At 43.9% G+C, this 72089-nt stretch overlaps 2 protein-coding genes across 2 annotated transcripts; both read left to right on the top strand.

Moving 5' to 3' along the window:
- The first annotated feature begins 13835 nt into the window (after nt 1-13835).
- Nucleotides 13836-34329, top strand: LOC129388059 (neprilysin-1-like). The gene is made up of 8 exons (XM_072286828.1): nt 13836-13980; nt 21383-21443; nt 24923-24982; nt 27742-27876; nt 29409-29498; nt 29892-30079; nt 30184-30435; nt 34249-34329. The coding sequence occupies exons 1-8, from the start codon at nt 13966-13968 to the stop codon at nt 34327-34329; spliced, it is 882 nt and encodes a 293-aa protein (XP_072142929.1). The 5' UTR covers nt 13836-13965.
- Nucleotides 34330-36960: 2631 nt separating this feature from the next.
- On the top strand, nt 36961-71322 carry LOC126548270 (neprilysin-2-like). Its single transcript, XM_050196424.2, has 13 exons — nt 36961-37058; nt 42914-43154; nt 43225-43323; nt 48137-48214; nt 59817-59926; nt 60298-60356; nt 61017-61068; nt 61154-61224; nt 64580-64695; nt 65912-65974; nt 66777-66875; nt 67304-67410; nt 71132-71322. The coding sequence occupies exons 2-13, from the start codon at nt 42957-42959 to the stop codon at nt 71247-71249; spliced, it is 1170 nt and encodes a 389-aa protein (XP_050052381.2). The 5' UTR covers nt 36961-37058; nt 42914-42956; the 3' UTR covers nt 71250-71322.
- Nucleotides 71323-72089: the final 767 nt, after the last annotated feature.

Genomic DNA, 72089 nt, shown 5'->3' with positions numbered 1-72089 from the left:
TCTTATGAGAGATGCATAATTGCTGATGACAGTTTTATATAAAGATCATTCTGAAAAGCGACACATACCAAACGACACAAATTGGCGAGACTGTGGTTCATTTAAGAGCGGCACATATCCACAGACCCAGTGGTCCAAGTTGGCGGGAAAGAGATCAGGCGGGGACATACATACATACATACATACATACATACATACATACATACATACATACATACATACATACATACATACATACATACATACATACATACATACATACATACATACATACATACATACATACATACATACATACAAACCGTAAATAGATGGAACTTCCTAAAGAATGCTAATCGCATTAAAATCGCCAAAATTCTGAATTCGTTAGCATTGTTAGGGTACTTCAGCCATTTTCCGGCGGCCTACTATCTTCCTGCCTACCTGGTCCTTGGTCGAATAGGTAACGCAACAGGGTTCCACACCAATCATCTGTCCAGCTTGAGTCACTTAGTATGTCGCAGTGTGTGCATATTGCCGCTGTTTAACGAACCTCTTTAGCGTCCTTATGGGTCAAGGTGGATGCGGGACTGGGTAGGCGAAGCATTTCGAAGAAGCTCCTTCACACCCACTTGGAGCATTGGGTATGTGCCACTCGATCTGTGCTAGTATTCAACGAACCGCTTTGATGCCAACATGGGCCGCTAGGTGTGTGCCAGTAGGTGGGTGCCGATGTTCAATGAACGTCTTTGAGGCCAACATGGGTAACTATAGATATGTGCCACTGGAAGTTTGCCGCTCTACGATGATGAAAAAGGTGCCCCAAATTTCACCGATGCTGAGCGCAACCGAACCCACGTCACGAGGGCTCATCGAGGACCACTACCCGGCGCTTTAGCAGGCGGCGCCACAAATACACTCGGTATGTGCCTCTGTTCAATAGACATTTCCCCAATGTGGGTCACTGAGTATGTGCCACTGAGTGTTCGGTAAGTGAGGGAACAATTCTCAGCGTTCTCAGGCACCGGCGTGCCACACTTCTAGTCTCGGAGGCCACGCATGGAGTTGCCGGCAGCGCCACTGTATGACGCAGCGTGTTCAGGAAGAAGCGCGACCATGGAGCCCAATTTCCACATGACGCGTTTTTCAGCGTTCGCGCGCACCGAGGCGCCACGCATTTCGGAGGCCATGCGCAGGAGCTGCGCTGCAGTACGGGCATCATACATAACTCGTTTCGACGGTGGCAGTACGTTGTATACGTTGCAATGCGTGATACAAAACTGGGGATAAATCTTAAAATATTACAAAAAATCTGCGAAAATACCCAAAATGTGCTTTTTGCCCCCATTATTAATGTATGAAAAGTAAAGTCAGGGCCAACAAAGGGAGATGTATGGTAAAGGGCACGGTTTTTGAGGTACTGAGACGAAATATCCGCATTAACTTAATTACCATTCATTTTTGTTATTTCTTCGTGTGTGATTTGTTTTCCTTATGTAATGGTACAATTCAAATTGCGCTTACACAGAAACGAATATCTTTTTGAAACAATATATTTTTGGAATGCATTTCTTGAGGCTCAGTTAACGAGAACAAGAAAAAATAAGAAACTGGAAAAGGTAAAGTTTTTGGGTGTGGCGTTTGGCGTTCCGTGACCCAATTCTGAAGCATGGTCGAGCCGACACGCCTCGTGCCACGTCCGCTGTCGCAGTCTCCAGAGATTCGCTACATCGCATTGTCTAGATAGCCATCAGGCATAAAAGCGCAGCTGCGATTCCCGTTGGGAAGCGGACTGAGCGACTTTCTGCGTCACTGCACTTTCATTAGCTTGGCGACTGCAGCGCTCATCTAGTATTGACTTTCGTTTCTTGATCTTTTCTACCACTTTACTCCTTTCCCCGTTTCGACTTGTTTTCCAGTCCAGCCTAGCCAAACGGCTTCGCTCCTGTCTAACCTGCCTGCCTATCGTGTATCCATATATCTCTCCAGTTATCAGACATCATGACCGCTACACGAATTTTCTTTTTTCCAGTGCTACTTGGACGCGGTGAAGAAAAATGTCAATATGGGAAATTAAATGCTCCACGAAAATATTTTGAGTGATGCGCGGGCCTTATAAACCGCGGTGGCGGACTTTGTGGAATGGAGTGGTCAACCGCTAAAAGCTAATTTAGTGTAGCGGTGTGCCTTGATTGCGTCGATTACACAACTATGAAGCCTTCAAGGTGCCGCCGCGCCACGAGAAGCGTGTACGAAACCGTCAAAATTATTAGGGCTAGGTGTTTCTGTTCTTCCCATGAGGCATGCAAATATTTATTTTCTAAACGCTAGATACCACAATGCATTGCTCACGTAGTGTTGTGGGTACCAGGCTTATCGGTACTTTAGGATAAATGTACATGTCCACCGTTGAATCGTATCGTTATCTCGGTATTACTATTAATAGCAAGTTGACCTGGTCCGACCATATAACAAAATTGGCTACCGACACTAATAAATCACTTGGTTACGTCAGACGTACCCTTGCGCTGTGCCCCTCATCCACAAGAAAACTAGCTTATGAAACTTTTATTCGAAGTAAACTTGAATATGCCTCAGCTATCTGGAGCCCGCACCAAGCTTACTTAATTAATATGTTAGAATCAATACAAAATCGTGCCGCTAGATTCATCACTTCCAGGTACAGCCGTGAAGAAAGTGTCAGTACGATTAAATCATCTCTAGGACTCGAACCATTGGTGTTGCGTCGGAAAATTGCGAAACTGTGCCTTTTCCAGCGACTTTATTATAACTTCCCCGAACTGCATGGAAGGCTTCTAATCCCACCAACCCGTACATCTCGTCGCCTTTTTAACTCTTGCAGCATCCAGCGCTTGCATGGTTCAACATTTTCCTTTAATCAATCGTTTTTGCCTAGCGCCATTATAGAGTGGAACAATTTACCAGATAATGTTGTCAATCAGCGCAACCCCATTATCTTCAAGCAGCTGCTTACTGATCACCTTAAACCCTAACCTTATAATGACCGTACTGTGCCTTCATTCTTTTGCGATTGCCGTCTCACATTGTGACTGTTCTGCTGATTTGCTCTTGCATACTATTCAGTGTGCCTCTTGGCTTTTTTGTTGTTGTTGTTTGTTTGTTTGTTTTAATGCGAATCCACAGGCTGAGTCTTGTAAGAAATTGTAACCATATCCTTGTTTCGATCCTTATCTTCTGTAACCCCCCCTTATGTAATACCCCGACAGGGGTCCTTAAGGAAAAATAAATGATGATGATGATGATGAAAATACCGTACTCGAATAAATACAAGGCGTTCTTGCTTCATTTTTTTTTTCTCGAAAATTCCGGCCTTAGAACGCGACTCGCGTTACATTTCCTATCATGACATGAGAATAAACCCTTTCCTTGTCTTTTTATTTTATTTTCGCCGGCGTGCCTTCCTAAGAGTCGCTTAGCGCAATAGCTGCGAGGTGGGGGGGGGGGGGGGGGCCATGGTGCACTTCTTGTTGTCCATCCCTCTCTCTCTTGATTTGAAACGCTGTCACTGCATCATCAAAGTGGTTACGGAAGATTATTCGCCATTTTCAAGATTATGATCATTTTCAACACAATTTTTGGCGCTGCTTAGTAGTTACATTAGAGAGAGAGAGAGAGAGTACAGAGAAAGGCAGGGAGGTTAACCAGAGGTATTTCCGGCTGGCTACCCTGCACGGGGGGAAGGGTTAAGAGGGATAAAAAGATAGTAGAAGGGGGGATAGAGAGAAAGCGAGACGAGCACTAACAAAGCGCGTACTCTATAGAGCGGTAAGGGGCCGCGTTATTAAAGCCTATCGTTAAGCGCCGTAGACCGCAGGAACCTTAATAATGCGAGTAAGGCCTTCAACGCGGATGTTCTTTCAGAGCACTGACCTAAAGCTTTCAGTTCTGATAGTGGATGACTGTCCAACTGGTCCAGTTCTCTGCACATCCTTTGTCTCTGGGCACTATATCGCGGGCAGACACATATAATGTGTGTGAGCGTCTCTTCGCTGTTGCATGTGTCGAACGTGGGGCTGTTGGCCATTCCAACAACGAAAGCATATGAGTTCGTAAAGGCAACGCCTAGCCACAGACGCTACAGCATGGTCTGTTCACGTCGTGGTAACCCAGGCGGGAGGTGCATCCGTATGTCCGGAGACAACGAACGCAAACGACACATGGTGAAAACATTCAAGTCCCACAGGGGCAAAGTACAATCACGGAACCAGGTACATTAAACGCGAACCAATCGAACACCACAATGTCTTTCAGGGATTATGCATTGATCCACCACGCTACTTCGAAGACCACAGGTACATTAAATGAGTGGTATTCGAAGTAGCGTGGTGGATCAACGCACAATCAATGAAAGACTTTGTCGTGTTCGATTGGGTCGCGGGCATTCCTGAAGCGCTGCCTATACGATAACCTTGGTGGGTGTCATGGAGGGCGACGTCGTTTTCGTCGACAGTGACAAAGACGTCAGCGGTCGTCCTTTGACTTTATCTTTGCGACGCAGAAGCCATGAACAGGACCGCGCGGGCATCCGCTTTAGTGTGCCATTTTCGGTTGTTTAGTGGCATTGCTTCGCGTTATAATCGTCATTATTTCCCAAGGAATGACGCTGGAGTCGACATTATACACACGGCATTCCATGACGCACGGGTAGAAGAAGTAAGAAGAAGGAAGACTTGTTTGCTTGAGGCGTCGTTGTGCGTCATTGTTGTGCGTCAGCGGCGGCTGCGTACGGCGCGGCCGAGCGCGGTCGCCATTGAGGACGTAGTTGACGTGTGCCGGGGGTTGATAACTTCGTGTTTGTGTTGTGTTCTAGCCGCTTACTTCGCGTTGAATTGAGAGGCAGCCCGAAGGTCAATTTGCTCCCTGCTGCTGGCGCGATTACTCATGCCAGCCTTTTGTCAGCGAGTGTCCGCGCTCATCGAGTGAGGTGTGTTTACGGTTGCCTGTGCACGCGCGACACTATGCTTGTTGATTTAGTTAGTGGGCGAACGTTTACAACTTTATCGGCCGATAGCACTACCATTCTTACTTTGCGCGGCTTTTTAGTGATTTGCTATCGCAACCGTATGAAACTGCAACCTTTTCCAAAAGAATACTTTCGGAAATAGTGCGAACATGCCACCTAAAGGAGAGTGAGAGAGAGATGCCAGAGAGAGGAAAGGCAGGGAGGTCAGCTAGACGAGGCTTCGGTTTGTTACCCTACACTGGGGGCAGGAGAAAGAGTAGTATAAAGAAGAAAATGGGAAAGAAGTGATCACTGTGCGTGCAGTGAAGCGCCGTGACAGAAAGGTTCCACAGCTGGTTACCTGCGTAGTTGACATCTGGTACGACCAAAAGGCCAGTGCTCGTAGCGCGAATGGAATGCTGCAGGTGAGCCATGGGGCTTACTCGAGACTTGCTCGAACTTTGAGTTCCTGTGGGAGTGATGCCTTTTGGTATTTAACGCTTTCTCGCAAATACAAGATGCTCAACGCGGAATTAAAGGTCATTCCTGGAAAAGGCAGATAATGAACTAATGTCACAAACTTTGCTGAAAAACAACACGACACTGTGAACAGTCACCGTTGGCACATAATAACATCAACCGAGCGTGAAAGAACCCCGCAAGTGCACGGGAAATGTCGCGCGACTGGCCGCTCGATGTACTTTGCGTGTATTCGCGGGCTTCTTTCACGCTTGGAAAAACACTTTTACGTAGCACGTATTGAGCAACCGAAAGCTGCATCGGGAGTTCTTTATCTGGCTCTACAATTTTCTCATTGACACTTTACAACTGATTATAATGTTTGAGAAGTTGAATAAATAAGACTAGTTATCTAATGAGGCGGAGTGAAAAAAGTTGTTTGAGTATCTCCAAGCGATCGCAAACAACATTACCTCTGTTCTGTCCAGTTACGCGGCATTTGCATATCTTTAAAATCTGGCTAAAATTAGCTGGGACACCCTGTATACGTTCCTACATCTGCTGCAGTCTCTCAAAACGCACGCGCTGCTGACGTATTTTCGGGCTGAGAGCCTCAACGAAACTTTATAAATATCTATATAGCGTATATGTGCGCTTGTGTGTTTGTCACAGTACGTACTGTTTAGTATTTATCACTTTGTACTTCATGATCATCGCCCAGCCCCTGGAGTGCCATATCAGGTGAACAGCCACGCTAGCACCTCCAGCATGTTCTCTAATGCTTGTATCTCACTATCTCTCTCTTTCTGAAAACGCACGTGGAATCGTGTCAAAAACCGTACCATTACACGGGGCAAGCATCCGTTATCTCAATTAGGCAATGGTTAAATTATATTCTTTCCTGAATTAGGATCATTTTTCGAAGTTTTATTGCAAGATGAGCACCTACGTTTTCAGTGCTTCATTAGCATAAAGCTTACTGAATCCTGTTGTATTGGTTTGTGCTGCCACATGAAGACCAAATAAGAAGTGGCTGTTTAGTATTCAGGGACGTGCCTATTTCGTTTAAACTATTCGAAAAAGGATCTTGAACTTACCGTTGTACTATTCTTGCTCAAATTTCGCAGAAACGTCCCATTTAGGAGTCTACGTCGTTGACTGTTACACTTGGCACAGTTCACTGCTTGTTTCTTTAAGAAATAAATGCAAAATTGCCTTCATTTATGGGGAACCATACTGCTGCCTCTACGGTACAAGCATAAACTTTTGTCGACGTCTGCCGGCAGCTGTAGAAAGCAGCCGCTCAAGGAGGGATGCCGCGTGTTCGGCATTTCTAAGTACAGGCCAGTTGGAGGATTACTACTAGAGCGGAGGGAGGTGTGGTGGTGACCGCGAACGCTCATCTCTCTCTCTCTCTCCCTCCTATATATATATATATATATATATATATATATATATATATGTATGTATGTATGTATGTGTGTGTGTGTGTGTGTGTGTGTGTGTGTGTGTGTGTGTGTGTGTGCGTGCGCGCGCGTTGCGTGTATTGAGAATTACTATTAGAATGAGTGGAAGAGCGTGGAAATGCTTCAGCCTGTTATATTTATAGTTAACAGAGGTCTAAACACCGATTACTCATGGTAACCCTTGAAGGCCCGAAAAGTTGTTCGAATTTGCATTTATTTATTACAACTACAGAAAATCTCAAGATGATACTGGAATAAAAGGCAGTGAGTGCCTCACAGAGGTCCCGGATCCCGCATAACAAAACATCAAGGCAACCTTCCGTCGGGCTTTACACCAGCAGCAAGACCACTGCTACCCCTCTGGTGCCTACGACAGCAACAAGTACGCCTCACGATTCCGGGAATTACGAAGAAGCCCCGTCATGTAACAGTGGCTCTACGTCAGTTGACACTGTCATTATTGAACGAGGCGTATGAACAGAGAGCACACAGTTACACCGATGGATCTGCTTCAGCCACCGGATCCACAGGCGCTGTTATCATCCCGGCCTTACAAGCCACAGTCACGTTCAAAGTGTCCCGTATAACGACCCCTACGGCAACAGAATTGGTAGCTCTACGTGCCGCTGTTAATTAGATCGCACAAGCAAAGCCTCGAAAGTGGGTAGTTTTTTGTGACTCCAAAGCAACCTTTCAGACTCGGCTGCCGTCAGCCTCACGATCCAAGACCCATGAACAACTGGTGTTTGAGACCAGAGAGGTTTTCCATCAAGCCCTCATATGTGGACACGATATGATCTTCCAATGGCTTCTGGGGCAGTGTGACATCGTCGGAAATGACCTTGCTGATGATGCCTCCCGGTGAGGTGATAAAGAAGCCCTGACACTTCCTGTACCCTTATCAAGGACAGACGCTGCGAGGGGTCTTCGCTTACTTGCTCAAGCCAAGACTGAAACTTTGTGAAACACCCCAATTTTCACCAACTGCCGCCTCCACTGGCTGGATCCTACATAGAAGCTGCGGAGTCCATCGAACTTCTCCCGCCGTGATGCAACATTACTTTGCCGCCGCTGGTTAGGGGTGTTTTTTTACGAAAACCTACTCATTTCTTATTGGAATGCCCGACGCACCGATCTGTGACTCGCGCAACTGTCAAGAGACGATCGAACACGTGTTCTGTTTCTATAATCTCTACAATATCGAACGCGACGTTCTTCGGAGAATGTTAAATCGATTAGAGCGCAGACCATTGTCAGAGACTAAGATTCTCAGACCATGGTCCCAGGTGTCGCAGGCTTACAAAGAGATGCGGGCACAGCTGCGATTCATGAAATCGACTGGCCTCAGTGACCGATCATAGGCGCGAAGGTACAGACAACCGACCACAACGTATTCACATTGATAGTACCTTCTTCCCTCCCTCTCCTTTCTTTCCTTTCGTGCCTTAAACCCCTTCCCCTTGTAGGGTAGCAAAGCAGACGTGCATCTGGTTGACCTCTCTTCCTTCCCTTGCTTCTTTTCTCCTCCTCCTATAACGTGAAATAGCAGCTTAACTTGAAAATGAAGCAACGCTTGCGCACTTTCCGCAGTTCAATGTGACCTATAGCGGAGCACACATGTTGACATGTAATGGCACAGACATTTCCAATGCACGTCACTTCTCACATATAACCACGGAGTACGTGGAACTGAGCCTGAAACAGTTTGACGTATGAATGAAATCAAAGATCTATAGCCACTCAAAACCTTGACATTCGACGACTAAACCTAGCAGTGCTTCTGGAGCGAGCCTGTTGCCATATAGGTGGTGTGTTGGACAGCACTAACGCCTTCGTCTCTTTAGTTAAGTGAGAAAATCAGCATGCCTTTCTTCCTCGCATAACGGGCCCTTTCTTTTTTTTTTTGAGGCTGGTAATCAACAAGCCGTCAGAGAGATAAAACAAGGAAAGGAAAAGCAGGGAGGTCAACCAGAAGAGCATCCGGTTTGCTACCCTACATCCTTCTAGGACTTACTGCCTGGAACTGAACACTGTACATCGTGCTCAACAGCAGTACGCCATGAACCCAGCTACTGAGTCACCTCGGCGGGTGACGAGGAACATTTGCGAAAATTTACGTATGACGTCCAATTGCGCCTCAGCAGAAAGATTCATGAATGCAACAGAAACATTTGGCAGTTTCGCCAGAAATATGAAACATTGACATCGATAGCAACGTATGGAGCTGCGCTCGAACACGTCGGACAGTGTCCGGACGACACGCAGACGTGACGTGTTGGCGCGACGCTGCACGCGAGCCAAGTGTCGTCTGCCGTCTCTGACAACTCATGGCGGCACGACGAGCGCCGACAGTGGCGTCAGTGGAGCCGACAGTGGCGCCGACAGTGGCGACGATGCGCGAGATGAAACCGACGAGAAGCCGTCGGCATTAGTCAATACCCCAGCCGCTCGATCAAAAAACACGTGGGTGAGCGTTTCGATTTAGCGGCCGTGTCAGTAACCAGTGAAATTTTAGCTAACGTTAGCTCGACGTTTACTGTATGTTCTCTTCAGACCAGCGCTTACGCACATCAGACAAGCAGTAACGCTACAGTGTCCACACACTATGCCTGCGCGCAGTGGCCATGCCAGCAGTGGATAGCAGAGCGCTGGCGTGGCTCCACCACTGAGCAGATTGAGCGACGTGGTGGCGGTGTGTCCATTTCGCTTTGTCGTTTTTGCAGCCAAACCCACTTCGCGCCTCCGGAGAGCATCTAATCACCCGCCGTGGTTGCTCAGTGGCTATGGTGTTGGGCTGCTGAGCACAAGGTCGCGGGATCGAATCCCGGCCACGGCGGCCGCATTTCGATGGGGGCGAAATGCGAAAACACTCGTGTACTTAGATTTAGGTGCACGTTAAAGAACCACAGGTGGTCGAAATTTCCGGAGTCCTCCACTACGGCGTGCCTCATAATCAGAAAGTGGTTTTGGCACGTAAAACCCCATAATTTAATTTTTTTAGCATCTAACCGTCGGCGTGCGATAGGCGCATGCGCCGTCGATAGCGGGACAACACGATAGCGACGACGGCTTGAACGCGCCTTGAACCAGCGTACAATTTCTATTGCAATAAAGCTCAACAGAAACGCAACTGAACCTTTTTTAGCGACTTTTCTAAGGGAAGTGCCTTCCGTTGAAGATACACTAAAGTGACACCCTAAATAAGTGCAGACTGGTAAAGTATATTTCATGACATGATTTTCGTTAGTTCTTTCGGCGAAAGGTCACAGTTAAAAGGGAAAATAAAACTTCACGAGAATCTTCGCGTTCGTATGTCAGTGTGATGTCACCGATTGTTGTTGAGCCGTTGGGTCACACCAATAGTCCTTTAACATTCTTAAGGCTTAGGCTTCTTTGAAGTTCAGTGTAGGTTTGTCTTTAGCAATAAAAAATTCAACATGCCTGAAAAGGCGACGTCAAACTCGATGACACCATTGCGACTTTATGGGAGCATTTCAAGACAGCGTCGCCACCAGTATATCGTGGTCGCAGGTTTTCTGACTTATCAAGTCTCCTCCAACACTAAAGGTGACATTTTTGTTGCTATTGCAAGGGATAATTGACTAATGAATTTCAGCCGATCTTTCTCTTTAGCGTATACTTGAGCGTGTGCCCAAGAGGCAGGCAAGTGCCACCTTAGACTCTGAGGTCTGGCTCTGTGAGTGATGACGAGTGACCGAGGGTAAAGTGTGTGGTTACTTACATAAAGAGGAGAAAACCACAATGCACGATGAACTAGCAAGGCCAATGTCAAACGTTTCTTGCACTGTATATAAAGTACGAAGAAAAATCGAATCTTCTGTTGAAATAGAAGCTTTTTTTAGTCAGGGTGTTAGATGCATAGATAAAAAGGTTAGAAAAACGAGAATCACAATGAAGTGTGCTTCAAAATAAGATTCGTTTTGTTTTCCATGGCGCAACGAAGTGTGCATATAGTTGCTGTTCCAACATAACTTCTAGGAGACAAAGAAAGAACCGTCTCCCCTGAAACGAAGGCGCGCTAAACGGAAAATATTCCGAAGCATAGAGTTTCTGTGGGGATGATGTCCTTTCGGTATTTAACTCTTTCTCGCAAGCACGAGATACTAAACGCGCAGTGAAAGGTCGCTCCTGGAAAGGCGAATAATGTCACAAACATTTCCATGAGACAATAAGATGCTGTCTGCGGCCACCTTTGCCATATAATAATATCAACCGAAAGAATAAGGTCTCGTAGTCTGGAAAACTATGACTGCCACTGAATGGATGAAAAAGGAACCAATCGACGTCGTTTATGCTGCGTATTTTGTATGTTAAAGGTCTCAAAGGGTTCGCCGTTCTCACAACCCTTATAAAGAAAACTCATTGCCCTCTAAATCACCAGAGTGCTACCCGGATATTCCATCTGCGCTTCTTCAGGGGGCGACGTGCTGGATTGGAGTAATACTAGGTACACTTTCCATATTATTAATACGTATACTTAGTTTAAACGTAAGCGTACAGTTACATGTTAGTCCGTTGAGAGGGCAGCGTATTGTTAATACTTATGCAGGAAATCCAACTGGAAAGGGTGTAAAGCATACGTGTATCTATTCATACATCTGCTCCAGTCTATCAAAGCGCACGTGGAATCGTGTAAAAAAAGAAAAAAAAAACGTAACATCACTTGGTCCAAGCATTCATTATCTCAACTAAGCAATGTTTTGTTTATATTCTCTCCAGAATCAGGATTATTTTTCAAAGCTTTATCTCAAGACGAGCGTCTAGGTTTCCAGTGTTTCATTGGCCTTAAACGAACGGAATCTTGTTATTTCCCTTTGTCGTGTCATATGAAGACCAAATAGTAAGTAGCTGTTTAGCATACAGGGACGTGCATATTTCCCTTAAAATGTTCGACAAAAGATTTTGCGCTTACCGTAGCAGCGTTCTTACTCAAATTTCAGTGAGAGATAGCATTTTGGAGTTTACGCCGCTATGTATACCACTTGGTGCAGTTTAGTGCCTGGTATTTAAGAAAGATGGGCAAAGTTGCCGTCGTTTATGAGAATACTAACTGCTGACGAGGGGGTACAAACATAAACTTGTGTTGCCGCCTTCCGGCAGCTGCAGATAGCAGCCGTTCACGGAGGGATACCGCGTGTTGCCCGCTACTTTGGAACAGCAATGTTGTATCACCGCGGGAGAGGTTAGATGGCACTTATTGTAAACATAACAAAAGGTCCAGGCTACGTAGGTGGCAATTAGATACGCTCGAAGAGCTCTAGCAAGCATGTGTCATTGCAAGCAAACGAAATTCTCTAACGGTGTCGGTCCTTTCCAGAGGAATTGAAATAATTTGAGTGCCTGCAAATTGTCCGATGAAGACTGGCGTGTGTTTGCTCTGCTTCAGTATTTCAGAAATAATTTGTTCGCGTACTCTTGAGTAAGCTGCAGACTACACCAGGGCAAGTCTTGAGTAAGCACCATGACTCGCCCACTGCCTTAATTTCGACTGAAGTCAGAAATACGGAAATCTTCCATTTGAATGCCAGAGGCCTGAAGGTCGGTGTATCTGAGTTCCGTCAACTCGTTTTTATAAATCGCTTCCTCCTACAAATGAACTGTGAACGAAATACATCGGCTTTTCTGAGACTATCTGCATACGCGTATTTCGTCTCGCCATATTCAGTGCGCGCAGCAAAGTCATAATCTACAGTATTAATTTCGTTGTACTTGGGCTTTCGGGAAACGTTTGGGAACATTATTTTCTCACATAAATGGAATGACAGCCCACATGAAATAGCAAAATTTATAGAATGGTATATCTAATGTTGCAGTTTGTACCTCTTAAGGTACACATAAGTATGTAAAACTGTGTTACCAGTACAGCCACTGTTATTCGAAGCTATGCTGCACATACCTTCATTATTACCCAAAACGTTGCTTCCAACACGTTCACCTAGAGCCATGTGTAAGTATGCGGGAAATCACCCGCATAAATCCCACATTGAATTTCCTCTGTGAGAAAGCCTGCGGTACGCGTGAGCGCTTTGCACTGCAGCTGCGCTAGGCGCTGTGTTTGGAACTCCTACGTTACAGTATGCAGTATTGTTAAATACAAAACAAAAATATCAACATTGGCACTCTGAACAGTACACAGATTCAATCACTGCATACGCGCTTGTAGCTACCTCAATGCACGTCAATGCCAGCAACAACTGTCATCGCCAGAGACCATCTGATTGCAATGCATGTATCTGTCCACTCTCTCAGAGCACACATTCACCATCTTTGAAGGATCCCCGACTGTAAGTTGGCTTCCCTGTAGGCGCAGTGACGTCAAGCGACATTCTCGCTACTGATAACCGCTCACCAAAAGTAGATACCCTAAACAATACACCGATTGCGCAACCCCCGTCTCCCCTGTCGCGCCAACAATAGCCTGAATCTGTAGCTATTCATGGAATTACAAAAGAACATCGATCATTCGCTCTTGGCTATCAAGCAGCTGGCACTGCTATTACTGGACCAGTGATACCGAGACCACGCGCATACCGATGGCTTGAGTTCTACTACCACCTCAGCAGATGCTTTTGTGATTCCAGCGAAACTCGTAAACAATACAGGGTGTTTCCCTCAACTTGGGTCAAACTATAAAAATGTGCAAAGGCTACGTAGCTGGACCGAACAAAGGTAATGTTGTTTGCCGTCGCTTGCAGATACTCAGATAATTTCTTCCATGCCGTATAATTAGATAATTAGTCATAATTAATTATTTATCAACTTCTCAATTAGTATAATTAAATGAAAAGTGTGAATGAGAACCTTGCAGAGCAACATGAAGAACTCCCGATACCACTTTCTGTTCCTCAATATGTGCTACAAAAGAAGTGTTTTTCCAAGCGTGAAAAAATTAAATGTCAATAAAACGCGAAAAAAAAAATGCGGAGCAGGCTTAAGCTCCACCTTTAAGAGTGGAACGCGATAACATTCAAAGATCCCTGACCGCTTTGCACGCTTCCCTACAACTGCAGCTTACCTGACCGTAATGTTTACCGGGAAACGCTAGCGGCCAACGCTATGCTATGCACGAAGGTAAGCTTTCTGGCTGAAACGTGACCTTTTGTGTGGGTGGATCTCCTGTTATTTTCCCGCACTTTTAATATTACAGTCTGGGAAGAACTAACATAAAGTATATATGCGCTGTCGGTGTTTTTCTTTTTTTTTTTCATTACATTTATGTGTGGGCGGCCGTTCTTAAAATTCCGAGGAATAACTTCGTAAAGAGTGAAAGACAAGGTATGAGAAACTTTGGTGATAGAAGGTTGGTGCAGAATTCGGTTCGGAATGATTTTTGCCGAAGAATACGGTCGACGCTGGACACGGGACGCGGGCACCCGATTTTGTGCGACATTTTGCCTCTAACGTTATCGCCTTAATAGGCTGCGGCTTCTGGGGTTCTGATGATGATGATGATGATAATGACGACGACGACGACGATTATTATTATTATTATTATTATTATTATTATTATTATTATTATTATTATTATTATTATTATTATTATTATGACGTGGATGATCCCCTAATCGAGCTCTGATTTTCGCAATCCTCTTCTATGAAAATAAAGTGCGACGCTTCTATAAAGCAGAAATGCCGGATCATTGTTGGGCACTTGTCGCAAATGGTTGCTTATCGACTGCGAGAAAACGTAATAAGGCTCTCTTTGGCACGCACTTTATTGAAAGCAGAGGATCCAGCGACCTCGAATTTGGGTGGGTCCCCAATTTCAAGTTGGCCAAACCCTAAATTTCAGTCGGGCCACCCCTAAATTTAAGTTAGACTAGTCCCAAATTTGAAGTTGGCCCGCCCTCAAATTCAAGTTGGCCAAACCCGTAATTTATTTATTTATTTATTTATTTATTTATTTATTTATTTATTTATTTATTTATTTTTTATTTATTTATTTATTTCATGTACCCTCAGGGCCATTGGCATTGGAGAGGGGAGTGATTACAGGCATACAAAACAAGAAAGAATAGGAAATGTGATACAAGGAATAGGAGTATTGCAATAAAATGTTAACAGGTGTGTCTACTCATACAATATTAGCTAAGGCGTTTTGAAAAGCTGGTAATCTTTGATGGTGGCTATCATTGAGGGAAGTTGATTCCACTGTGCTGCTGTACGAGGTATAACTGACTGAAAGAAAGCGTTAGTTCTACAAAATGGGACACCGACCTTGTAGGCACGATCTAATCGCGATGATAGGTGACGTGGGGGAGGCATTAATTCGCTACGCATGTGTGGATGATGAAACATCTTATGGCCGGACAGGCCGCCATTGGAATATGAACCTGGCAACGTTTAACGCTAGAACGTTATCTAGTGAGGCGAGTCTAGCAGTGCTATTGGAGGAATTAGAGGGCAGTAAATGGGATATAATAGGGCTCAGTGAAGTTAGGAGGCCAAAAGAAGCATATACAGTGCTAAAAAGCGGGCACGTCCTGCGCTACCGGGGCTTAGCAGAGAGACGAGAACTAGGAGTCGGATTCCTGATTAATAAGAACATAGCTGGTAACATACAGGAATTCTATAGCATTAACGAGAGGGTGGCATGTCTTGTTGTGAAACTTAATAAGCGGTACAAAATGAAGGCTGTACAGGTCTACGCCCCTACATCTAGTCATGATGACCAGGAAGTCGAAAGCTTCTATGAAGACGTGGAATCGGCGATGGGTAAAGTCAAAACAAAATACAGTATACTGATGGGCGATTTCAATGCCAGGGTAGGCAAGAAGCAGGCCGGAGACAAGTCAGTGGGGGAATATGGCATAGGCTCTAGGAATAGCAGAGGAGAGTTATTAGTAGAGTTTGCAGAACAGAATAATATGCGGATAATGAATACGTTTTTCCGCAAGCGGGTTGGCCGAAAGTGGATATGGAGGAGCCCGAATGGTGAGACTAGAAATGAAATCGACTTCATACTCTGCGCGAACCCTGGCATCATACAAGATGTAGACGTGCTCGGCAAGGTGCGCTGCAGTGACCATAGGATGGTAAGAACTTGAATTAGCCTTGACTTGAGGAGGGAACGGAAGAAACTGGTACATAAGAAACCAATCAATGAGTTAGCGGTAAGAGGGAAACTAGAGGAATTCCGGATCAAGCTACAGAACAGGTATTCGGCTTTAACCCAGGAAGAGGACCATAGTGTTGAAGCAATGAACGACAATATTATGGGCATCATTAAGGAGTGCGCAATAGAAGTCGATGGTAACACCGTTAAACAGGAAACCAGTAAGCTATCGCAGGAGACGAAAGATCTGATCAAGAAACGCCAATGTATGAAAGCCTCTAACCCTACAGCTAGAATAGAACTGGCAGAACTTTCTAAGTTATTCAACAAGCGTAAGACAGCGGACATAAGGACCTATAATATGGATAGAATTGAACAGGCTCTCAGGAACGGAGGAAGCCTAAAAGCAGTGAAGAAGAAACTAGGAATAGGCTAGAATCAGATGTGTGCGTTAAGAGACAAAGCCGGCAATATCGTTACTAATATGGATGAGATAGTTCAAGTGGCTGAAGAGTTTTATAGAGATTTGTACAGTACCAGTAACAGCCACAACGATAAGGTGAGAGAGAATTGGCTAGAGGAACTTGAAACCCCACAAGTAACACCGGAAGAGGTAAAGAACGCCTTGGGAGCTATGCAAAGGGGGAAGGCAGCTGGGGAGGATCAAGTAACAGCAGATTTGTTGAAGGATGGTGGGAACACTGTCCTAGAAAGATTGGCCGCCCTATATACACAATGCCTCATGACCTCGAACGTACCGGAATCTTGGAAGAACGCTAACATAATCCGAATCCATAAGAAAAGGGACGCCAAAGACTTGAAAAATTATAGACCGATCAGCTTACTGTCCGTTGCCTACAAAGTATTTACTAAGGTAATCGCAAACAGAATCAGGAATACCTTACATTTCTGTCAACCAAAGGACCAGGCAGGATTCCGTAAAGGCTACTAATAGACCATATTCACACTATCGATCAGGTGATAGAGAAATGTGCGGAATATAACCAACCCTTATATATAGCCTTCACTGATTACGAAAAAGCATTTGATTCAGTCGAAACCTCAGCAGTCATGAAGGCACTACGGAATCAGGGTGTAGATGAGCCATATGTAAAGATACTGGAAGATATCTATAGCGGTTCCACAGCCACCGTAATCCTCCACAAAGAAAGCAACAAAATCCCAATAAAGAAAGGCGTCAGACAGGGAGATACGATATCTCCAATGCTATTCACAGCATGTTTACAGGAGGTATTCAGAGACCTGGAGTGGGAAGAATTGGGGATAAAAGTTGATGCAGAATACCTTAGCAACTTGCGATTCGCTGATGATATTGCCTTGCTTAGAAACTCAGGAGACCAATTGCAATGCATGCTCACTGAACTGGAGAGGCAAAGCAGAAGGGTGGGTCTGAAAATTAATCTACAGAAAACTAAAGTAATGTTTAACAGTCTCGGAAGAGAACAGCAGTTTACGATAGGTGGCGAGGCACTGGAAGTGGTAAGGGAATACATCTACTTAGGGCAGGTAGTGACCACGAATCCGGATCATGAGACTGAAATAACCAGAAGAATAAGAATGGGCTGGGGTGCGTTTGGCAGGCATTCTCAAATCATGAACAGCAGGTTGCCACTATCCCTCAAGAGGAAAGTGTATAACAGCTGTGTCTTACCAGTACTCACCTACGGGGCAGAAACCTGGAGGCTTACGAAAAGGGTTCTGCTGAAATTGAGGACGACGCAACGAGCTATGGAAAGAAGAATGATAGGTGTAACGTTAAGGGATAAGAAAAGAGCAGATTGGGTGAGGGAACAAACGCGGGTAAATGACATCTTAGTTGAAATCAAGAAAAAGAAATGGGCATGGGCCGGACATGTAATGAGGAGGGAAGATAACCGATGGTCATTAAGGGTTACGGACTGGATTCCAAGGGAAGGGAAGCGTAGTAGGGGGCGGCAGAAAGTTAGGTGGGCGGATGACATTAAGACGTTTGCAGGGACAACATGGCCAAAATTAGTACATGACCGGGGTAGTTGGAGAAGTATGGGAGAGGCCTTTGCCCTGCAGTGGGCGTAACTAGGCTGATGATGATGATGATGATGATGATGAGATACGAAACGCTTTGTGACGTGAGGCTAGGGATGGTAGATTAAGGCTTGATGTCATTGAAGATATGCTAGCGGTCCTGTTATAGTTAGAAAGAATGAAGCGAACCGAGTTATTTTGGGCTATTTCTAGTGAATGCATTAGGTTTTCATGATGAGGGCCCCAGATGGATGCGGCGTACTCTAGTTTCGGACGTATTAACGTTTTGTACAACAGTGCAGGTTGGCAACCCCGAAATTTAAGATAGCCCACCCCCAAATTTCAGGTTGGCTCATCCCCAAATTTAAGCTAGCCCACCCCTAAATTTAGGCTGGTCCATCCCCAAATTTGAAGTTGGCCCACACCGACTAAGGCTTCCTCATGCATATTCTATGGAGCCCCATGTACCCTTATGTGTATGCATAAATCTGATAACATGGATATCCCGTCAGATCAATTTTGTTTCTTTTTCGTTTAAATTATGCCTTATTGCTTATAAAGTTAGTATTCATCTACATTTACACTATTATAACAATTAAATCTCTTAACATCGCACATTACGCATTTGTTTGCAGATACAAGACCCTATACTATCGCGTTGAAAGCAGATTTTGCGCGAGTATTCGCTAAATAATGCTTACGCATTAAAAGGGGTGACGTTGTACTTGTTGGTGTTTGCGCGACACTTGTTTCTGGTGGATTTGTGTTTACGCCGTTATTTTCATTGCCTTGGAACTCAACGCAAGTTTGTTTGTGACAAGACAATGGTAATGGCAAAGTTCACTCGATGAGTGCCTGAAGTAGTGCTCCGTTTTCTAGCTTCAAAGCATTGTCGAATGCGTTCTAGCTCACATCTAGTTTTTGGCGTGCGGCGCTGGTCGCAGTGTCACGTGGGTGCATCACGTGGGCGCAGCCGCACTGAACACGCTTTGCCTAAGTTTGAAATATAAAACTTTCAGTGCAGTCCAATACACAATTTTTGTGGCCACCCTTAAAGGTAACGGAAACCCTAACAACTGCCAGCTATATGGGAAGATCATATGTGTTAGCGCCGGGGTAATCATATCAAGCACGAAGATAATGGGTCGGACTTGCAGATCATAGGCCACGGCGTAGTTACTATTCTTGAAGGACAAAAACACGGTAAACAGATGGGTAAACAGTGACGGTAAACAGATGGGCACATTCTCGTGCTCGCGAAGGCATAAATTCCATGCCACAAGTATTATGTGCACTGTTAGCGACTAGGGCAATAAACATTGTTAAAAATATCGGCTAGTGTATGCGGCCAGCGAATATGTCGCTATCTGCTTTAATCTCTGTGAGGCCAGTGTTCGCTTCAGAATAGCACTTCAGTGAAGAATTTACCCTTTCCGGATAAGTTCCGACTTTCCATATCTTTCATGATTATACACGTTTTCAAAGTGTCGATATTGATATTTCCAATAACGGCTATTTCTTTTATTACGATGTTTCTTAAACGCTTCTATTTCAGAGGGTTCAGAATAGCGTTTGCCTGAGCTCGTTGGTTGCACATAGCACAATTGGTTTCCAGCAGAACGTTCTGACACGGAAAGAAAGAGTCGACGACACACGCTGGACTAGAAACAGAATGTTTATTATTGATTTTCTAGACTTCCTATAGCACAAGACAGCCAATGCTTCTTTTTTGTCCGACTCCTTATGTTTAAATATCGTCTTTGCCCAAGTAGCCCTTTTCTTTTTCTGTTAGTAGTATTGATAGTGTACTGATGCAAGATTTCCCGCTTTTCTCGATCGCCATAGATTCTAAAATTCCGCGCGTCAGCTTGTCTTTACTTTTTTCTAAAAACTTTGATGTCGTGCAATTAAACGTTGCAATGGTGCTGGCGATAATGAGAAGCGAGATGCCCAGCGGAGATAACTTCCAAAGATGCTTCATGCCCTTTTGTCCTGTCATTGGCACACCTGCCTGATTGTCCTATATTGTCGGCCAGATGATAAGGGTATATCATATACCACACCTGTTTTGCAGGTAGTGTGCTCCTTCCTTCGTGAAATCTTGCATCAGTGCACCATCAATACTGCTAACAGAAAAAGAAAAGGGCTATTTGCGCAAGGACGATATTTCAACCTAACGAGTCCGATAATCGGCGTGACACGAGAAAGAAGCATTGGCTGTGTTGTGCTATAGCAAGTGTATGAAATCAATACTAAACATACAATTGCTAGTCCAGCGTGTGTCGTTGACTTTTCCTGTCCGTGTCAGGACGTTCTGCCGGAAACCAATCGTGCTACATCTGAGGTGCTCTTTTGTCCAAAGGAAACTTTGAAACAGCACGCTTTTATCGCGGATAGCTTTCAAGCATTCCCAAGTAAGCTACGACACTCTAGCCTGGCGGGAACAGGTATTTGTGAGGGAAGTATCACTTACCTTGAAGGTTGCTTCATTTCCTCTATTAGTAGCTCATACGCGCGAGCAGCGTTATCACTGCCGCAGATGGAGCACCAGTCTGTAGCTAAATAGAGAGAGAGAGAGAACGGCAAAGGAAGGACAGGGAGGTTAACCAAAGATTATCTCCGGTTGGCTACCCTGTACTGGGGGTAGCCTGTAGATAAAGAATTGAACAAGGAGAGCTTCAGTGTTGCCTGGTTCATGTTACGGCATGCGACAGAACTTTGATTTTCGGTTTTCAAGCTTGGTTTGTTCAAGCTTTCTGTTATTCATATACGCAAATGCTCACTAATATATGATATGATAACTCCTGAGCGGACTATCTGATTTTCAGAGTTTGCACGGTCTATGTTCACTTGGGTCCGAGCGTCGGTAATTCTTTTTGAGGCAAAAGTTATGCATGTATTCATAAGGAAGGAAGGAAGGAAAAAGTGGAGAAGGAAGGCAGGGAGGTTAACCAGTTTAGCCTAACCGGTTTGCTGCCCTACACATGGGAGCGGGATGGGGGGGGATGAAAGATGTATTCATAGCTCATAATGTACTCAAGAGGCTCATAAGCTAATTTTCCACCAGCTGTTAAATTTAGTATAACGTACCTGAAAGCCTCATTTAAATGTTTAAAATAATACCGAGTCGTGCAAGTTAGCCGTATTATCGTGGTCCTGGTGTTAACAGCGCAAAACGTAGATGGGAGACGACACGAGAAGACGACACCGCAGCGCTTGTGGTTGTGGTCTTCTCGTTTCGTGTCCCTTCTACGTTTTGCACTGTTTACACAAGGATGGAAAACCAAGGAGTCCAAGCAGCTATTCAGGTGGTCGTTTCCGCTCGCGGCTCAAGGTGGTTCAGTACAGAAAGTAAAGTGCAAGGAACTAACCAGTGATGTATATCTGTCGCAGGGCACGATGGTTCATCCAGTCACCATTGGAATACTGTGGATTCTAACCTGCCTGGCACTTGGTAAGCGTTTTCTCTTACCTTCCCCCCCCCCCCCCCGTCTTTTCCTTTCATTGTGTGCTTCCAAAAATGCCTGAATTGAAAACCTTTTGATTTAATTGACGCGCTTATTCTTCAGCGCGCTAAGCAAGGGAGGCAGCGGGAGGTTCTTCAATCGGCGGAGATACTTAATTGGGTTGTGGCTGTGCGTCTTTGTTAGTGTGTCATCTGTTTCACTGACAGAAAAAAAAAAGAGGAAGTTCGGTTTAGACACACAAAGGGCTCCTCATGCGTGCGCTATGCAGACACTCTCTCGCAAATTGTTTTCCACGCATATTTCCAGTTACCTTTCATTATTGGTTTCTTTCTTTCCTACTGTTTGAGGCCATCTTAGGCTTTAAGTGTAGTGTTTTATCGCCATGTACTTTCATGAGGCTCAGAGTGATTGTGGCTGACTTTGCGCGTGTACAGCGATCCACCAAGGTGGATTGCTCTACTCTAATTGTAAGTCAGTGTACTGTTAGCGCTCCTAAGCCTCGTTCTATTATTTCGCTCATTTGTAGTAGTTCTCTTTTAACCTTTTAGCGCTGCGGCCTTCTCCAGTGAACGCGAATAACTTGACCTCTCTCCCGTTCTTTCCTTTTCACTACCTCAGCGTCCTCCCCACTAGTGGGATGGATGAGCAGGTTACTCTTCCGGTAAACCTTTTCAGACGCCGTCTGGTATATGCAGAGAAAAAAGAAATTCACGTTAAGCAACCGAAGTACGCCTCAGCAAAACTAATCACGTCAGCGGGAAACACGAAACTAGCATTGTTCATTTTTTTACTGGCGTGTACACAATTGTGTACAAAGCGTCATGGTCGTCGCAAAATTAAGTAATGCGTCTCATGCGCGGGAACTGTAAACGCAGTTGTGGTCTTTTGTTATGTAGAACGGCGCACATCCATGCAGCCATCTAATCTACGGTTAGACAGCTCTGAGTTGGCTCTGCATCTGGCAGGATTGCGAGCTTCTCGCCGTGCTCTTTTTCTTCTTCTCTTCTTTGTTTACTTATTCTTGGAAATTATGTTCGCCAGGGCAGACAGTCAATCTCTGGTGAAGCGATTTGCCTAACTTCGGTGGGATTAAAAAAAGAGTGTTTGAAGTTAAAAAGCAAAATAAATAAAGTAACAATGCATACGTTTTCTGGAAAGCTTTCGGCAAGTTGTGGATGCGTACTTGTTTTAAAGCCCGAGATTTCTTGGCTTTTTCGCACGTTTTCGCGGTCCGAGGTTAGACTTTCACCGTCGATTCAAAAGCGACGAAGCATAGGGCGCGTACGCTCGCACATACGAGCTGAAAGCCCAGGAGACAGCAAGAGCCATTGGGAACCTGGACTGAGGGCGCCTCCCTGCACAAGCAGAAAGGCACCTGCTTGTCCTTCAATAAATGTTTTTTCCTCCTTCTCCTCCTCCTCCTCCCGAAAGAAACTTTATTCATCGTAGGCAGAAGTGAAATGACAATAGCAATGATGTTTATTTGCATCAGTACATGACGCGAGAGGCATGCAGAAGAAGCTGCTGCATGGACAGCTTGACGAAGCCGCAGGCCCCCGCATTGGCGTTTGCGCGGCGTTAGCAAACACAAAGGCAGTACATCATTGTTTACAAATGCCATTTACACAAAATTGAGCATTGCGAACCATGCGAAGCAAATGAAGGAAAAAGATGTACTCTCAACAGGGCATAGTAAAAAACACCTCTCATACTTTCCGTTCTTGTTACCCCTGCGTATTGAAAGAACCAACAGCTGTACCCCTAATCTTTCCCTCTGCATTAAAACCAACGCCACTCGCTCAAAATGATCGAGCGGCCGTCTCAGGACTAAACACTGATGTCCAATATTTTGCTTAAAACATCGACTTCTCTCACCCTACTCTACGCATCAGTTTATTATTGTTATAATTATCCGCCTCCTCCTCCTCCTCCATTGAGGGTTGGGGTGGGTGGAGTATGACCGTTAGGAAAAGCTATTGCTGCCATGACGAAGAAAAATTCCTGCGTTGAAACATTGGCACCAGCAGAATTCCTTGTGCAATCACTGTAGATCACTTCAAATCTCCACTTTCTTGTGAACTTGTGTCGCGTTCAGATAAGAACGTACGCTTCAGTGTTTATCGCCATGACATCCAGCGCCATGTGAACGATGTTTCGGCGCTCTCATAAAACAGCAGACTTTTCAGCTTTCGGTGTGCTGCGTTCATTCTTAGGTAAGTGTATTGAGCTAGTGGAGCAAACTAAAAACTGATTTTGCGCATGTTCATCTTTGGTTCCGAAAAGCACTGTGACTGTTGCAGCATCATGCAATAAGAAAGTTAATGCTAAATTCCAATAGCAGATTCAAAGCACATCCGGAGCGAAATTTGCTGCCCTCTTTGGACCGATTCATATAAATCATGGCAGATAAAGTGGAGATATAGAACCGACATCACCCCACGGAGCAGCCAGAACCACTCCGTTGGATTTGGCCAATTCGGTCGGAAGTCCAAGTGACGTAGTTCTTCCAGCGGTCGTTGACTAGGATCGTTCATGTAGCAGAACGGCATCAGATACCAGAGGCCTGCGCTTCATTTTCTGCTGCAGCGATAGATAATAACTCTGAGCACAATTCTCTTCGGAATTGACAAAGTGACGACTGCAAAAGGGATCCCTCGAGTTCTATAAGTAAAAAATCGGACTCCGACGACAACGATTTTTATGCTTAATAACGTGCTCTTTAAGGTTCATTCACACTAGGCCAACGCGACACCGATTTCGGTCTGCCACCTGTCGGCGATAGCGGTTTTTCCTTCGTGTCGGCGCCTCTGTCACACTGTACCGACGCTGACAATCTGCTCATGGTCGGCGGAGAGCTCGGCGTCGGTACAGTGTGACAGAGGTGCCGACACGAAGGGAAAAAAAACGCTGTCACCGAATAGGCAGCCCGAAATCGGTGTCGGATGAGTGGCCCGTTACGATATCTTGCGTTTGTCGAACCAACATACTGAATGTAGTGTGCCTCCCAGGAAAGGTATTCCAGCCTGGCTCAGTTAAAAAAGATAACAAAGCTTACTCATTAGCTCAGACGTTCTCGGAGTTCGCATTTGCGTTTTCAATAACCGAAACAACTAATATCCCGCGAGGGACGATTCATAATGCCACGAGGGTGTGGCCAGGAGCTGGCGTAGCGGGCCATCTAATAAGTCAGGATTGCCGAACATCCCAAAGAGCTGTCGTCTCAGAAAACAGACGAAGAGTACCGGTACCTTTGTAAAAGCATTTGTGCTTGCTCCTGCTGGAAAGCGAGTTTGCGAAACGTACATTTGAAGCTCGACGCTGTTTGCCAAAGCTTACGGGCCGCCCTGGATCTGCCATTGTAATCTAGACTCCTCTGCTCAGCATGATAACATGTCGTAGCCGTGATCTAATGTATGCACGTACGCTGTCGACTATAACAAAAAATAATGTGCTATAATTTTTCTAGGCCAAGGAACAACAAAACCCAAGAGTGACGTGTGCGATGACGAAGAATGCAAGGAACTTGGTAAAGTGCATTTCCTTGTTTTATTAGTAGAAGTATCCATACCCATTGCTCACAATAACATACTTTTAGTCCGGGGTAGCCGCAGCGCTGCACATCATTACGTTTAGTGCTTATCAAAATGAATGGAACGATCTCTTTCATAGTAATTAAATGATGTTCTTATTAGCAAGTGCGCCCCTCAGCGTTTCTTCGAAAGCCCAGTTTAATTATTTAGTAAAATCTTTTCTGAATGGTTGTGGCATAGGTAACGAAATACCACGGAATATCACGAATGTTCCAGTCAGATACAAAGTTGGTGCAAAGTGGCTCGATTCTCCATTACAAGGATAAGAAGGCAGTGAGGTAGCGTAAGTGCAAAACAGGGTTATGTTTACATAAAGCTAATTTACAACCTCAAGAAGACAATCTTGTGCCAAGAACTTGCGGCGAGCTCGACGGGCAACAAAAAAAAAAAAGGGGGGGGGGGGGTATTTGGTAAGCGTCCACCTAGTAGACTGTCGATTTCGGCCGCTGCTGATTGGATGCGGCTGTGCGAGAAATGAGGAGACGAGCGGCCCTAGCCAATCAGCAGCGGCCGAAATGGACCGTCCACTAGGTGGACTCTTACAGAATATCCCCCCCCCCCCCTTCAGGGCGCTATTAACACGGAACTTATAGGCGAGACTTTGCAAATTCTTTATGACACCTGCAGTCTCATGAAACAGCAATCAACCGATGGCCCCCATTTCGAAGAGCGATTTGTTACATACAACCTCTATAACCTTAAGACTTCATAGTCTGTCTCAAGTTTTCCGCTCCTCAATCCACAGTGTACGCTCACACATATATCGCGACTCTCGTCAAGAACTAAGGCAACATAAGTCAACATTCTAACAACTGTCAACCTAGGGATTGATGATCGAGATAGACAGATCAGACAGACTGCATTAGGTCATGGACGATAAGATGTATTAGCCACCCGTTGAATTTTCACATTAAAAAAATAAATTATTAAATTATGGGGTTTTACGTGCCAAAACCCCTTCCTGATTATGAGGCACGCCGTAGTGGAGGACTCCGGAAATTTCGACCACCAGGGGTTCTTTAACGTGCACCTAAATCTAAGCACACGGGTGTTTTCGCATTTCGCCCCCATCGAAATGCGGCCGCCGTGGCCGGGATTCGATCCCGCGACCTCGTGCTCAGCAGCCCAACACCATAGCCACTGAGCAACCACGGCGGGGCATTTTCACATTAGGAAGACGCCCATCCAAGCATTCATTTTCGTATCCGCCTATATGGGAGTTCAAGGTGGTGGAATTGAAACAGAAAGAAAAAAGTCCATATTCACAGCGTATCTGGCATGATTCCACCTAACGAAACTGCCGTACTTAACTGCTACCTTTGACCCTGTAACAATACAGAACAAAAAGAAGTATGCGACGATTGTTTGCGCAAGAATAGCTCATTCTGGCGGCGTCTACCGTCTAAGAAAGCAAACCATACAACAGCCAAGCAACTACCTGAACGTGTCAGCTCTCAAATAATTAAGCAAGCGAGTAAACCAGCAACAACGCACAAGACAACCAGAAGGACATCAGAACTAGTCGGTCACGCCAACCAAAGGAGAAATACGCAGATAGTCAGGCCCCATGCTCACAAAAATTTTCTAACTAAAGGCGTTTCCTGATTGACTATAGCTCAGGACATCCCGCCACTCACAATAGCAGTGTTAGTGATAAGAGTATCATAGCCGCGGCGGGGACCAATCACTGAAGTTTTTGTGCATGCATGTACAAATGAGTGGAGAGAGCAGCGTGCGCGCCCGTTGGCAAAACATGCAAGTAGTAAATAAGATTGATGAAAAGAAACGCGCTCATTCGGTTAATCTGGCTGTCATACATAGAGGCAAAGTTACGAGCCCGAGAGGCCAAGAGAGGAGGAGATAAAGGAAATAGCGCTAAACTGACAGGCCATAACGCTCTGTCATGTATGTTTTTGCGCGCCCGTTGCCTTCCTCTCGCAGTAAATTCTGTGTCATCTGTCTGACGTCTGTCCATATGCGTTAAACAAGGTAGCGTCCCTCTCCTGAAGACGTCACTATTGGCGCCACAGTGCAGAAGCGAACGAGCTAAGAAATGAAATTGTGAGACGCTGCAAGCTCCAACAACAGGGTAACAAAATGTGCTCGGCTCGCAACATGCTCCCTTTCGGTATGGGCTCCTTGCGGCAGTCTGATACTGAGCAGGCAGAATTACTTTTTCCTTTGGAGATACTCTTGAGCCTTCCTAGTGTGTCTCTCCTCCATTTACCCGTTTCGTGCGTAATCAGCTGCACTACAGTTTGAAGCTCAACAAAAGCTACACCAGCTGAACAAGACCTCTGTGTGTCGTGGCAAAGTAGAAGCGAATGTTGAGGAGTTCATCCAACTCAATTCCGGAGTTGATCTTACTGAATTCATCTTCCTCAGCCTACTCGATTCCACCCCCATCTGAATGGCAGGAATTCAAATGGGGGACGGAATTCAGAAAACGTTTGCGTACCGTTCATCGGGTGCATGTTAAAGAATCGCAGGTGGTCGAAATTAATCAGGAGTCCCCCGCTAAGGCGTGGCTCATAATGAGCTCGTGGTTTTGGCCCGTAATGCTCCAAAAGCTATGTTACTCTTTTTCTGAATTTATTCATGTTACATTCTGCGTTTTGCAGCTGTATAATTAAATAAGAATACTAAGCATTAAAGCAAGAAAAAAACACATGAAATATACGCTATTATCAAACAGTTTTGCAGATAAAAGCACAAATGGGAAATTCGACGCCTTGCGATGATTTTTACGAGTACGTATGCGGCAACTGGAATGGCAGTAGAGAACTGAAATCAAAGGACTTAAAGGTCAAAGCAGTAGCAGACCTTATACGTAAGTATTCCTATCGAGCTTTCTATTAATATCAATGATCCCTAATTCTATTATCTTCACCGTGTGGTCATAATTAATAGCGTTTTCAAGCGGCAATGAACAGATAACATCGTAAGAAGCCAACAAACAATGATACCAATGACAACATCGGGGAAATTACTTGTACTTGCTAATTGAATTAAATAAATAAAGAATTAATGAAAATGAAAGTGGAGGAAGAAAGAACTTACCGCAGGCGGAGGACGATCCCACGTCTTCGCATTACGCGTACGATGCTCCACCAATTGAGCTATCGCGGCGCAGTTTTCCCATCCACTTTCTTGTGTACTTATGTTTTACTACCAGAACTAACCCTGGGTGTGTTAGCCAGCGCCACACTGTTCGATTTCACACCTTCAAGTACACTTTAGCGAATTGTTGTAATCTTGTAATTGCCACCATTCCTAATTTCAAGCACCTCGTTTGCTAACTTATTTCAAATACATTACGAAATTCGATGACGAACACTCAGTAAAATGGGTGTCACACGACACTTAATACTTAATTTGTGATATATATATAATCCACCCACAATACATGAATGATATGCATAATATTCTAAATACATGTCCAACGTTCATATACAAAGAATAACAATAAACGATAATAACAAACGAACCAAGCAGTACAGTGCGTTAGAGACCTTGACAAAAAAAAAGCACATCATCAAGCATTGAACTTGCAGTGAAGCGCAGACTCCAAATAGAAAAAAAAAAAAAACACATCAGCCAGTGTGAAATTACAACGCGTTGCCAAGACGATGCATAATAATAGTTTCCTTTACTTTTAGCTGCTGAAAGTTTCCCGTGAAAGTAAAAATTACCCCTCTCTTACCCAAAACTTTTTCGCGCCATGTCTTGCGGAATCCAACTGAATTTTTTACATTCATGATGTGCCTAACTTGAATCCTATTATCCGTCTTTTAAGGAGTGCAATAGTCTACGCATACATGCGTTTCTCTTCTTCACTGGTGTGTTGTATAGCGGATTTTCTAAATATTGGTTGAACATTTATAACGTTTATATTTTGTCCTATTCAAGTTTAATAATTAAGAAATGAGAACACATGTACTCTTATATAAATGCGCCAGCATGCGGCAGACGCATTGCATGTAGCACACATAAATACGCAGGTGCACAAAGGTCTCAACAAAGGTGTTGTAGAATTATATGAGCAGAAAGGGAGTGCGTTTTGCTGTTAACTCACTAAGATTTAATTAGTAAGACTTTGGTAAGTAATCACGGCGCCCCCATTGGCCGCGCAAATTTCGCTTATCTCTCTAAGCTTATATGAAATTAAAAAGCATTGAGCTATGTGAAAGCAGTCTTTATAGCAATGCGTTTGAGAGAAAACAATAGATGCTTGTTGCGCATTTAAACGCTAGATATAAAGTGCGATCTGTACTCAGCAGGTAAATGTTTCTCGACTCTTCATTTCACAGACATCATCATCTATTCCAACCTTTTGCCGACACTTTTTTGTCTACATTACAGGGCTTTTGGATGCCGCCTCTAAACCGACTGAAGAGCCATTGAATGCAACGGGGAAATTGATTAATGCCTACAAATCGTGTACGACACCAGGTGAGGGCAACCAACATAGGAAAAATGTTTTCCATACTGTCTCTCTGGACACCATCACATAACGGGTCGTACATTACGCAAAAGTGGAATAAAGTCAACGGGACATATTAATGTCATTGTGTGTAAAGGACTTGAAGGCCACGAAAGAGGAGTTTTCAAACTGTCGAAAGGAACTTCGTTTTAGACCACGTGATTGGCGTTCTTAATTTCTCGTTTTTTCTTATTTTTAATGCGTTGTTCAATCCATAGACCCCAGAATGAGTTATGAGATAAATACTATAAGTTAATAAAAGGCAGGGATCAGAAATGAAAATGAAAGATGTGTAATATGCACATCGCAAGAGAGCTACTTATAAGTTGTGCCTTTTTCTATTGCAATGACATAATTTTCAGAAGAACAAGCAAAGCTTGCTGAAGCGGTGAAGAGTGTCCTTGACACATTCGGCTTCAGAGGTTGGCCACTTCTATACGAGAACCATGCCTCGGAAGACAAAGACTACAAGGAGATACTGAAAGAAATAGGCCCGCGTCCCCTGTTTAACTATTTTGTATCTGACGAAAGATCAATCCCCATCATAACGGTAAGAAAAGATCCCCTTTAATGTTTCGAGTGAAGTTTCTTCTGAGCACAAGTAATACTTTCCGATATTTCCAGAAGTAACATTCCTCCCCTCTATGTTTACAGATGACTAAACCGAAAGAATTTTTTGTGTCTTCTGGATATGACAACTATGGGACTTTGCTTTCCTCTCGAAACGATGAAAGCCCGACTAGTACATATAACTACGATAACTACGACACTTACGAGACACAAGCAGAAGAAGCGTATGAATCCTTCATAGTGGAAGCAATAAAACTGCTGAACAGCACTTTCCCGCAGGCAAACATACCTGAAACCGCAAAGAGCATCATCCAATTTGAGAAGGAACTCTCTAAAGTAAGTGCCTACGTCAAACTGTGCGTGCCGAGCACAGAATACATAAAATTATATTTGAGTAACGACACCCTGCTATGATGCGAGACGTATTTCTGCAATAAGTCCATGCTCTTATCGATTACTTCAGAAAATGCGGTTCCGCAAATTTCTTTGAATATGCCGAGAACGAGTTGTTCTTGGTGTGATTTAAGTTTGTCGCACGTTCGACTGAACTAGGCTGCATCGTCAAGTCGAAAGAATACACCAGCTGACTCGTGAGCCACTGTCATAATTGTGGCGAGATGCGGCGTGATAGGCACGAATAACAACCCTTAAGAAATGATACGTAATATCCCCACATGATCAAATCCTGACTTCGGATAAATGCTATATTACACAATTTTGCGAATCATTTTCTTGTCATCGTGACCCATAGCGATAGCCAGTCCAGTAGCTTAGATAAATACGTAAAAGGGCAGCGCTGAAATTGACGATACGTGTATCTATTAGAACGTAATGGGTCAAATCTGTCAATTCTGTTCATAATTTTCTTATCTATGGATTCAATGTAATTGCGTCTATATACATAATTCCGAAGAACAATATACTTAATGTTAATCCCCTTGGTCAGCAGTAGGTACGATTCAGCATAGTAATCAGTGCGACAATGCAGTTTTGAAGTCCTGGTATATCCGAACCCTTGGCTACATACAATTTTTTGATCGGGCTGTATACAACCAAAACGAGCTCTTACGTCTGCAATTTTGCCCGAAAAGAAATGCCGAGATGCTTTTATATTCAGTAAATGGGCTGCATTGAAAGACAGCTAGAAAGAGCGATGTACTTCAGGGGGTCAACTACGCAGGACTTTATGTAGGACGTATTCCAACCGCGAAAGTTTCGAAACACAGTATTGAAAAACTCACTTTTTGGTGGTTGTGCAAAATAAGAATTTACGTGTGAGCGCGCGGTCATGTTTTGCTTTATCGATTGGTCCTAACGGTACCGTACCTGTACCCGATTCGTGTAATGGCCTTCTAAAACGTGTGTTAGTACGAAATAAAAAAATAATCATGTCAATTTTGTTGGAGCACAGCATTGCTATGGGGTTTGCAGAGAAAAGTGTCATTGCCTTGCGTTCTGCACTTCTCTAATACATGTCTTAGTCGCATAACTAATTTTATAATCAAAAACTAAATCTAACACACACAGCCCACCGCTTGCAAGATTTGTATTTGCAGAGCGGTAATGCGAAAGGTCTGACATCGGTTTGTCAGTATGAGGCAGATATATCTGGACCGTATGTATCACGCATTCGCTGTATGTTAGGTATATCCCATAAATGCTATACGAAGTTAGTTAAATTCTGATAGCTTCTTCAGCTACTGCCTGCACCAGTCTCCTTGATAAACAAAGCTCACGTGTCTTTACCTAAACGCGCCGGAAGTGTTTTCAGAGGTAAACTCAGTTACAAGTTATATGCAAGATTAATGAACAGCCAAGAAAACATCGCATGTGAGCGACACTTTGGAACGATTTTCTTTCGATCGAGTCGACGATGTAACAGAATACAAAAAATACAGAACGGATCAGGTATTGCCTAAGTAGACTGCAATTCAAATCACACGCGTTATCATATCAAGACGCCGATCACCGGGGTATATAGATTTACGTAAAGGAGGAAAGAAAAGAAGAGGTGCAAGAAGGCAGATAGGTTAACCAGATTAATTGTCCGGTTGGCGTAGAGCTTACAAACTCAACCAATGAAATTGCTGCTAGGCACAAAATTGGATCGACGCAGAACAGCCATTTTCGTAGGCGTAGCGAAACCCCATTGTGCTTTATTTAGGACTTCTTTCACCAAGCGACAAAAAGCTACGTTTATATGTAGGAAAAAAGGAAAGAATACCAAGTAGAATAAAAATGCCTGTTAGTGCGATGTTAAAAAGTAAATGCATCTGCCACAATGCTTGCTTTATACAATCGCATATTTTCTGGGTCGCTTGTCTGTATACCTGAACGATGTGGAGCGCATGCGCACAGGAAAACATGCTGTAGAATACCGTTAGTGATGCAACAAAAGTAGGGCACTTGCAAATACGAGCACGTCAAAATTACACCGTTCTCCTAAAAAGCAATGGGACACCTAAGCCGCAAACGCTGTTTAAAAATCCGCGGAAATTGATTCCCGCAGATGGGGGCCTGTGATCAGTGCAGAGAGACATGGGTTCAGCCGACAACCACAATACTTCTAAAAAGAAGTGGTTCTTGTGGGGAAAGGAGGAAAGGCTGGCACTATCTTCTGCAACCCATGTGGGAGCACGGCTCTGCGCCAGCAGGGTGGCGGAGATGGGAGTAAAGGAGAAAGGGGGTAGGGGGGAGAAAGGTAGAGGGTCGTCCTAGCATCATCAGAGCAGCCAGGCCGGGAGGGCCCAGTGGGTTCGACCGGAGGAGTAGGCTGGTGATAGACTGTATAGGAGGTGGGCCAGCAGAAGCGAAGTAGTGGCGGATGAGGAAGCCCGAGGTGGCGGGATGGCCGTTAGGTTATCCGTCTTTGTAGAAATTTCCTATAGTCTCGTCGAGGTACTCGACGACACCTAGGAAGGCTGGTAGCTGATTACGACAGCGGAAGAGGATATCTTCCTGTCGTGAACATGGGAGCCCCAGGTGGTGGAACTCTTGCAGAAGTCGGCCCCGGTGCTGCAGGGGAGCAGGGCAGGCCAGCAGAAGGTGGTCCAGAGTCTCTGGTTCACCGCAGGAGGCACAGGCTGGCGAGGTGGCTTTCACAAGGCGGTGCCGGCGGGCTGCCGTCCATTCTTCTATTCCCAGGAGCGCTTCTAGCCTACCCCCCCCCCCCATAACCCCCCCCAAAAAAAAAAGAAAACGAGCAAAACTTTTTTTTTTTTTGGACGCTTCAGCAGCCAAAAAGTTGCACACTCAGGCATGAGTTTTCTCAACTGTTTCTTTTTTATTGAAATCAAAATAAAATAAAAACAGATGTACTCACCTAATAATGGTGACGGCTACCCCTTTTCGCATAGAAGAAACAACAGTATAAAAATATATACAGTAAGCAAATGAAAAGAAACCCCGTCATAGGGCGAGGAACCCACAGTATGCAATGCTGTACACCCACGAACATACAAATGTAAAAGGCAAATGCAAGTCCCACCACAGTGACTTTGTAACAGTCACAAACACACACAAGTGACCCGGATGTAGATTGTGATGAGAATGTAAACAGATGAGAATACACAGAATACAAAACAGTATAGAACGTAATATACAAGGGCTAATAATTCTCATATGGTCCTTTGCTGGACCATATTCTTCGCCGCCTAAGCGGCTGAGTTGCATCTGCGAGCTCCGCCGCCCACACGACCATGGTTGTGAATAAGCGTTCTCTTGGCTGTGACAGTTATCCGTTTATGCCCCCGAAACTTTTCCGGCAGTCGTGTTGGGACTAATACGTCCAAACTTTGCCATCTGATTATTTTCCGCCAAAATAACTAAGTAAATAAATAAATAAATAAATAAATAAATAAATAAGTAAATAAATAAATAAATAAATAAATAAATAAATAAATGTGTTCTTCGAGTGATAACTATCATCTTCAAAATTTAAACACAAAGGAATAGCAAAAATGCAGTGTTTTCCAGGAAGTCTATGCTTGGTAGCCCTCCAACGAATGCATTACTTACGCTAAGATCCAAATTTAAGTTAATAAAGCTTCTTTGATGAAGAATACCAATTCATTATAAGATACAACATAATGAGGTGTGCCAGAATAATATACAAACCTGAGTTTCCCCTTTTTTTCCTTTATTTTTCAGTACGCTTCTCAAGCCAAGAGTGAAACGAGACAGACGAACCTTTCGGAATTCAGCCAGACTTTAGGTGATAGTGTAAGTTGACTTTCCTTTACCGCTCGCCTCTCTGCAAAAGCCGCCTTCCTACACTTACTGACAATTTTTATTTTGTCGAGTAATAATATCATATTGCTAGTGGCATTGATGTTGCAGCAGACGCGGTTAGCCTGGTATACATGGCCGGCAATTATTCTATCTGAGCATCTCTTACACTGTTAGCATGGGTGTTTCCCTAAACATTCCTCAATTTGGTGCCTCGTATAGGAAGGCAATTAACAGGCATTGAACTCTTTTCCTTTTTGTTCCATGGCCTAAAGAAAACACTTCGTCTTGAAATCTCACGTGTGGAAGACTCCTCTTCGCTCATCCAGTCAGATGGCCTGTAATGTTCAGTCTGACATGCCTCGGCCTCGGAGTCCTTCCTGAGCTGGTGCGAAACTTATTAGCTAATCCGTAGCGCCCAGTGAAGGTGCGCTCTTAACGTTGTGTGTCAGCAAGTGTTGGTGGAGCCTGGGAAACACGCAGAAAGTTGTCTGACGTTTCATAGCGAGAAAGACGTTCCCCAAACGTGTCTGTGGGCTCACCTGTGTGGCGTTACTTTCCGTGTGTGGCAATGTAGCGTGTTACGCTGTACCCTGTACCCTTCAGAATAAAGCCGTCTCTTTCTCAACTGCGCCTTGGATCTGTACGACAGATGAAGCCGACAAATGTTTGTGTTCGTGCCCAGAGATACAAATGCAGATAGCGCCTGTGTAAATGAGCGCTTTAACTATCAATCGACCACATTTTTCGCCTGAGCAGCGCTGACAATGACGAAGTTAAAACCGAAGGGATATAGGACGCTTTCTTGTGGAATGCAGAAGAGTCGTTTCGCCCGTCTCACCATTTTTCCGAAATTAACCCGGACACAGCGTCCTCCGAGAAATTCAGGCATGATTAGTAAAGTATTTCCCGAGAAGGCTGTCGCTTTCAGTTCATTGATGACTCTTGAACAAAGCAATGCCACGCTGCGTTTTGGCAACCTCCATGAAGACGGCAAGTGTCGAGAGGCCATCGACTCCGTAGTACTCGACATGGCCAGTCCTGAGTGTTAAACTTTTGACGAAATGTGGCCATACGTGGCAGGAGTTTTCTACTTTGCTCAACGTGCCAGGCTAAGTCCCTGGTTCTACAGTAATCTTTCCATTAACTTCGGTACGCACGATGTTAGCGACACCGGTCGATACGATGCCAGGTTCACAGTACCTTTTCCGCGTTTGAGTACTAGCACCAGCTGGTGGTGCTAGTACTCAAACGCGGAAAGCGCTTTAGAACGCTTCCAGCGCGGTCATGATTTAGTAAGCGTAACTTTTAGTGAGCATGCGAACGTGTTGAATAAAACACGACATGCTCAACCTTGTAGAAATGCGCCACAGCGCCACTGTACGATGAGAGACGCGCATGGAATTTCGGAGACGAACGCGTCCCGGAACGTTCAGCTTCACCATGAGCTAGATGCGGGTGTTCAATTTTCATAAGTGTTGCCAAATGCGATGCAGCTAACGCGACGAGCATCTCGGAGAGCTTGCTGGCACGAGCAGAATTGGTAAGCATGCCTTATCCCGCCTATTTAGGCATGCGTTCGTGATGGTTTAGAGCGTCGGGCTCCTGTGCTGGGGGTACGGGCTTCCAGACCAACCACCCAAAATGTAATTTCTTCATATATAGTTATACATATGCCCCTCGCCGAGGCGTCTAATCAAATGTTTTTTTTTTTCTTTTTTCACGTGCCGCCTGCACTTATGACATAATAGTCACCGGATCTAACGAACAAGTACCATATATATATATATGTGTGTGTGTGTGTGTGTGTGTGTGTGTGTGTGTGTGTGTGTGCGTGTGCGTGTGCGTGTGCGTGTGCGCGTGTGTGTGTGTGTGTGTGTGTGTGTGTGTGTGTGTGTGTGTGTGTGTGTGTGTGTGTGTGTGTGTGTGTGTGTGTAGCGGTGTTCTGACGTCAGTGTCTGTCTGCGCAGTACATAGCCGTTAGATAGCTCCCAAGTGCCAGAAGCAATCAAAAAGCTTCCCTTTAAAATGTGAACGGGCAAGTCCAACTTGACCGGACAGAAACAGCTCCAGCGCCTTCTGCTCTTCATTTGGCTGTGACTTCCCTCAGATATTGAAATTTTCCTGACGCAGACATTACCTGCAAAGAAAAAAATGTCCACATTGCGATAGCGGTCAGCGATTTGCTTAATAGCACGTATTAAACACGCAATAGCTTATAAATGAAATACGCATGTGGGCGCTTTCTGCGAAGTAATGACTGACCTAATATCTTGCATGCATTCACGGCCAAAGCTTCAGGTCCTAGGTGTACACAAAGAAATGAAGAATAGATCAAACATCTCATATTTATTCGGCTCTAAATATGTGGCTTAGGGGGCTGGCTATCGTTGGTTTTTACCTATGCGATCGAATTGTTTTTTGGCAACTTCTGTTGGAATAGCTGCAACGTGCATCTTCGGTTTCGTAAGGAAAGCATTCGTTCTGGACCTTTCTCGAAGGTCACGGACTTGAAGGATCATTTTACCGCATAATGTCGCGAATGGCGAACGGTGACGGAGAAGTCATATCTGTGGATTTTCTGCCTCTCTTGTATAGATTTCTATGGACAAAATTTTGAAAAAGGATTTCGACGCAATAAACTTTACGATAAATGGGAGCACAAATGTAATAGTGCAGTATGAAGAATATTACAAAAGCGTGACCAAATATCTGAAAGATTCCGCAAATGCGTAAGTATGAAAAAAAAATCGTTTTCGATGCTTCAAGCCTTTCATATAAAGCACTGCCATTGACATCTTCATGATTATTAACGGCCTTCTACTTACCAAAGCCACACATCCGCTATGATAGACACCATAGTGGAGACCTACCGATGAATTTTGACCACATGAGTTCTTTTATGTATAAGCTTCAAACTTATTGCACGAGCGTTCTTACATACCGCCCGCACCAAAATGTGGCCACTACGGCTGGGAATCGACCCCGCGACCCCGTGCTGAGCGTGGCATTGAGTGTCAGAACAGCAGAGTGTCATAGCCACTGATCCAGTCGGGCGGGTGTTGACGACGTAACTGCGATGAAATATATCTTGCCTTTCCACCCTCGCATTGCTAAGAATTCACAGGAATGGTGTTATGATGATAGCGCCATTCGGTCATACTGTTTCAACATGTCGCTTGCCTATGGTTCGCAATGAGTCCTAAGTGCAAAAGAATTGCTTTTACCGTCTTCTTAAATGATACACGTACTTGATTCAAGACAGACCTTTATGCCAAGAAACGGTGCTGCCCTTTAGACTTGCTTCTTCTCCTACAGCCCTTTGTGTTCCTGTTCTTTTCCCTTTTTGCATTATTTTCTTCATGTCTTTGAAGATACTGTGATCCGAAGTGCCAAAATTTGGTTGAGTTGGCGTGCATTTATGTTGAGAAAAGTTACAAGCAGCTTGAAAATACGTAGACAAAGGGTAGAGAAAACAAACCTTCAGCCAAACAACGGTCCTGCCACCTAGACGTGCTTCTTCTCCTACAGTCCCTTTGTCTTCTTGTAATTATTTTTTATTTTCCATTAATTTTGACAAGTCTGTGAAGATACTGCGATCAGAAGTGCCGATTTGGTAGGCATTAATATTTCAAAAAAGTACAAGCAACGCGAAGAGACGCAGACACAGGGCAGAGAAAACACCGGTCTGTTTTCTCTGACCTGTGTCTGTGTCTCTTCGCGTTGCTTGGCACATTCTTAAGTTCCAAGCAGTGACCTTGCAAAGGCCTTCGACACTGTCTCACACCCTAAACTTCTGCACAAGCTGTTCGCTATACTAAAAAAAAATGCATCTTTGGTTGGCTGTATATCGGGCTTTCTTTCCCAGCGTTCGCAGTATGTATGTTTGAAATCTACTAACTCACCTTTGATGCCTGTTTCATCGGGGCTTCCCAAGGCTCAGTACTGGGTCCTCTTTTATTCCTGCTTTATAATAATAAGGATCTCCCCCTACACACCTCAGGTAAAATACTCCTTTTTGAAGATAAAACGCAATCATAAGATTGCGTTTTAAATCAAACAATTAAATATCCTACTGATCACGTTGTCCTTAACAATTATTTTGCTAACTTCTGTAAGTTGTCCAAAGTATGACAAATGAATATCAAATTTTCCAGAACTGTCTCCATGTCCTTTACATGACGCTCATGCCCTTCCTTCTTTGCCTATGCCTTTAACGCTATTACTTTAAATAGGGTCTTCGAATTCCAATATTTAGGTATCCTACTAACACAAGATTTGTCATGGTCGCAACGCATTGATGTCATCTGTAACAAGGTCATTAAAAGACTAGGTTACATCCTACGCTGCATCTTGCTCCTGAAGAAATTAAACTTCTTAAATATAAAACCCTCATTAGCCCCATTCTCGAATATGGCTGCGTTGTACGAAACTCATACAAACACTGTGACGCCGAAAAACTATAATCAGTGCAAAAAATGGCAGTGCGTTTTGTTTGCAGGAGATATGATAAGGAATTTTCGCCGTCCAACTCTCTTCCTCTACCAGGTCTCACTCCTATCGCTGAGCGTCGCAAACTTGAATGCCTAAAATTCCTTCACACGTTAATCAAATCTCTTTGCCTCACCTCTCTAGATAGCTATTTGACTTTTTTTCAAACCCTCATGTACGAGGAGTCACCATGCTCTAAATATCTCAACCTTTTTTGCCCGCACTGATTCCGTTAAATTCAGTTTTTTTTTTTTTCATCAACAAGTGAAGTCTGGGATTCATCACCAGGCAACATCCGTTTACTACCACTGAAACAATTCACGCAAGTTTGTTTAAAAATGTTTCTATGTTTGTTGTTCATCCCACTTCTGCAATAGCTTCAAAGAGGCTGCAGTATGTATAAATAAAACAAATAAATAAATAAGCATGTTACTGCGACAGTTGATAGTATACAATCCAATTGCTTAAGATTTGCTCATAGCCAAATTTTCGGAATAAAGGCAAAAGAAAGTAATACTTTCACCAGTCTCCAAGTTGGATACTACAAACCCTAAATACCATTCTTACAAAGAAAATTCATACGTCAAATTTAGAAAAAGCTGTTTTCAGCGTCCTTTAATTGCACTGCGGCCCCCTTAAACGGGGAGATAATACATCTGCTGCGAGCAGCACTAGCCAAGTCAAGTAAAGCCTGATAATCGCCAAGCCCGTAACGAGTCAAGGCGCGCCAGCTGAGAAGTGCAGGCTCCATACAGTCAATGACGTATGGGCACCTTTGCATGATAAACCATGAGTGTTATTATCCTGACATTCGCATACCTTCTGCTGTAGAGTGTTTGGTGTGAAGTGGATGTAATTTAAATGTTTCGGAGATTCGGTGCCAAAGCCACATCGTATTGGAGCCCTATTATCGCCGATTTGCCGTATTCAGCTAATCGCGTTGCTTCAGTCTCTACTAAAATGGCGTGCTGTGGTAATATGTAGGAGTATAGTAATACAGAAACAGTACGAGTGGGTCGCTTAAGTTTTGGGAAAGAGTACAAGGGTCCGCGGTTACTATGTGCAGCTCTGAATCACATGTTTCCGCTTTCTTCGCTTATACCTTTTAGTGATCGATAAAGCAGTGGTGAAAGATGTATTACGAGAGAACAAATACATCATTTTATGTAGATTGATCAGACTTACACGTAACTACATTACTTGTAATCGCCAACATTTTTGGCAGTTTTGTAACTGATGGATAATTTTTTTTTACTCGGTAACGCTCACGGTTATTTAATTGTCTTTATGTAACCAGTTGTCTGTAACCAATTACTTTATTCACGAAGCAAGCTGTAATAGGCGACGCAGCTTTGAACATTTTAATTTTGCGGGAGCTACAGCAGAACGCCCGTTCCTGGCGTCAATTACAATTCCTCGGTTTAAGAGGAAGCTTTAGCTCGGGTGCTCCTATCTAAATGCATGTAAGAGGAGAATTCGTTTTTCTCGGCAACCAATGCACCAAACTTGACGAGGTTTGTTGCATTTAAAAGAAAAACTTAAAATCTAGTGACTGTTGGTTTGGAATGTTTTAGTTAGATTGCCAATGTTTTATTAAAAATTGGCAAACATCGAAAATTTTCAGAAAACGAAACTATCAAGTTGACAACTCTGTAACTCAACAACGAAAAATGATAATCCAATTTCGTAAAATGCATACAATAGCACATCTAAACCGGACAAAATTTATGTCACACATGAATATCAAAACAATTTGTAATACGCAAATACAGATTTTGCAGAACCCTTGTAACCAACGTAATAAGTTCACGTAACATGTAAAATGACATTTCCAATTTGTCCGCTTTGAATTATCTAATGGATGCCGTTTACAGAACCACGATATCTGTTCTTGATGCAGAGCTACGAATTTGTAAACTTCGTGCTTCTATGTTTTTCAAACTGCCGAATATTTTAATATCTTTTAAACAAAATTCAAGCCCTAAGTCGAAATTCTGCGCGCAACAGTCACTAGAATTTAACTTTCTCTCTCAAATGCAACAAATTTCATTAAAATCGGTCCAGGGGTTATCTTAGAAAAACGTATTTTGCGTTTTACATGTATTTGAATGGGCCGCGCCGGAGTTGGGCCCGAGCTAAAGCTTCCTCTTAAGTGTAAAGGACTAACGAGTGAAGGGCGCTCCAGCAAGAGTTACATCATATGACGCATAGATTGAACTGGCGCTGCTATAGCTCGATGTAGATGGCCACTTGGGACGTTAACGCTAGAAAATTAGCTACAGACGATTTTTTTTTCACCTCTCTATTGGCCCTACAGAGCGCCTTCTCCGTCTCCAAGCAAGATAGAAGCTCTGTACCCCGCATGGAACACAGACACCAGCTTTTGGGGCATTGAGAAACCGCGATCTCGTGCACCTCAAGGTGATCATACGTTACAGCAACACCCTTTCTTTTAGCACACACATCAAGAACGTTTTCAGCGTCGCTTCTGATGTATTCAGAAGAAACGAGGGAAGATGACCGGCAAAAATTTTTGGAAAGCAATTTTTAGTAAAGGTAAACAACGTTGAAGGGCTGCAGAGGACGTACTGAAAGAGCCCGGCCAGCTTATTCAATTTACTGTATTTGTGAAAAGTTAATAAATCAAAGGTAAACATTCGACAGATTCGTGCCTGGTTGGGGACAACTTTATTAAAGAGAAGGAAGAACTCCGACGACAATTTATTTGAAAGGAGCGATGTCTCGAAGCCGGACCAGTTCCTTCTTCAGTGATGTGATGTCTGCGCGCCCGTCAAAGCCCCAAAAAGGCGTATACGCACTGCTACGCCTCGCGCCATCTCACCCCAGGCAAAGGAGCTGGTGGGGCTCCGAAGTGTCAGGTTTTAAAATAAGTTTTGATTGGAGTTGTTTCTTCTTTTTAATTCAGTTAATGAAGGTTGAGAGGAAAGGAACGTCAATCAATCAATCAAACTATAAGTCAATCAATTACTTATAGTTATTGCTCAGTTGCTTTCGTGGGGCCGTAATTGGTTACTGTAATCAATTTCTTTTTTGAATAAAGTAATTGTAATTGTAATCACTTAGTTGTTTTCTGGAACATGTATAATTTTGAGATTAAAGTTAGAATGGGGGTGTCCGCATTGCACACCTCAACGACAGCTTCCTGAGCAGTACGGAAAAAGATCGCAGAGGCCAGCCTTCTGCGTGCTGCAAGCGACCAAGCAATTTTGAGAGCCCGAAATACTTCACGGTCGGTCGGAATATCTTAGACACCACCTAAGAATACACGGCTGTGGCTATACGTTAGGCTAAGCCACATTCAAAACAAGCCCAAGCACAGACATACCTACAATGCCCTGGTGGGCACAGCACCGGTTAGGAAAGTGACATAGATGCCTGATATTTATTAAGGTAATATTTTATGATAGTTTATCCTTAAATCTAACCACACCATGCGTGATTTGTCGCGCTGCTTCCGCACTTTAGACGTTGCCACATACAGTCGTATACTCGTCCTCCTTCAGCAATCTTTGCACGCGTGTCATCTGCTTTTTTATTATTATTATTCTCCATAAAAGAAACACTCATGCTAATCATATATAGACAGCTGTTGACTGCAACGCCTGTCCTTGTGCACAACTGCCCCCCCCCCCTTGTGCGAATCCATTTTGCGTTACTGCCATTCACATAAGAACGTATATGTTTGAGCTTGACGTTAGATAACGGGATGTTAGAGATGGTGGGGTTCCAAGCGCGTAATTGCAAAGCGCAATGTGGCAGGTGATGACAATTTAGGTGCGTGAAAGCCAGGTAAGCAAGAGTCGACTGCAGCTGTTGCTGTCAAACGTGTCGAAGACGGCGCATTACGAAGGACCACACGGGAAGTAATAAACCTCGCAAATGCTCTTGCGTCCCGCTGGCTGCCCACAGGATTGCTCTTTACCCACGGTGACTGATTATGAACACTCTATTACAGTGCAGAAATAACCTCTCACGCGTGCTTTGATGAATTCTTCTGATGTACAGCCTAAAGTATATAATTGTGATATGAAACTATACCGGATACAACACATCTGTTTATTTTTTCTTTTTACAGAACTGCATTGAAAAATTACGTAGGCTGGGTAATAGTCAGAGGCATGGCTGAAGCGGAAGCAACTAGTCTTCACGCATACTTGTTAGAATACAAAAACAAGACAGCTATATCTTCGAGGCCTGTAAAAAAGGAAGACAATAAGACGCTTTGCATGCGTCAGCTGCTGCAGCGTAATGTCATGTACACGGCAGCAGCAAATTTTTACAGTAAGAATAAGTTTGACAACGACTCAAAGGCAGAAGTGAGTATGCGAACTGACGAAACCTTCAATGTCTGTCATTATAACCTCATATTCCGCTCATTTCTGACAGGTAATGAAGATAATGAAGTATGTGAATATCACGTTTCAGTACATAATTAAAAATAACAGCTGGATGTCGGAAACAACCAAAAAGGCAGTGCTCAAACGGGTAAGAGCCAAGTACGGTCATTTAAAAGCCGTACGTGCATGTAGATTCCATGACACCTGCTGTTTCACGGTACGATGAACTTGTCGTCATCACGTGTTACCACAATCTAAATTTTCGTGTACTATATTCTTAGACATATGGCTTTCGCCAACCTTGCGGACGCTGCATGAAGCACTTATTGGCACAGCCCTGCTGTTCACTTTGTTCGAACAGCTTTATCAGCAGTAATAATTCTGACAGAAAAAAAAAAACGTGCTTTGTCAATGCTCAGGCAAAACGCTTTAAATGACGGGCGCCGAGGAGGATATATGTGCAGGGCGAATACTACAGATGCCCTGGTTAAATTTTCTGCGTAAACGTTTTGAAGTGGAAGTTAAGCAATAGTGGCCGTGGTGTACGTGAGATACAACGTAGGAAACTAGTACCCATCAGAAGCCAGAGCTGGCCAGGTGGCGCTAGTGCAGTTTGATTGCCCTGCTAATGCTGAGTCCGTCCGATAGGTGCTCCAAAGAAATGGCATGATATCTCGAACAGGCGCGAGCCTATATCAACCTTTGATAACGCCCGGCGAACGTGGTCGGCCATTGTCCGTAGCAAGTGGCCTTCTGTGGAGCGCACGCGCTCGCACGTTCTATAGCACGCCGATTCCCAGTCTGGTCCGGCGTCTAGTCTTGTGTGCATTGCACTGCGCGCGCAAACTCAAGAGCGTCTAGCCTAAATGTCGAGAGTTCTGACCATAGAAAGTTGATGGCGTTTTCTCGGAAGAAAAGAGCGCCAACGTCGTACTGACGTAGACTCTACGTGTCCCGTAGACAAGTAGGCGGTGATCCCTTACGAAAGTGCTCTTTTTTAGTTTCCGGTGAACTCCTAATTCTTTATTTGTGAGTCGCCAGAAATTTATCAGAAAGACAATACGATATGCTGATGTATTTCATCTTTGGGTCTAGAAGTGGCATTCATTTGAGAAATCACATAAGGCTTGTCCTCTGGAGACTAAACAGACCTTATCTATGATGCCTCATGACTAAATACATAATGTACAGTATTAGCTCACAGCACGCGTTTATATCAGAATATGCAGAAGGTTCTCTTGGTGGCCAGACTATACTATATTATCGTAGTACTTCGTGAGTAAATTGTTAAGGCGTGGTTGCTTATGGTAACTTCACCAAAATTTGTATTCTAGTTTCAAACAACTAAGATTTATGCGTTGACCTGGTTTAGTATGGCTTTTATACGCAATTAATACACCTGTTTATAAATTAGAATTATTTTTAGTTAGGATATGGGGCCTATATATGCATTTCAATGAACATCGGGCAATCGGCCGTTGCATGATGGAAACTATCCTGCCAAAAACACGACTGCGGCAATGCCTGCGTTCTTATAGCTTTGTTTATTTAATCAAAATAAAGCAAAAAAAAGCTTCAAAAGTGCAAATGCCCACACTTCAGTCCTCGGGAGCCGCCCGGGCCGTGTGAGAGGCTATCATTCTCTTCCGCCGGAAAATAATACCAGTGCACCGACTGAGCTCGTATACGTGCCATTGGCGCAACTTTTATCAAGCCTAAGCAATTTTGACGAGGAATAAGACTTTTACCCCCGTATCCAGAAATGAATGTTGAAGCCCATGCTTGACTTGATATAAACCACGACTCGTGCGAACGCGCCCAAGATGCTCATTGCATTTCTTTTATGTGCGTTCACGACCGGCGTCATTTAAACCAAGTCAAGCGTGGGCATCAAGTGGAGATGCATTTATGAATACGGGGGTTTGAGTTCAGCTTTACCCATGGTGGTTTCCAGTAAAGATTTGTTTACTTCGTACTGTGTCCGTTGAACGCTGAAAGAGTGGCGAGCGACGAAAGCAGTTTTCTCTGTTCTTTAGAGACAGCAATTATAGCAGTTTCTAGTAGCGTAGTGAAAGTTCGCATCGTAAGACCACCAGTTGTAGTGCTTCGGCAGGACGTAGTAGCGAAGTACTGGGTACGCAGTAAGAAGTTCAAATCCGCGTAGCGCTGTTGGTCTCTCAGTTCCCGTCTTTCTTTCTTTCTTTTAACGCGATAGTGATAAGTAGCCCGTGTAGCAAAAAAATTCGGCGTGCCGAGTTGGCGTCCAGCGCCCGGCGTCCGACGTCTAATCAGCAAAAAGATTTTCGAACCACAGATACGCAGGCCCTGCATGTGACGCAATAAATGCACTGAACTAATCGAATTTCTCAAGCTACAATATGTGAAAAAATCGTAAACTACGACTTACACACAATCTACAGACATGATAGCTCTCGTATTGTAATTTGAATTTACGAGAAAACATATTTTGTTGCGCGAAAACTAAAAAAACCTTTTCCAGCGTTTCTACAATGCACAGACCGGAGACGGCGTCCGACATTTCCGCACGCCGGCGCGTAAATAGCTCAGAGTCCACGGAGCAGCGCGCCCACTTCCTTGAAAGACTTCCAGATGGCGCTCGCCTCCACCGCATCGCGGCCCCTGCAGGAAGCCGCGTTTCGACCAGGAAGCCTGCCTTCGTGCATAGCGCTCGCGGGCGTTTCTCGGCAAACATTACAGTTACATACGCTGCAATTGCCGGGAAGCGTCAAAAGCAGTCAGGGATCTTTGAATGCTATCGCGTTCAACTCTTAAAGGCGAAGCTTAAGCGTCCTCCAAATGTTATAGGTTGTATGCTTTTTCTAAGCTTTATCAGTGATAAAACATAATTTTATACATATTGAAGAATTGCCAAAGAAAACACATTGCGTACCCAAAAGAAGAATGCTCAGCCGCTGAAAAGAATTTATGATGTGTGCATATAAGCACATGGTAGAAACTGAAAAGCGACTTGCACATCAAGTAGCCATCAAGTAGCCCCTTGAAACACAATAGGTACTCAGAATAAATATTATTCAAGAAATATCTGATTGCTCTAGGGGCAAATAACATCAACGTGTCATCAGACAAACATACACTTTCATAAGCGGAAAAGGACAGACAGAGTCTGTGTGGACGGTAGTGAAGTTAAAAAAAAATCTGGTCACTGGCCTTCGAGCTAGGAGTGGTTTAAGGGTCCCTAAAAGGCAGAGAGGGATTTCTTGCCGTTAAAGTGTTCACCCACACGCTACTTTACAAGGGAGGGATAGAGGAAATGAAAAAGGCTTTAGGAGAAAGCGAAAAAAGAAAAAGATTACAACATAATTGATATCTTCAGTGATGATCCCTTCATTCCAACTAGTCATCTTTATTCCATTACTGCCTTTTAACACGTACTACGAAAGACACAGTCACAAAGAGATTTAAGCCGACCTGTTGGAGGTGTACGGCAATGGTCACCGTAAATCGACATCAGCTCAGCATAGATAACGTCAGCATTGTGTTAATTCAAATATAAATGCTGACGTTTATGGCACCGATAGTATGAAGTTTATGAACGCCTCTTGTAGATCAGTCCACCGCTAAAAAGTAGCAACGCTAATTAAAGGGAACAACTACAATATACCTGCCGAACCCATTCCATGATGAGTGTAGACGTTAATGTAATTATCATTGAATAAATGTAGTCGTACGCCGTACGGACATCCCCAAAATGCGTCATTGATGAGTAGGGTGGCCAACTCTTGTGCGGACGAAGTCGGGACGAGGGTTATGAAGTGTCATACTGGGATCCTCAATAGCGCTGAAAAGACAGGGACAGACAACAACACACTCCGCAATGTCGTCTTTATGCATGTCGCTGTCTTAATAACGCTATTGAGGTGCCCACTATGACAGGCCAACTTGCCCGAATCAGTGCGTTGGTAGGTGCACGGTGGCGACCGACCCTGTCAGTGCCAGGAGCAGCCATTCTGCACGTGTAGCAAAGATAAACAAAGAATGAAGAAAGGTACCGACTTAATATGGCTACCACACGGGACAAAGGTACTGCGAATGGCCAGGCCTCCTGCAGCAGAAATAGAACTATGACAGAAACTAAACCACCCTTATGTTAATGAGAACGCAATAGTGCGCAGAAAAAAAAGAATGCGCGAATAAGCTTTCGTGCATTATGAATAGAAAACCTGGTCCACTTAACCTTAATAATTATTTTTTTAAAAGTCGGGACATTTGGCCGTCACGACTAAGTCAAATCAGTACAAGGGGCATTTACTCAAAAGTCAGGACTGTCTCGCTAAATTCGAGACGGTTGGGCGGTGTATGCAGCTGGGCTCCTCTCTCGAGCCTCCCTTCATGGAAAAGCGATTATTTAGATAGATAGATAGATAGATAGATAGATAGATAGATAGATAGATAGATAGATAGATAGATAGATAGATAGATAGATAGATAGATAGATAGATAGATAGATAGATAGATAGATAGATAGATAGATAGATAGATAGATAGATAGATAGATAGATGAACCCCGGAAAGCTTATGAGGTATCGTAATCGTGCTAATTTTATTAAAAGCACGAAAACAACAATAACAAGTGGCTCTAATATAGTTTTCGTTTCTATCTTCTATATCTAAATAAGATGAAGCCACAACAATGGGTCTTGCATTTCCCAATTACAAAACCGTGGACAGTTTTTGAAAAGCGATTGCGAAAGATAACGTTTACGTACGACTGAATCCGTTATTCAGAAACCTTTTAATAATGTGCTAATAGTGTCCCGCCAAAGAATATTTTTGACACGTTTTCCATGTGCACATCTGGTGCTCTCTAATAAATAAGACTCTTGCCTTATTTTTTGGCTCGCTAAGAAACGTCTTCTTCCATAAATGGCGACAACACTGACCGTTGATGTTGAGCTTAATTATTTATATTTTGCTTCCAGCTGAATGAAATAAATCTTGTGGTGGGATATCCCGACTGGATGCTGGACGAGACCACCATTAATAACCTGTACCAATTTGTAAGTTGTGCGAAGTTTACATATTTCCTAAACACATAACGCGCACAAACATAAGGATCAGTCTATGTGGAACTGCGAATAACCATCGCAGTACTTGTGTTAACTCTCAAGAATTAGGTTTGGCATTACGTTAGTTGCAATGGTATTTCGATATGTGCTTATAGGTATATGAGTGAACTGCATGATGAACTCAGCGTATAAAGAGCTTTCTTCATCGTCCACTGTTCTATAGTGGCTATGGCGCCGTAGAAGGTAAATGTGCAGAATTTCGCATATGTACACTCTGCACATCTTGCGGCTCTTTGATGAAGTTACAGCTGCAACAATGGTTGTCCATGGAGCTGTTGTAATAGTGTACTTGGTGTTCGAAAATGTAACTGCGGGTGGAAATGTGGTTCTTAAAATTTAAAGCTTTGCTTACGGCAATGCAGCGATCACTACATGAGATGCAGAAAATGTCCAGCACTGGCTTGAAGGCATATCGGCACATGATGCTGCTTCTTAGTTAAAACTCGGTGGAGACTTGCTAGAGTTATCTCTGTGACGTGTTGAGTAATGGTTGTCTGTAACTCCTGCAGTGTGTTAAGATGGTTGTCATACACCCGTCCTTTAAGTTCTCACCTCAGACGTTATTAGACGAACTGCAAGTCTTGCACTACTACACTGCACGTGAAACTGCGATTTCATTCACAATTATCATACGAATTTTTTTCCACTGCGCAGTTACTTCTCGGACACCCTGTATAATTGCCTTAATCTGTCTTAGTTGCGTTTTGGTAAAGGGCTTGCTCACGCTGGGTTAACCCTCTGACGCGCTTATCCCTATACAATAAAACGAGGTGCCTGAGTGGAGCATCTAATGGCACGTCATTGCAAGGTTAATCCGGCCAGACCTATTTCCATCCTCTTCCTGTTCGTGTATTTCTCACTGCTTCTTTTATGTTTGACTGTTGCTGTAAAGCCGAATAAAACGCTTCGCTTATTCTGTAGAACTAAAACGTTGCTCGAGTGTGCCGACAATAAAATTTGGGGACCCTGTCGGCGCTTTTCAGTGACTAGTTGGCGGAATAAAAACTAGATGGCGCTTGGGGCTCAACGAGCCATTCCTTGCCTGAATGCCTGCCGTGAAGGCACTTTTGTGCTTTTTCAGAACATCTGGTTTGCGCGAGCGGCTTTAACTCAAGTACTGTCCGTGTACGTCTCTACACCTTCTCTCTCCCTTCGAATTCGTGCTTCGTTATGTCCCGTACGGGTGGAATCTTTACGAACTTGAGCACGTCCTCGTTCCTCGTGTGCTTCGGTAGCCCACTGATCGTGCGGAGGGTGGCCCTGTGTAACTTTTCGATGTCGCCGAGGTCTCGTTCAGAGAATTCGTACACGGGTGCCCCGTAAAGAATCCTTCCAACCGCGACCGCTTTTGCAAGCGTTTGGCACGCTTTCTGACGCGCTCCACCATACTTGCTCAATATTCGTCTAACCATGTACAACAGCGGTCTCCATTTTTGCTTTAGTGTTCGAATCCATAGCCGTTGGCTGTTGCAGCTAGCAATCTGTGCTCCGAGGATCCTAACTTGTCCATTGGCCGACATAATATCGCTTTGACCGATGTGTAAAGTGCGATGCGATCGAATGCGATCCCGGTTGGAACATGCGAATAAAGAAAAAACAGATCGTGGCACGGTATAAAGAAGCCCATGCGAAGCCAGAGCCCGAGGAAGCGACCATAACGCCACCATGGGAAGCACCACTGGGCATACGGAGGCAACAACGCCCTATCTCCAGACGAAACGCGGAAGCTAGAAAACTATTTGCAAACAGATTGGAACAAAGATCGCCGCAGCACACCATCGACATCTACACGGATGCTGTAATCACAAACGACATAGCAAGCATGGCCCGGGTTAGCACATGTGCACCCCAACACAATGGCTATCCCACATGTCAGCTTCTCGGGGGTGCAACCATGCACGCTGAAATTGTAGAGCAGAGTTTGCGAAATAATTATCGGATCCTTACTGACTCGTACGAAGCGGTGACTGAATTAACTGTGCCTACGACAGATGATGCTGTGGCCGACGACACCAGAAAAAAGATAAAGAGAATACAGGACAATGGGACAATTGTTGAAATCCTATGGACACCGGGCCCCACCGGCACGGATGGGGGAAAGGCAGCCGCTCACGCAGTTGCCGCGGCTGGATTACACGTACAGCTCCTCAAACTCCATTTCCTCGCCAAACCCCGCGGACCAAAACCCGTACCTAAAGATAATGGTCCAAGGCTCTCCTAGCAGAGCACTGATGCATTACGTTCGCACTAAAATAAAAGCAGACCGTAAACGGAGACTACCAGAAGCTACACCAGTACATGTGCTTGACGACAAGGGCGGCTTACTCGCACGGAAGAGTTTTTTTTTTTTTTTAATAAGATTATGGTCAACGCTGCATACACACCACTTATACTTGAGAAATGGCACCAACCCAGATAAGCTATGATTGCGAACACTTATACCCGATGCACACAATGCCAGGAGTCATGCAGAGCAGACTTGCAACATCTCATTTGGAGCTTGGAGCTGTGCAGCTTTTTCACGAGAGACATCCAACATTCAAAACTTACTACACGGAGACATTAGAACACTAGGAATTCGAATACAAATTAATCCTGAAAAACAGAAAGCCATTGTGGGAGTGGAAGAAGAAGAAGTCCCTCCGAGCGGCCGCTGCTTCTTCGGTGAGATATTGTTTTCTGTTTTCTTCAAGAATTAGTGCTGTGTTGAGACTTCGCTGTTGTCCAGAGAGAACGAACATCCCGTGGGATACCTGTGTGCTGGAGATCGCGCACAGTATCGCGTGGTTTTGCTGCGCTCCGCAGCCCATCTACGCCTGCCACGGCGGTGGGCGGCAAAGAACACCGGCACGAGCCATATGTTCGACAGCGCATTCCTAGGCGCATGAGTGCCGCAGAATCGGCGCCGCACTCGGAAGTGCCACACCACGCGCCTAATGTCATCAAGCCGGCGACGCTAGTTTTCAACGCTGCCCTACCTTCCAGCTCACCTTCAGTGAATATGGCTGAGACAAGCGAAAGTGAAGCCAAGAAACCACGGGTTGACGACGACAAGACATCTACCTATGAGTTAAGTGAAGATGAAGACATAGACTGCGATGACACGCCATTCTCCTTGGTATCGTATAAAAAGAAGCGGCCTGAGGGAATTCCAGTTGTTTTTCGACCCTCACAGGAAGGCCGCAACTTCTGGCAAGTGAATCCGAACCGCGCTGCGTCGGAAATTGTCTCCGCGGCAAAGGAAAAAGTACAGTCATTCCGCGTGAACAGAGATGGAAGTTTTGCTGTCAACGTTACTTCAGTCTCATCTGCAAGACATCTTCTGTCGATGAGCGAAGTGGCTGGTTTGGTAGTCAAGCCATTCATTCCGGCATCTTATACCAAGAATGTCGGCAAGATACGCCATGTGCCAGTTGAGTATACAGAAGAACAACTGGTTGACTTCCTGAAGGACTTTGGCGTGACATCTGCCCGTCGTCAGGCACGCTACAATCGCCAAGAAGATGGAGCGGTAGAATCACGCCCTCTGAGATCTGTCATTCTCCATTTCAGAGAAGATAAACCAATGCCGCAACGAGTGCATCTAGGTTTCACGAGTCATCCCGTAGAAGAATATCACGGCCCTGCTCTGAGATGCTACAACTGCCAGAGATTTGGACATCTATCGAAGAACTGCCGCAGTCCACGTCGCTGCAAGATATGCTCAGAAGACCACGACCATTCAGAGTGCAAGTCTGTGTGTCAGCCAAAGTGTGCCAACTGTGGCGGAAACCATACAGCTTCCTTCTCCGGGTGCCCTCAGAGCAGAGCTGCCTCAAGGTTGCGCAGACATGAGTTGAAATACGGAAGGCTGCCTCCTCGAAATGCGCCCCCACCCAACCTTGATGCTGTAAGATGCGCGCCTACAACTGCCAACAAAGAGAAAGAGCAAGTGGTCAATATGAACTATTCTGCAGCTCTAAAGCACTCAGGTCGACAACATTCTGACAGCGAGCGACACGGTCCACCTCCAGAGAACACTACTCATCTTGCCCAGGCTTCGAGTGAACTTAGCCGACCTTCTAAACAACGCCCTGTGCCATTGACACAGCAGCCTCACCTAACATCTGAGCGACTACCTCAACATTCGCCTCAACCACATCTGTCATCCCAGCGACCATCTCAGTCAGCTCTTCAGCGACCTGCTTCGAGCACACATGGAGCTTCAGCGTCGTTTGGTGATTACGCGTCTTTACCCGTGGCACAGATGATCCTGCCCGTGCTATTCACAGCTCTGCGTGCAATTCTCAGTGCCATTCCACACGCAAACAACCTTCCAGAGGTAAAAGCACTGCTTTCTATGGAATCGTTGGTGCTTCCACAACCACCAACAGCTCCACTGCAGGCTTACAATGAATAATCGTTATAACAATGTTTTCATATTTCAGTGGAATGCTAATAGCCTTCGAAATAAGTCAGCTGATTTTCGCAAACTACTAGCTCAACATAACTTTCCTGTTTTATGCATACAGGAAGCAGGCGTACGAGATGACTTTCGTCTTTCGAACTATGTTATATATAAATCATCGCGCATTGCTGGAAGTAGTAGAGCGATGTTATGCGTGAGAAAAGACCTGCCGTCCTATTTAATACAGTCGAGCGATTCAAACATACCGGAGTTCGTAGCATGCAAGATATCTTTTAGAAATACAAGCGTCACAGTGATCAGTATTTATCTACAATGTTCTAGCAAAATATCAGTAGACAGCTTGGTGAATGTGTTTGGTATCGCAAACTCACATGTGCTGGTTTGTGGGGACTTCAACGCACATAACGTCATCTGGGGCAGTGAATATAATGATTCCCGTGGAAGCATTATAGAGTCTGCCGCAGAAAAAAGTAATCTGATTGTGTTAAATGACAGCTCTCCAACGTTCTTGCGGGGGTTTCGTTACTCAAGCTGTATAGATGTTACGCTCTGCTCCCAAGACCTTCTTGATGGTGTTGAATGGTCAACGGACATAGAAACGCACGGTAGTGATCATTTTCCGATCCTGGTCAAACATCGCCTCATACGGAGTAAAGGGACCCGCCGCTACTCAAAGTATACTAATTGGCAAAGTTTTCGGCACCATTTAAGTAATTCATTGGGTGAAAATCCGAACTTTCAAAGTTTTGCAAATACATTGTATGAGTCCTACAAGAACTGCACAAAGCAAGTCATTGTTCCAAATGAATACGCTGCAGTCGACGGCGAATATGAATGCCTAAGAGCAATTAGAAGGCGCGCAGAACGGGCTTACCGCCGCAGTGGAAAGCTGGACGACTACAAGATGGCACAGAAAGTTCAGTCAACTTCGCGCAGACGCTTACAAAAATTAGGCACAAGAAAATGGCGAGAATACTGCGCGTCGTTGTCTCCGTTTACTCCAGTTCCCAGAATATGGTCCGTTGTCCGATCTTTTGGTGGTCCAGTTACCCAGAGCCATCCCTTTCGAGCCCTTGCTGTAGCTCGAAGCACTCCGGAAACATCTGTTGCTGACGAATTTTGCCAACTTATATCCAGACCAGGAATTCCGTTTACTTGTCTACAATTTGCGAGTTCGACAACACTAGCAGAACAGAAGCTTCGTGCGTGCTTTATGTCACAACATCCACAACTTGATTGTGAGTTTAGTTTAAATGAATTGAAAAGTGCTCTTTCGTCATGCCGTACAAAGACAACCGCAGGCCCAGATGGTGTAACGTATGTGATGTTAAAGAACCTAGGTCCAGTAGGAAGAATGACTCTTTTGGAGATATTTAATGATATCTGGATAAGAGAGACTCTACCGGATTCATGGAAATTAGCTCGGGTAATTCCAGTGCTAAAACCAGGAAAGACTCCACTTTGTCTTGACTCCTACCGACCCGTCAGTCTCACAAGCTGTTTTTCCAAGCTAATGGAGAAGATGATAGACAGTCGACTGCAATGGTGGTGTGAACACACACATGTGTTTTCCGACCACATGACCGGTTTTCGACAAAATCGTTGTACAATGGATGCAGTATTAGATATTGCCACATACGTCGAACATGAACGAAGCTGCGGAAATGTGACAATAGCAGTATTCTTAGACATTCAAAGAGCATTCGACACTGTAAGTCACATACACGTCCTTGCTGGTATGTTAGAGCTTGGCCTACACGGCCGAACGCTGCGATGGGTGTCAAACTTCTTGAAAGATAGAAAAATATTTATGGAAACAATAGAAGGAGAAAGTAATTATCACAGCATCACGCAGGGCGTTCCGCAGGGCAGTGTTCTTAGTCCGTTTTTATTCAATTGTGTCATGGCAGCCTTGCCACAAAAGCTCCCGTCTGGTCTATGGTATTCTCTGTACGCAGATGACATCTGCATATGGGCCTCTGGTTCTAATATACAAGACATTCAAACAACGCTGCAAGAGGGCCTTGATAGCATCGACACCTTTTTAAAAGAAAGAGGCATGAGTCTTTCATACGCAAAGACAGCCGTACTTCCTTTCACTAGACGACAGATGATTAATTTCCAACTTAGGCTTAACGGGCAAGCTTTGATGATTGTGAAAGAGCATAAATTTCTTGGAGTTATTCTTGACCGCCAACTTACATGGGCTTCACACATCCGCGCAATTGAAAAACAGACCAATGCAGTAATAAACGTACTTCGGCGACTCGCAGTCACAACGTGGGGGGGATCAGTCTCTTCGCTACTACAAGTTCATAACGCACTCATAAAACAAAAAATTGCTTACTCGGCACCTATTCTCCATGGTTTATCGCAAACTTCTGAGGAACGTCTTCAACGTTTACTAGCAAGGGGGCTGCGAGTGTGTCTTGGGGTTCCGCAGGCTACCTCGAGTTCTTTAGTAATTGCTGAAGCTCGTCACCCCCCATTTCCAGTCATACGAACGGTTGAAACATGCCGACATATTTATCGCATCTTAACCCAACACGAGAAGCATCCATTAAACCTCGCGCTCACCGAAAGAAACAAAAGCAAAATTCACGATGTTGTTCGAGAACATAAAACATTATTACCAAGATTTGAATTATGCAAAGTGGATGTTAGTTACCCTCCCTGGATGTTAACATACCCTAAAATAGAGTTATCGGTTGACGGGATTATATCTAAGAGAGACATGTTCATAGTAGCCGCACAGCAACTGGCACTCTACCAAATTTACTCATTATATCCCCAGTACATCCACGTTTATACAGATGGTTCGTGTCATAAAAATTCCTCGACTTCAGCATTCGTCATTCCACACTTAGCGCTAGAGCAAACATTTAAATTATCCCGGGAGACATCTTCCACCATGGCAGAACTATTTGCAATCCTGTGTGCTTTGCGTTTCATAACTTTAGAAAAACATTCGCAAAAATGGGTTATCTTTAGCGATTCGCAAGCCGCTCTCACATTACTACAGAGCAATAAGAAAAATTCTTTGAACACTTCGATATTGTATGAGACGCTCAAAGAACTTACAAAAGCAAGCGCAATGAACCACGTAATTGCATTTCAGTGGATTCCTGGGCACTGCAATATTCCTGGTAATACTGCAGCGGACGCAGCTGCGAATCGAGCGCACAATAACGCAGAGACAACCAATCTTCCCCTATTGCGTAGTGAAGTCCGTCTGATCCTGAGACAGATTTCTTGTCGTCTCAGCAAAACTACCTGGTTTGACCAGCAAACTAAGAACTCGGAGTTGTACTCAATAGACCCATATATAAACTTAACAATGCCGGAAACTCTAAGAGACAACAGAAAATTTGAAACTTTAGTACACCGGCTGCGTCTTGGTACTGCATTTACGAGACACTTCTTGTACAGAATAAAACGTGTCTCTAGTCCGCAGTGTTCTTGTGGACATCCAGACGAAAATGTGCATCATCTTCTTCTCGAGTGCTCGAAATACGATACACAAAGAGCGGTACTGCAAGCTAATTTGTTTATATTAGACAGAAGACCATTCACTCTGAAAAAGATACTTGGCCCATGGCCAACTGCGGGCCTTCAAAAAAGAGCGCTTCTTGCTCTGAAAAAGTTTTTAGAGGAGACCAACATTTTGGGAAAATATTAAGCATTGGATGATCCGAATACGCTAAATGAGTTACATAAACGTTGTTCGTGGTGCATAGTTGGTTTATGTGGTGATCGCAACTTTTACGCAATACGTATAATTCTGTCCTGTACTTGAAGTGTATTACAAGTGTTGTTGTGTGTTTTGGCTGTTCAAAACATCGGACTTCATATATGCGTACGTGGACTGAACTCATGCACAGAACTTTGCGACTCATGTACTGTTGGACTGTATATTTTTTACTGATCCGGTGTTCTACTGAGTGTTATATTTAGTGTCGCTATCTCCCTTTTTGCGCAAATTTGTTTCGTCTGCCAAGTGACAAGGAGTAGCCGGTGCCACCACATAAAGGCGCCAACCTCTCCTAACATTCACTTCAATAAAAAAAAAAAAAAAAAAAAAGCCATTGTGGCATATGGCAGACAAAGTGGCTTGTTTCGAGTAGTGTAGAAGGGGTCGACGAGCACATGCGAGAGCGGCTGAACTGAACATGCACCTGAGTCTGCATAAAGCGGAAGATCCAAGACTGAGAAGATGTGCTTCAGCCAACAATCCGGGAACCCACATTCCTTTCCCTCATAATCCCCAGCAGCGGCCTAGAGCCGTCCCCTTCCTTAAAATAAAGGCTTTATGCATTCATGGATGCTTTCTCTTCTCTCTCCCTTCTCTCTCTTCCTCTTCTCCCTTCCTCCAGCGTAGGGTAGCCAACCAGACTCTTGACTGGTCAACATCCCTGCCTTCCCATATTCCTCTGTCTCTGTCTCCCTCTCTCTTGCCGCACGCGCGCTCCTCAGCGTATGTCTCGATCTGAAGCGAACTGAGTTAGGCCTGCACTGCCTACACACAAATCGCTTGCATATAAATGACTTCGGCTAGCTACCAATCGCACAATGGCAATGACGCGTTCTTGTTTCTTTTGTTTTTCTCGCCATGGGGTTGGAGCACTTTTAAGGGAGATATGACGAGGCCCGTACAAACATGAGAATTGCGCAGAATTTGGGAACCTCCCGGACAAATCGGGAGACTTGGCAACTATGCATATCTCTCGGCTCGCCCTCGGCATACTTGCACTCACACCAACAGACAACGTGACAACCAACGTGCGGCACCCGGCCAGCTTATTATCGGCGCCCTTGGAATTCACTCGAGAGAGCATGGGGGAGTCGCTGGCTTCTGCGAAAATGCGCATGAAATGTCTATATATTTGCTATCTCAAAAAAAGGTTCACAAATTGGTTGATTCGATGAAAATCCGTTAGCATTAACACTTTGCAAGCTTTAAGTAGCCAGCAGGACGCCTGAAGAACGCCACGAGGTTCCTTAACGACTCATACTCATGGTACTTTTCGCCTAATGTTCCGCTTTGTGTTTTGCGTCAATCACGTACATTCACTTTCGTACATCTTGTTGATCTTGTCCTTCGGCGACGTTCCTCAGCATGGCTTTCCATACCACTGGTTGGCAGCACTACATCCATTTTAAACTGTGGTCACACGCACCTTCACAAGACACGTCTGAACCTGTCAAACGCCACTGAACGGGAGAGAAAGTGATTGTAGAGAAGAAGAGGTGCTTTGTTCTTCAACCCTTTAGGAAGCACGTCTCAGCACAAACGCCACTGGCTATTCGCCATGTCCGCCGCAGTGTGCTACAGGGCAGTTCCCGAAGCGCCTCAGCGCAAGAAATCTGGGCTGAGCTGACCGGAGCCTAATCGGTGCTCAGCTAAAACAGTCTCATAAAAAAATTACGGCAGAACCCATCCCGCAATGACTGTCGACGGTAATGCGATTAGCATTCAAGCAGTGTGGCGACACAGTGTATTGTTATAGAACGTTTATAATTGCGATAGCAATTATGTGGACACTCCAAGCTAATTTTTGCCTTCGCCATCGTCGTCGCTGTTGCCGTGATGTTTCGTATAATATCCAAACACGATAACATTATTGCCGCGTGCTGTACGCTGTATGTGCGAGTGAAAGCTTGCAAGGGTCAGCCCACGATCGCGGCTCAATCTCGATCTCTCAATCGAGGAAAGCGGAGCGCAAGCGCGCAGTCTTCTGTCGTGCGCGAGGCACGGGGGGAGGGGGGAGGCAAGAGAGAGAGGGGGAGAATTCTACTCCGGCGGCTGCTGCTTAGGGCCCGGCCGCGCAGGTGCCGTATCTTGAAAGCGACCTGAAAGGACAAAGTGCGCGCCCCTGCGAGCCTCATCTTCAAAGCGATCTGCAATGTGGACAAAGTGCATGCGACGAGTGCAGGTAGCTTCGTATGCGCTGGGCTTTCGGCGGTTAGTTGGCGTTGAAGTGAGAGACAGCAGGAAGGTCCATTCGCTTGCTGCCGCTGCCGCGTTTCCTCGCTACAGCATTTTGACAGCGACTTTCCGGAGTCTTCTAGGGAGATATGTTCATGTTTACCTGTGCGCGCGTGACACCGTGCTTGTTAATTTACTTAGTAAGCGAACGTTTACAACTTTTACTGCCGATAAAACTACTATCCTCGCTTTGTATAGCTATCTACTAACTTGGTATAGCAATCGATACCCCTTTCAGGCGAAACTGCAAGTCTTTTTTTTTTTTTAATCTGAAAGGTCATTGTGAGACTTCCGTTACTTCGGCCCTATCCTACATACTGTCTCTGGTATAGGCCCACTTGGTATGGTACTCGCTTGCCAAGGTCACCCCATGAAAATGACGGCATGACGACACATATTTATGACAACGATGCAATGACGTGGATGAAGTGACGTTGACGGAACGATCACGGTGGTGTGACGGCGGCATCACGAGAATAAGATCACGATACTGAAATGCTTTCGCGTGCGATGCGAAGGTTGTAGGATTGTTCCCCACCTGCGGCAAGTTGTTTTGTCATCCACTTTCATTTCCATTAATTTATCGTTTCTTTATTCCATTTATTAAGCACAAGTAATTTCCCCTGTGTTCCCCTGTGTGTCAGTGTTTGTTTGCATCTTATGATATGACTAATAAAAATGGGGCCCCTCCGTTAACCCCTTTTCATCTCCCTAATTAGGCAAAGAGTGCTAGCCGCATTAAAACCCATACACTCGGATACGCTTATATTACTATGGTGTGCCTGTTCGTTAACGATTCGACTGTGCTGCAGTGGACTACAACGCGAAGACAACGAGGTTTCGTGGAACGCTGGCGTAGCTACTGTTAGATAATACTCATTGGTTCTAACTTGGCGTATACGTCGCGAACCGTTCTTTTAACGCGTGCCATCACCATCATCATATAAAGAGAAAACTGAAGACACTGTATAGAAAATTGAAGGCACAGAAAAAGAAGGCGGGAATCAAGTGCACATCAGCAGTGATAATGAACATAATGTAATTGTGTGGGGGCCTTCAATGATCTAAATCCATGAATACAATGATTGCTAACTCGACGACTAATGTTCAGCGATTACATTGTATGCTTGTGTGTACAGGTTCCGAACATTCAAGAGCAAGATTCGTTCATCAAACACTTCTTCCATCTTCAAGAGAATGACCACAATCAGAAGCTTCTTAAGCTTACCTCAAAATACTTTAACAAATCGTGAGTATTATTACTTTGTTCCAAAGGAAAATACTTATTGAATGCTGCTTTTCCGTGGAAAAGGACTACTCGCTTATGTCTACAACATTTACTTTAAGTCTAATAAAGATATAAAATTTCAAGAAATCGCTTCAAGAAATTGATTTGACGTTTGAAGGCATGGCATGTGTTCTGATATTTAGTGACCACGCACGCTTGACTTTTCTCACTGCTTCCGTCGTGACCATCTGTGTAATGCAGCCACATGTGTTGATACTGAACTAGAGCTGCAATTAATTTTTTTTTCTTCGTCGCTTGATGATTTCGCCAGAGTGAACTTATTAGGATGTTCAAAAATGCACCTTTGCTCTTTTTGCCTCTTGTTTCTTCAGATACGAAGAAGTCGTCCTGCGCTCACACGCATTTTATGATGGAGTTACAGAAACTATAGGTATGAACGATTTCAGCAATAACAGTACTACCCCGTTACGATTTTCTTAATAAGAAAATAACCCACGCAGACGTTATAGCTTCAAGTTGAACTTTAAAGTTAATTTTCCGGTCCTAGGTACCTGGTGTAAATAACCACAATATAGACTTGAAGTTCACTATACTTCTAAAGTTACGTTCCGACAAACACAGTGTCCATCTCGTGCTTACAAACTATTCTGGGTAGCATTTTGTGACTGACTTCAGCTGGTAGTCTTATACAGGGGTGAATAGAATCTACTGTACAAACAAGAAAAATACAGACGACGTCTTGTAGCAAAATTGCATTTGCCCCCAGCACAGCAAAATTGTGTGCAGTAAACTAAAGTGAATTTCAATATCGGTAGTTCTGGCTATTTTTACGTGTCAGTTCTTTTCTAATAATTTCCTAGCTGCCCCTGCTCTATCACTGGTCTATCAATGCCGCCACTTTTCTATATGTGAGCTTCCAGGTACACGTCATTTTGTTACCTTCCATTAAGCAAAAAATTAAATCTCAAATGGCGGATAAAATACTGCCAAGTTCCTTCATCCACCAAGCATATTTACACTTATCGTCACGGCTGTTACGGAACATTTTTTTTACCTAGAGATTTGCTTTATGAAACCTTTTCTCTTACAGCCTATCCAGCTGCTGCGCTTGCCACTCATTTTAGAAAGTCTCCTATACCCAGGTGAGTTTTCCTCATTCAATATTAAACAAGTAAACGACGCAGAAATAAAAAAAAACGAGCGCTCATTCATTATTTCAAATTTCAGGTCCGTTAACTTTGGAACCGTAGGAACCATTCTTGCACAACTACTATCTACAGCAATGGACAGATACGACAGTATGTGTCACTTTTGCGTGTATTGTAACTTCTTTACGACCGGTATTACGTGTAGCAATATTCCTTTCCATAGTTATTGAACGTTTAGTCTTCTTAAGTAATGGGGGCGAAACAAGATCCCCGATTAACGCCACAGATGACGGACTAGGCCAAAGCTACCGATTTTCCCTTGATGTACTGTCGGCACCAACACTGTGACGCATAAACATATACCTAGCGATATGTGAAACAAAAGCTCAATGTGGACGGTGACGGGGTTGTGCTTGCGTTCACGGCGATGCAGTGAATCGATCATTATTATTGCCGCAGAAATTGAGATTTGCGGAGCACTCACCGGAAACGAGGACGAAATAGTAAAATAAGCATAGGATAACCACTTACGTACAACTATACATAATATAGGAAGAATGCACATAAATATTAGCAAGTAAAAAGCGGTTCAGATCACTCTTTGAACAATCATATCAACATTTGCATTTTGATTCCGTACACATGAAGGCGAAACACTTCCTCATTGTCACTAAGTTGCACAGACGGCTGTGTCACACAATCTCGCCTTTTTTTTTCTTGTTACATGGAAAACATTAATTATTTCGTGAGAAAAAAATATGTAGAAACAATTTATCTTGTTATCCAATTAACTCGCTTAGCACATATGGGAGGTGGCTATTTGTGGCACTGTGTTGTACTATCTGTTATGGTGACACTCCCCTTACTGCCGTGAGTTTCCCACACGTGGGAGCCAATGAGTACTTTGAGCATGGCTTCCCCAAAGACCAGCTCGGACTACCGTGCAGGTTCTTCTGAGACACGGCGTCTCAACGACAGGGCCTCAGAACACTACAGCTGTCATGAGGGAACAATGTGAGAACACCTTCCTTGCCACGATGTCACCGTGCGGCACGGCCGTCGAATACCCAATGGCACCACCGCATGGTGTTACAGTACCGCAGTGCAATCTTTACCGCGGTGCTTAGATTGCGCTATCATTGGGATCGCCCCACATAAACGGTTAGACAATGACAAGAAAATTGTGGTTAGTTCCAAAAAGAAATCTATACGCTTAGAAATGCTGATGATGACGAAAACGTCCTATTGCACATCGAAAAGGAGAGAAAGTGAGATGAGCCCCAAAGTGAGACGGTTTTTTGTCAAGGAGTGAATACCTCTGTTAGCTGATCCTTACAAGGATACATTGCCTGCAGTGCCAAGCGTATGTTTCGCCACATGAAAGGAGTATTAGGCAAACAACGCTCACCCCGCATTTCGCAAATTTTAACACGTGCCTCAATGTTAGATAGATGTAGCATAGATCACATTATTAGGTAAGCATACCGATCAATGTCATTCAAGGAACACGAGATAGAGAGATAAGATAATGCAGCGGAAGGCAGGGAGGTTAACCAGAGGTAGTTCTGGTTGGCTGCCCTGCGCAGCAAGGTACACGAACACTGCATAGGCACTGATTACGCAGTGCTTTCAATACAGGATACAAAAAATTCAGCTACTAGTCTAATATGCCACTGCGAAAAATCCGATAAAAATGTAGAATACCTTTACTTCTGCTCTGACAAATATTAAAACATGCTCCTGCAAACAGATGTTAACCGCAGATCCTTGATAGAAGACCGCTGTCGTTTAAGAGGGCCGCTGAGTATTTAAGATGCTGCAGCGTGTTCCAGTGCCGTTGGTGCCGCTGCATTTGATCACTCGTTAGATATCTTCTTCTACTGTTCTCCCATTACAGTCATTTAATAGTTAAATTCACGACCTGACGCGCGTTTAATCAAGTAAACTCTGAAATAGTAAATTGGTCATTTCGTAATTAGACGATTTGCGAAGACCGAACCCAATGAAATGTTGCTTGGTTTTTGGAGTAAGCGTGAAATACAGACTTCGTTAAGATCCAAAATCAAGAAAGGGGCTGACAGATGGAATAGCACACTGTGGTATATAGGTCATAAATAGCAATAAGGTGCCTCAGACAGGCTGGCCAACGTTTCGCTAGGAAGACCTATCTTCGTCAAAGGCCTTCGAAAGGCTTTTGACGAAGATAGGTCATCCTATCGAAACTTTGGCCAGCCTTTCTAAGGCACCTTATCCCTGTTTATCACCTTTATACCACAGACTTGGTTAAGAGGAAGCTTTAGCTCGGGCCCAACTCCGACGCGGCCTATTCAAATACATGTAAAACGCAAAAACGCGTTTCTGAGATAACTGCTTGACCGATTTTAATGAAGTTTGCTACATTTGAAAGAGAAAGTTAAATTCTAGTGACTGCTGGAAGCGGAATTTCGATTGAGGGCCTAAACTTTGCGAAAACGATTTTCCAAAATACGAAAGTTTGAAAAAAATTGAGGCAGGAAGTTTATAAATTAATAGCTCTGCATCAAGAACAGATATCGCGGTTCTGTAAACGGAATCCATTGCATAATTCAAAGCGGACAAATTTGATATGTCAATTTATATCTTACGTGAGTTTGTTACGTTGTGTAGAAGGGTTCTGCAAAAGCTATATTTCCATATTATTGAAGTTCTTTTTTAATTTCACGTGTAGCATATCGATTTTGTCCGCTTTATATGTACTGTCAGATACAATTCCCAGAATTGTGATATCAATTTTCCTTGCTGGGGTACGGAGTTGTAAACTTGATAGTTGCGTTTTCTGATAATTTCGATTTTCGCCAATTTTTGATAAAAATATTGACAATCTAAATCAAAAATTCAAAAGCAACAGTCACTAGATATAAAGTTTTTCTTTTAAATGCCACAAACTCCTTCAAACTTGGTGCAGTGGTTGCCGACAAAAACGACTTCTCCTTCCACATGTATTTAGATAGGAGCACTTGAGCTAAAGCTTCCTCTTAAAAGATGGCTCCACCTGCAAAGCTGAGAGACAGGACTGTGAAAATAGTCTCGAGAAAAATATCACTTGCGAAGTCATTGTGGCGAGCCGAATGGAATTCTGCTGTGCAGCATAGAGCTATTACGCCTTCCTCGAAACAGCAAGAACAAATATGAGCATGCGTATAAAACCGGAAGGAAATCGTATGTCGTCGCTGAAATGGAATGCAATGGCTTGACAGCGCGCTTCTTGTTACATCACCATGGATACACTTACTGTTGTTTGAATTAGCGCCCTAGAATTTCTCGATTGCTTATTATGTATTTTCGTATTCACCACTTCTATAGGTTTCTATAAAGAATTCATATTAACATGGCTGTGGTCTTTGGTATACTATTATATATATGTTCCCTCTAATACTTTAACACTAAATCCCCCAAATTCAAGCTCTATTAAATGAACTTCAGGCAAACTGCCTATTATTAAGAATAAATTTTTCATATTATGCAGAAAAGCGCATAAATGGCAGCATCGTTGAAATCGAATTCTGGGATAATCAGACGACGACAAGTTTCTGCAGAAACTCCAAGTGTCTGAACAATTCTGAACAATGCAGTGACAAAGGAGTAAGTTAACGTTTATTATTTTATATAGCATTTTTAGCTTTTGAGTAACTATTTATCAAACGTTCAAGTTATGAAATCGCTCACTTGTTGGCTCATGGGTAGGTACGTTTGGGAGTTTAGTTAAGGGCATTGCGATGTGTGAATTGCTCGTCAAGTAATAGCAGTCTTGCTGTCGCGGTATAGTGTTGAACATCTACATTTTTTTAATAGTAGCTCTAGTCTGAAATTAGTTATTGATCTTGATCAAATTAATTATAAGTCATGACTGGCGTAAGCATAACAGCAACGCTTTCGTGGCTCCGATGTCGTCCCTATATGCTTCTGTCCCATGGAGTGACTTGTTTGCTTATTCCTAGGTATTTTAGCTACATTCTTGTCTTGTTTATGTTATTGAAGTCACCCCATCTGAAATAGGAAGCCCCGCACGTTATAGGGCAGATGTATTTAGCTTTTAATAAACATTACACACACACTCTCTCTCTCTCTCTTGAGATTTTGGGAGCGGTATCACGACGCAACAGAGATGCAATGTCGGAGCTTAATTTTGGTACCTGAATGTGACAGTTAATTCAAAATCATTCTTGAAAATCTCGATAAAGAAAATACTCTCTGTTCATCGATTATGACGACGACATTAGTTGAATTATAAGAATACTCACATTTTTTGGTGGCACAGCCACTTTTGGGCGTTTGGGTACTTTGCGAGAGAAATCATCTGATAACGGATTATGTCCACTCCTGCGGGGTACGTTTCGCCGAAGGAAGGCAGCTCTTTTATTGCCTTGCGGGGATGGTGGACACCTAGTGTCACTGCCCGCGCACCTTTTCTTTTGTTTTCTGGGACAAGCGCGTAACGAGCCATATAATTAACGCTTCACACTATCAGGCGTCGTTGCTTCCTTAAGATACAGGCCGCGATGACATTGAGATAAACCACCCCTGTGTTCATGAACTGATATATATTGAAGTAGCTGCTCGACTATATGACGGGAAACACGTCGCTAAAAAGTGACCGTTCCGCGACTGTTTATGTAAAGCGAGAAGCTTATTAAAAAGCATCAAATAAAAGAAACACACATTTGCATGGTGATTATTACTATCACTGATAATATGAAGCCACGTTCAAGGTCTCGTAACGAGTGCATGCAGCATGTTGTTTTACTAGCGGTAGGCACGGATAACGAATATATTCCTTTCTTTCGTCTTCATTTCACAGGATTGTTACAGTGCGAGCCATCAGAAGCTACGCGATTACGTTGGAGTACGGGTATCACACACGGTTAGTATGTGTGTTCTGAGCGCCTTCGTTCTGGTTAAATAACTGAGTATCTGTTAAAGAAAAGTTCGAGAAACACGGAATGTGGGGGAATATGGAACAAAGCCAATGTTACGTAATGAGCATCGTTCCACATTTCTGAACGCGCTCTGGATTTCTGTGATAGAGTATGAAAAGAAACTTCTTCGGCGCATACCTACCTTTTTTTAAGTAAACTGCGATGAACCAATTTCTGATCAATCGTTAATTATGGGTTTATTAAAAAGCACATCTGAAGAAGCACGAATTCAAGGCCTCTAGAACGATTACTGACACAGTTCGTAATCCCATCAGATAGTGATTGCCTGATAGTGTCAATTACGTCTAAAGGATCAGCTTGGCTGTCATAGACAATATAAGTTATCACCGCTCAGGGTTGTTTAACGAGCAAGAAAATCTCAATACACGAACTAGTTTGAAAGAAATTTCTAGAGGAATGCACCAGTCGCAGCCGATGAGCAAATCGGGACCTCATGCTTAGCAGCGGAAAGTCGTAATCACTCAGTCATAGTGGCATATCGCAAAAGCGATGTGACGCTGGGTAAATTTGTCTTGAGAGCCACGCCCTCATTTAAGGAGTGTTGTTAACAAGCGCGAAGGCGGTTGATAATTCTGAAGCAGTGGTTGCTCACTGTTATCTATTAATAATATTCTCATTGTTGTAAAGTTAAGTGAATTTTGTATGTCACTATATTCAGTACCAACAACAATAAATACCGGGTGCGAATAAAATAAGGTGATTAACTTCGCGCCGTTCATGTTACAGGCACTAGAACGAAGCAAACAGAACTACACAGGGCCGTTTTTGCTAGATAACGAGACGTTGAACACCGAGGACAAGATATTCTTTACTTTCTTTGGAAGTGTGAGTAAAATATGCGCGCTCTCGCATAAATTTTTACTATTCTTGCTTTTTGACTCTTCTTTTCTTCGTATAAACCACTGCTTTGCTACTGCGACAGATAACCGCAACGAATGAAGCCTGTCGAGGCCCCTGCCAATCACAATATGGCGCGGACAGACGTCGCGCCTTTGAGGCAGGCTTGAAGCTCGATAAACGAATATGCGATAAAAACAATCGCTTGAACGCCGTATATCTTGGTAAATCTTTATTCTGCGAAATCAACTGCATGTCAACAATTAACTGTCGCATAGCAAAGACAATTGGCAATGAATCGATTATTCTTCGAATGGTTGCAGCGCTGCTCTTTATCTTCGCATGTTCCTTCAAGCGGATCAAGCATATGCTGTTTAGTGAAATTATTTTAACTTATGAATGTCGTTACTTCACAGCTCTACTGTCCGTACAGCGTAAATGAAAACGATTTAAGCGAAGTCAAGAAAACGGTGAAGTCTGTCCAAGCAAGAGCGGATGACGAAGGAATCTCCTTCCCAAAAAGGTACTTCACTGAGTGTTTTTTTGCTGTCGTTCAAGACGTAGTTATTAGCGGTTCTTGCAGATAGTCGAAACAATGGTATCATGAGCGCGTTCTGGAAAAAAAAATTACCGGTATTATTTCGTGTTATGCCGTAGCCTTCATTTTTACCGCTGCATTAAGCGGACCCTAAATAGGCACGTACATTAAATCAGTTCATATTCATGAAGTATTCCTTCAGAGCGCTGTTAACTTTGCTGTATTAGGTTGCTTATTAGAAAAACAGCACCGTAAAGTCAATATTTCATTTCTTTTAAATTTGGCGTCGCAGCCCAGCGCCGGTATGTCAGCGGGACGTCATCATCATCATCATCAGCCTGGTTACGCCCACTGCAGGGCAAAGGCCTCTCCCATACTTCTCCAACAACCCCGGTCATGTACTAATTGCGGCCATGCCGTCCCTGCAAACTTCTTAATCTCATCCGCCCACCTAACTTTCTGCCGCCCCCTGCTACGCTTCCCTTCCCTTGGGATCCAGTCCGTAACCCTTAATGACCATCGGTTATTTTCCCTCCTCATTACATGTCCGGCCCATGCCCATTTCTTTTTCTTGATTTGAAGCCTCTCCAGGTCAGTGAGCATGCATTGCAATTGGTCTCCTGAGTTACTAAGCAAGGCAATATCATCAGCGAATCGCAAGTTGCTAAGGTATTCTCCATCGACTTTTATCCCCAATTCTTCCCACTCCAGGCCTCTGAATACCTCCTGTAAACATGCTGTGAATAGCATTGGAGATATCGTATCTCCCTGTCTGACGCCTTTCTTTATAGGGATTTTGTTGCTTTCTTTGTGGAGGACTACGGTGGCTGTGGAGCCGCTATAGATATCTTCCAGTATTTTTACATATGGCTCATCTACACCCTGATTCCGTAATGCCTCCATGACTGCTGAGGTTTCGACTGAATCAAACGCTTTCTCGTAATCAATGAAAGCTATATATAAGGGTTGGTTATATTCTGCCAACCCTTATATATAGCTTTCATTGATACGCAGCTGTAAACCTAAAACATGCAGGCTGCTCGCGCACAGTAATAGATTCTGTGTGCAAAACTATAGTTTGCATGCTCCAAGTACGGTTTAGCTTCGACACTTGTTCATTGCAAAACATCCTTAAATGCTCTAACAGTTGGAATCACTCGGCACTAAATCAGCAATGCATGAAGGATGAAGATTTATCTTTAATCAAAACTCCCACCATCTGACATGCACCAGAATGAGTGTTCTTGCGCTGTCACAAAAACGTAATGCTAATTTCATCAGTTGTTACAGTTACGTCCTCTGCCGAATGACGGAGCAGGTACGCTCATATAGTAAGGAAACATCTTTTGTAATTTACTTGCAGTTTTATCCACGGGAAATAATTCCCAACGGCTACCTCCTCTGATCGTTGGAGATGAACGCTATGAAAGGGGCTTTACCACATCTAGAAGCTATCCTTTGTAATCTTAATAATTCCCATGTTACAAAAGACACCAACCTGAGACGATGAGGTGCTACCCATTTTGGTAATAATAACGTAGAGAACAAACAAACCCCTTTATTTATGGTGTTAAGCACAGAGAAATTGGAGTTGCCGAGGTTTTTTCCGCACCAATCTCTGTACAACAACGAATAATTTTATACGCAGCAGAAGAGAGCAGGAGCGAGAGACTACAAAGGGTGATATGAATATGGCATAGAAGACAGAAAACATACTCTCAGCAGGAAAGTCCACGGGACACTTGGCTAAACTGCAGTAGAAGTGTACATCCGTATAAGAAAAAAAAAACGCTGTTTAGACCACGAGTGTCAGGAGAAAGAGGATTAATTTCAAGCTTAATCCATGAATTGACATCAGTAGCATTTGCTTGATTACACGCACAAACGCACACCATAACGCGCTGATCTGTATTTCGAAGTTTCACGTCATAGTTGCAAAAAAAAATGACCTTTATCGTTGAACCCTGCAGCCTATAATTTGGCCTGTGGGTGCATGTGTTCGTTGAACACACGAAAACTTTCTCGCGTTCGCAGCCACACTGCGCATCCCTGTATTGTTCTTTCGCCTCTCACTCATTTCAAAACACATTCGATGAGTTAAGTGCTGGGCTAATACAATTTAGTTAGTTCAAGCTAAGAACGCAGAAGCAAACACGGCTTAAAGGGGCTAGCCTTGTCACAGCTTCCTCGATGTCCTTTTCATGTCCTCGCTTTTGGTTTCTCAGTTTGCTACAGTGTCCCGCCGCCCTTCTCCATGTGTGTTCACGTGTGTGTACACAGCAATTACATAAACAGACGCGACCTATTTCTGCAGTGTGCCTCGTGCCTTTTCGTGTGTCCATTTCATCAGTGCTTTTCTGCAATGCCCTTCACCTGCGGTCTACATAGGGTCTCTTCTGGCTGTGCATGTGTGGCTTCGTTGACTTGTTTTGCCTCTAAGCTGTTATCTTACGTAGAAGCTCTCGCAAATGCAAGCGTATAGAAGAGAGAACGTAGAAGAAAGGCACGTAAGCCAGCGCCCGTACCAGGAACTGAACTTCGTAGTGCACTAGAACAACTTGAGATAAAGTTGGGTTCGATGAGCCTTAGGCAAGGTTACAGGCGTGGTTTGAGTTGAATTGAATTATGGGGTTTTGTGTGCCATAACCACGGTTTGATTATGAGACACGCCGTACTGTGGAACTCCGGATTAATTTTGACCACCAGGGTATCTTTAACGCACCCCCTATGCACGGGACACGACCATTCCCTTCTTTTTTTTTTTTTTTTTCTTTCGCCCTTATTGAAATGGGGCCACCGCGGCCGGGATTTGATCCCGTGACCTCGTGCTTAGCAGCGCAACACCACAGCCGCTGCGCCACACCGGCGTGGGAATTAGGTGCGTTGTAGAGAAATTCTCTCGATTTCGATGTAATTCCTCACCCTGCCCCATTTCTATGGTGTGTAGAAGCACTTCGAGAAAACACGATACTGGAAGCGATAGGTGGAAACATTGTGCAATTGAAGCACGTGCCTTCGAGAACTTGGTGGCGAAATTGTTAAGCTATTGAGGGAACGAGAGAGCGAAATGATGATGTCAAATTTGGCGACGACTCCTGGCTAGTCGTTCGAACAGCTTTTCTACATGTTTGGTTTATATTGTACAGAATCACAAAATTATATCAAATCTTTTTATGCTGTGGAAGTTGCAAGATTATTTGGAACATGGAGGGCCTGTGAGCAGGCGAAGAGCGATTCTGTACGGTGGTGTTCTACTAAATATTTGACTTTTAAATAAATAAAATGTACTGAACTGCCCTGTAGACGATTCAAAAATTCAAGGATAAAGTACAGAGCTGTTCATTGTGAGCCTTAACCACGACCCCTTGAATTACCGAGCCAAATTAATTTATATATATATATATATATTATATATATATATATATATATATATATATATATATATATATATATATATATGTATGTATGTATGTATGTATGTATGTATGTATGTATATACATATATATATGCGGACATTTTCTTTAGTTTTGCTTGCGTGATTGGTGACGCAAGACTCGAATAGTATATACTGGAAAGCTTTCTAAAAAACGAGTGGCATATGTCAACGCACTGAGTGACTGGTATAGACACTCTTAGAAAATACGGAATGAAAAATAACATTGACTTGATGTACGTGCGTGGCCCTTATGTTCATTTCTTTTACAGCTTGAACGAAATTGTGTCCATCTACCACAAGTTCAACGAAACGTTCAGTTGCAACGGAACTGTCAATGACACGTGTAACTTGGTTCCTGAAGAGAAGCTATCGAACGACGAATGTTGACTGAAGTTGGGTTGAGCACCTTTACGGTCACCTTTTTGTGTTAAATGAAATGAACGTTCGATTCAACTTCAAATTTGTCAAAGTTAACTCGACCACAGATGAATGAATCCCACTGTACTTTTACTCCTGTAAAATATGTGTGACTTGCGTATATGCTGCCTTTGTTGTTGTCGTTGTTTCCTTTTACTTTGAGCTGTAGACTTCATGTGACCAAACGCAAGATTCCCTCCATGATTATTCGCTACTCGCTATGCATTAGAAATAGACACCTTCGGTTGTTTCCCGGTGATGTGCTACGGATGGAATTGTGTCACTAGGTCATTTATGGAAAACACGGGGCAGACGGGAGATGGAAATTCAAGACGACGAGCCAGAGGAGAACAAGGCAAAAGTGCGAGTGTATATATATATATATATATATATATATATATATATATATATATATATATATAGTAGCCCTCTCGTCCTCCGTCACGATACAGTCACATCGTAATGACAGCAAGAGGCAAACGCTGCCAAAACTGTCATTTAACAATTGAACTCTACATTAATTGAACTGGGCCCAGAAAGACAAGCAACACTGAAAACAACACAATAATAGCGGCATCTACAGTCGCCTGTCTTCGAAATCGTCAAGTCCATCGGTTATTTATGCATGTATGAGCGTACGCATTGCAATATATACCTTGGCACTCGCGTACATCTGAGAGTGCACGACACTATTGGCGTCGCACGCGAAATCTGATTCGACAAAGCTCTACCATTACGTGAAACGACGGCAAAACTAGACAAATAATGGGCACCGTATAGGTACGTCTTGCGGAGAGGGATAACTTGATA

The sequence above is a fragment of the Dermacentor andersoni genome, chromosome 3 (assembly GCF_023375885.2).
Source record: "Dermacentor andersoni chromosome 3, qqDerAnde1_hic_scaffold, whole genome shotgun sequence".
NCBI lineage: Eukaryota > Metazoa > Arthropoda > Arachnida > Ixodida > Ixodidae > Dermacentor > Dermacentor andersoni.
The sequence above is the reverse complement of the archived record's forward strand: the minus strand, read 5'-3'. Positions and strand labels throughout refer to the sequence as shown.

What these genes read in the sequence shown, in the direction of transcription:
- LOC129388059 (XM_072286828.1), top strand. An exon ending in TCTAACCTGCCTGGCACTTG is followed by an intron (nt 21,444 to 24,922) that starts GTAAGCGTTTTC and finishes TAATTTTTCTAG; the next exon opens with GCCAAGGAACAACAAAACCC. An exon ending in AGCAGTAGCAGACCTTATAC is followed by an intron (nt 27,877 to 29,408) that starts GTAAGTATTCCT and finishes TCTACATTACAG; the next exon opens with GGCTTTTGGATGCCGCCTCT.
- LOC126548270 (XM_050196424.2), top strand. Translation starts at nt 42,957, where the DNA reads ATGGCTGAAGCGGAAGCAACTAGTCTTCACGCATACTTGTTAGAATAC. An exon ending in ACAACGACTCAAAGGCAGAA is followed by an intron (nt 43,155 to 43,224) that starts GTGAGTATGCGA and finishes CATTTCTGACAG; the next exon opens with GTAATGAAGATAATGAAGTA. An exon ending in TCAAAATACTTTAACAAATC is followed by an intron (nt 59,927 to 60,297) that starts GTGAGTATTATT and finishes TTGTTTCTTCAG; the next exon opens with ATACGAAGAAGTCGTCCTGC.